The following is a 72,089-nucleotide window of genomic DNA, read 5'->3' as shown; positions in this document are numbered from 1 at the left end:
CAGGACCTTAGCACTTGTCTAAAGCAGAAATGCATATCAATATTTTTTTAATTAAAAACTGGAAAGTGTGACAGCTGACAATTCTACATACCATATTGTTAGAGTCGGTGCTGAACCTCTCAAATAAGCTTGTTCGAGATTATATTCCATGTCTTCTGAAAAGACATTTTTACCTGTGTTTACTTTTGATATCAATGCACTGTGGTGTGTTGAAAGGTTTACAAAGCAAATATCTTTGAGATGTGCACTGAGATGTGTGCAAAATTTTTATAAATAAAAATTGTTATAGATATTCACACGCATGACAATGTCTTACAACAGGCCATGCTGCACAGCGCTGCTAGATAGCATACGAGTAACATTTTATTTTTACATGGTCTCATATCTTGACGATGTCACTCAAATATGTATTAGTAATACATTTGCATTGCCCAAATAATATATTACAGTGTTGGTTGTTGTCTTTACAATGGCATACAGAATTATAAATGAACTGACTTTTCTTTATTAGTCAAAGTAGACGAGGCTCTTATCATCTTCAGGACCTTTGGTGAAGAAAATATTGCCGAAAACATGTATTTGTGTACAATGAAAGTACCCATGAAAATTGTACATATTTTATGAATTATTACAATGAATTACTGCTGAAATCTATAAAACATCACCCTTAATCAGAACCCTCCGCGTGACCTTTTTGATTAAAGCAAATGCTATTGTTCCGCACTTTGAAGTATGTAGAAACGTTTCATTGATAAGTACTGTCAAAGAAATTTAATAAATCTTGCTTTTGTTGTCATTGAAACAAAGTGGCCGCCATTTTGATAATGTATTTAAATGCTTATAACTTTCTCATTTTTATACCGATTTTGAAAATTCTTTTAAATGATTTGAAAAAATCCTAGGAGATGGATTTAACATGAATACAACATTGCCTTTCCCTTTAACATTGAACCTACCTTTTTCTTGCAATCGGTGCTGGCCCAGACTCGAACAGGCTTGCTTGTTATACATATTTCATGTTTAATCACCATCTATCGCGTTGGTATGTTGACACATCAATTATCCAAACCAAAACTTAAGGAGACATCTTTTAGGACATCGAACTAATTTAAGGCTACTGTTTTATAGTATATTGAAAATAAGAAATCTTTGAAACTAACATTGTTCTAAATACACTGTCATAGGTCATTTACATGCTATTTAGAAATTTGCCTGTTAGCTTTAAAAGGATTTTTTTTTAAATGCAGGGACATAACTCGTGTTAGACTCCAAATGAAATAATGTTGATTGTTCTTGATAACTGTTGACAAAAGAACATTTACTTGTTTTATCATTGATTCCATTACAGTATTTTATTTAATAAAATATAACATTGTATTTGATTTTACAACCAACATTTAACATATGATATGATAGCGCTGGGATTTTATCACTAGAAATTTTCAGTTGGGGCAAGACCAGACCAGTCTATTTATATTTCGACCAGTTTTCCGTAGTTAGGACAATGTCTGTCTAATAACGATTTATAATATGATATATCGTCATCGCCTTAACAGCCTTCTGCCATATGAAAATGAACTGACGACCCTTTTTGGAATATGAAAAGCAAATTACTTTCCCAATATAATAATTTTGGGATTATTAACTCTTCTCAAACCAACATTTTTTCTAATTTCTTAACAAAGATATATCTAAAAATGTAATATATGTCATTTTTAAAGTGCAATTATAATTCATAACTTTGTCATGACATCACAGTACATTAGGGGTTCTAATTGACCAATCAGAGAGCTGCATTTTCGAGTACCTGCCAGTTTCCACTTGGGAATAACAAAGTATATTTACATTGAACATATAGTGACTTTAGAAATAAGTATCACACTAATTTAAAAACCAAGTTAAGATTACTCACTGCACATGCCCCAGATGATGCTACAAACAACAAAACTCTGAAGTTTCATTGAAATATTATATCGATTTAATACCTTTATTTTTGTTGAAAGTTTGAGATTTTACACAGGGGTAATATGATAAAGTCCAAGTAAAATGTAATCATTACCCAAGTGAAATTAGTATCATTCCGCAATGTTTTGGAATATTAAAATTATGAATATATAGACAATATTAACGTAACAATTCATTTGTCTGACAATTTTATCGAGCTTTTAAATGACATTCTAATCTAACATCTCTTAAGTGAAATGTACTTCCATATTTTTAATTCAAACAAAACGGCATTGTTCTCGGTGGCAGTGATACTATACAGCAGTGATTACCTATTTCCGGTGTAGGCGTTCTGTACACATACATGAACAACTATGAATAAGTTGCCGTCACTTGTATGGACACGGAAATTGATTATCAGTTCCGCTCATCCGCTTCAAAATATGTTTCAGTTTACCGAAGTTTACCAGTGTATGGAATGAGAGATGTTAATAAAAAGCAACTGTTTCATGAAAGAATTGGAAACTTATCAATAACGTTAAAATTGAAATGGTATCGGAATTATAGTAATATTTCATAATGTTTCCACCAATCAAATGCCCTCAGCAGCTTTGATCTGTTGTGCGTTTTATTTCAGGAATTGAACATAATTTTATATTGGTTAAAGGAATCAGTGGGTCAAACAATGTTTAACATTTTAACCACTTCAACCTGTGTAAAATATCAAATGACAGGAAGTCTATCTACAAGAATTTGAAGAAAAAAAAAACATAGATACTGTGTCATTTCAAATAAAGAAGGGACAGAAATGTCTCTGAAAGTAACTGACGGGTCAATTTTCCAACATGGCCGGAATGTGAAGGTCATGTGGCAGCTAACGCTAGACCTCTAAAATAGTATTCTAGTGCTCTACTTTTCATATGAATACGACGTGTTTCAGCTCTTTCATGAAGAGGCTTCCTTATAATTAAAAGTAGGTATTACCATTAAAATGGATTCACAATTTGTACGAAAATGACAATGCACAAATACATTCAGCACGTTTAAATGATATATTCACATGAAGAACAATCACAAGAATGGACTAAATTTAATATCATTTCTGCTCATCCATGATAGACTATAGCGTATCTTAATTATTATTAATTTGTCTTATTATTAACTGCTTTAAAGTTATTGTTTGGGTAGATGATCTCAATATACAAGATGACTGATAATTTCTTGCCCTACAATAACAAGCTTGCCCGTTCGTATAGAGGTGTCGCTAAAACAAAGGGCATTTTGTGATTTGTAATGAAACTTAAATGTAAAAGCAATCGAAACGCATTTTATGACTGAGCAAACGTAGGCCACTTTTCTATGTTTGTATTCTTTATAAAACAAATACTTAGACTATATAGTGCATTTTATCTCTTGAATCACTTTGACATTGGCCATGTTTTTGTTATGAGAGTAGATAAACATAACGTTTGCCATTTAATCAACAGTTTTGACTGATTGCGGAAAGTTAATTCATAAATGGTTCCTTTGTTTTAGAAAAGATTTCATACACGTGTGATTCTTGTTCAAACAGAACTTTTAGCAAATATTTTTCATGTCAAGCAATTTTGGACTAAAACTTATATTTTGTGTTATGTGTATGTTCAATTTCTAAAGCTTCCAAAAAGGGCATCTTGTTTTTTAACAAATGATTACATTTTACAGGTGATAAATCTTTTCAACACGCTGAGTGTTAACATTAAACGTTTCTTACACATGTATCTTATTTATTGCAAAACAAAACACACCGATCTATGCAAAAAAATACTCCAAGAATAAATTTATTATATAACAATGCAATTACTTACTTCCGGTGTTGTTATTGCGTAATTTGAAAACTACTTATATATCACCTGTTGCCAATCCTATGGCGCTTTAAATTCATTTTCAGATTCGTAGAATTTGACACATTTATCAACTTTCGAAATCTTATTTCGATATATAATTTTTTTCTCAGAACAAAAATATAATTGGAAATTTTATTTTGTTGTTAATAAAACAGCTATTTTCATAAGGAACCGACATTCTCTACATATCATTATCATCAATTTGAATGGGGTCCATATTATAATGATTGAGCAAAATTCCTTAATGCGTTTTGTTACGTGCATCACGTAGCCATTCGTGCCACATTAACCGTTTTCTGTTTATCAAATTTCAAAACATTGAGAGCTTGAAATCTCTTTCACTCGTGAACACGAGGTGCAAAACTTTCACGAGCGGCAGAACAAGTGAAAATGTACGCTATGGTGTTCACTCGTGAAAGATGTTTTCATCTTGCTTGTAAAACAAACAAATTTTCTTTTTATTTCATGTTGACTACAATTACCCAATTTATTTGGATTTTTTTAATTAAAATTCCCTCTGTTTCGATAATTCACTAAAAAAAAACGCTATAAAAAAGAATCATTTTATTTTTCAAAAAGGTCTCTAAAATAGCATATATTTATCTGATATATCTGGCATATGTTCGGAGTCAGGGGCATTAGAAATTGTCACTATAGAGACAACCTGCTAGAGTTACTTCCACTTTTAACGAAGAAAACGTATATATAACGAGAAATATGACAGAACAAACATAGGGACTGGAGCCAGTCTAATATATTCGGTAAAACTACTAAACAGACGCAGAACATTTAAGATTTTAATAAATGATATGCCGAAATTCGCTATATGCCGTATACTATAAAGAATTACATAATATATAAATTTTGCATTTTTAAAACAGCTTAAGTGAAAATCAATACTGAATAACCTTAAAACTATTTTTGTTTAGACACAGAAATGGTTAACAATCTATACAATGATCAAGTTTTATTTTCTTGCAGGTGTCATTCTTTAGTTAGGCAATGCACAGAACATCTGTTATGAATATCTGAGAAAGAAGCTCAGTTAAACTCTTTTTTGTATCTTTCGTCTTGCCATTTTAGGTATTTCTTAGAATCTATCAGTGTACTTCTTACTTCTAGAATATAACTACAGCTAGTATCATACTAATATCATAGTGATATTGGCAATATTTAATACGAGTGTAGACTTTTTCTGTAATTGAGGAGAATTAATTTTAAAAAGAGCGGCTAATATGGACTTTTCCTGTAATTGACGAGAAATTACTTTTAAACAGGATAATTTCTAATTTTCACAAAACTATATGGACATGTTGACGGCATACTGTTAAAATACGGCGGTGTACGAAACAAATGATTTTATTATATGTTCTAAATATAACCTAAATTGCATTGACCGAAACCGCTCATCATCTTTCGAAATATACCTCATGTTTAATGATAAGTTTGTTTTCCACATTAAACAAGACTTTCTAAAATTAGAATGGAAGTTATTCAATGTTTCTTTCAAACATTAAACATGTTGCAACAAATATTTGTTACTTACCCATATAATTAACCAGTTATTGACTGAGAGTCAATAGTATAATATTGAATTCTGTTTTAATATATCAACATTTTTTTCCTGTGTTCATTTAATGAAAACTCTTTTATCTTACGAGAAAACAAATAGATATCTCCTATTTAATTGTTTCACTGTCGCATTAACACTTAGTTTTCGCAATTAGGATTAACTAATCTCCATTGTAGAACATCTTTTAAAATAGTGTGGCAAAGTAGAAGACTTATCTTTATGATTATACCCTATAAAATTTTCTAAGTAAACTTAAGCCCTGTTAAATATCTCTAGGTACCTATAAATAATGTTTCATCTAATGCTTTTAATCTATATTTGATCTTTTGACTACGGTTTTTAATGTATTTTAATCCTTGCTTTATTTTAGAAACCACTTACAGGCATTCTTCAAATCAGCATTATTTTAATGTTAAAATAATCTTTTCTATTCTTATTTCTGATTTATTTTGCCATAAAGACAACATATGCATTAATGAACGCGTTAATAAACTTTCCTGTGGATTTCATTTAAAGGTATTACTAGATGATCTGTAGAAACAATTGCCTAAAGTTGCTCTTTTGCAGTGCAGAAGCTGATTATCTGCAAAGTATACACGTTTTAAAGAGTTAAGAACGTATTTATTTAAAAGAAAAAATGAAAAACACAAAATGAGTAGGTGGTTGGTCTACGAAAAGGGGGGGTCCCAGTTAGGTGTCTGCGCAAAATGTTTTTTGACTTTATTTATACTTTGTGGTAATATACCTACATGTATTAAGCTTCATTAACAAGTGTTACTGTTACCAGTTTTGACTAACTTTTATAGATATTTACATTTAAAGTGGGTGGGGTAATCTGACGTGTGACCAGCCAGGAACACAATTTCTGTTATTTTTTTAAAAATGGTTCTAATTTTTTACCTGAAACTTTCATGATAAAATAACTATGCAATGGACATTCACACGACATGTTGCATTTTAAATTGTACTGAATACTTTTTCAGCACAGAGCCACAAGTGGTCTAATCAAATTACTGATTTTCAATGAACGAACTTCACCAAAAGCTAAAACATTTTTCATTAGTTGAGATATTAAGGTGTTATTTTCAGCAGATATTGTAAATAAATAAACATTAAATGACAGTATATCAGTACACTACTGATTAATATGAAGAGTGATACACTCTCAAACTGGGTAAAAGTGGGTGGGTAAATAAATATTCGAAGCAACACTACAAAAATTGTGCAGTTGTTACGAAATGGCCTCAGATTGTCTATAACTATCTTAATTTATTAAATACAACATTGATTGATAAAATTAACAAAAATTTCCCACTTTATACATGTGTGTCATGGAAAAGCAGGACCTTGAACATGACATGTAGACAAACAAATTAACCTGAAAGCTCAAGTATTTAACAAAAGTTTTGCCTGAGGCAGTATATTTTGGGGAAGCTGTTGTTCAAATTAACATTACATTTTCTGCATTGATTTTTCCATTGCACACATGTATAGAGTCTTATTAAAGAGATTTTTTTTTTGTTAAAATTTATCAACCAAGTCTGTATTTAATAAAACTAGAATAAGTCTGTAGGACACATGGTGTGCTCCCCCCTCCCCCACCCCGGACTGGTACATTTGTCACAAATAAGGGGAAATAATTCAAATGTTTGCAGTCTAAATGGGGAATAGCCTCAAAAAAGTATGAAAAGGATTCATTATTCTATATCATATACTTTTTGAGCTATGAGCATCACAAACAAAAAATCCACTATTTTGGCTATTTCAAGGGCCATAACTCTGTAATGAATGCTAAAATTCTCAAGAAGAATGCCATGTGTGCAAAGGTCACAATATGATAAAGACTCAAGCAAGGTTTCATGAATTTACATTTAAATACTTCTGAGTAAGGCACCGAGAATACTTCTGAGTAAGGCACATAATTAGGTAAAAATGTGCATTTTTTTACTATATCAGGGGCCATAACTCTAGAAATAGGGGGCAGACCAAGATAAAAAATAGTAGGTGCGCAAGTTCATATCATAATAAACACTCATCAATTTATATCAAATACTTTTTGTGCTAGGCGTGTCACAAGGTGAAAATGTGCATTTTTGACTATTTCAGGGGCCATAACTCTAGAAATAGGGCGCGGACCCAGATTAAAAATAGGAGATGCGCAAGTTCGTATCATGATTAAGACTAATGCAAGGTTTCATGAATCTATATCAAGTACTTTTTGAGCTAGGCGTGTCACAAGGTGAAAATGTGCATTTTTACTATTTCATGGGCCATAACTCTAGAAATAGGGGGCGGAGCCAGACGAAAAATAGGAGGTGTGCAAGTTCATATCATTATATAGACTCATGCAAGATTTCATCAATTTATATCAAATACTTTTTGAGCTAGGCGTGTCACAAGGTGAAAATGTGCATTTTTTACTATTTCATGGGCCATAACTCTAGAAATAGGGGGCGGAGCCAGACAAAAAATAGGAGGTGTGCAAGTTCATATCATGATAAAGACTCTTGCAAGGTTTCATCAATTTACATCAAATACTTTTTGAGCTGGGCGCGTCACGAACTTTTCACGTACGCACGGACTCATGGACGGACGGACGCACGGACAAGAGCAAATCTATATGCCCCCACCACTCATGGGGGTACAATTAGGATAGTAATAGACAATCTGAGGCCATTTTGTAACAACTGCACAATTTTTGTAGTGTTGCTTCGAATATTTATTTACCCCACCCACTTTTATCCAGTTTGAGAGTGTACCACTCTTCCAATATTAATCAGAGTGTACTGATATACTGTCATTTTAATGTTTATTTAGTTTACAATATCTGCTGAAAATAACACCTTAATATCTCAACTAATAAAAAATGTTTTAGCTTTTTGGTGAAGTTCGTTCATTGAAAATCAGTAAATTTGATTAGACCACTTTGTGGCTCTGTGCTGAAAAAAGTATTCAGTACAATTTAAAATGCAACATGTCGTGTGAATGTCCTTTGCATAGTTATTTTATCATGAAAGTTTCAGGTAAAAAATTAGAACCATTTTTAAAAAAATAACAGAAATTGTGTTCCTGGCTGGTCACATGTCAGATTACCCCACCCACTTTAAATGTGAATATCTATAAAAGTAAGTCAAAACTGGTAACAGTAACACTTGTTAATGAAGCTTAATACATGTAGGTATATTACCACAAAGTATAAATAAAATCAAAAAACATTTTGCGCAGACACCTAACTGGGACCCCCCCCCCCCCCCCCCCCCCCCCCCCCCCCCCCCTTTGAATAATCAACTGCCAACTACATGCTGATCGCTTCCTTTTTGTTCAGATTACAATTCATTAGTCATTAGTTATTCACAACACATTTCATATGTCTAGTTTTCTAGGTTGGTGAATATATTGCCAGTGAATATGGAAGTCATGATGCTTGAGCCTATAAACTATCCTGTCATGTAGGTCGATCGAACTGTTAAGCCAAACCAACTGTCTAGTTCTTTCCAATTTCTGAGACAAGTAATGAGAAAGAACCCACTGAATGCATCTGCTATGGATACTTTAAGTAATTCAAAATGTATTTTAGATATCAGAGATTTCCTTCCACGTGAGTCTATAGTGCTTTGCCAATCTGTTGCTTGTTTGAAATTATTAAGTAAATTATTTAACATTTGCGTGCTAGACAATTAAAATTAAAATGGATTGTATCTGAAAGGAATCAAAAGATAAATGACAATGCTATTTGAATTAAGAATATAAGCACTAATACATTTTAATCGCCACTGGTTATATTTTTTTTCGCCTCGTCTTCACTAAGATATTATATCAGAAATATACTTTTTATTTGGCAAGTTTATGTGTAATCGCTGCAACGCAACGTTTGAAATGATATCCGTTTATTATACATTTCCTAGATATTTACACTACGGAAATAGAAAATTTTCATTGCAATATATTGTTTATTTCCATCATTTATACCGTAGTTAATTTCGAAACTATTCTGCATGTCTAGATGTATTTGCAAACGCAAGAAGTTTAAATTTAAGCGACGTGATATTATCTGTGGCGTAGGTTTAAGTAGCTACTCTTGACATTTTATATTTCGCTGAGTCGTAGGAAAAGACAAAATATTGCTTGTGGAATGTTAGGGCATGACAGTTGTTGTGAAATTAATAAAATCTTGAAAGCATAGAACCCAAAATTATGGCATAATTAGTTTTTGCTGCACAATAATATGTGAAATTACTTGAACGATGTAATCAAAATAGCAAAAGAAGAAGTAGATTTTTTAAAAGAATTTAATCACTCTTGCTAATGTACTGTAATGGTTAGAAGGGCCAATGCAATAACTTTTACCATTTTTGTGGTCACCACATATTATATATTCACAGAATATCATATATATGCGAACTAAAAAGCTGTGTAATAATGCTAGCACGTGTGTACCCGATATAAAAGACATCTTTGGCTTACTGGACGCAAATCACTCGGATTTCCTCACAGAAATCAATAATTGTGTCATAAACAACTATATATATACCAAATTATTTACAAAGCACATGCCAAATGATTCGACACTCTCAATTATTTGCAAATGTCAAAATGTACTGATATGACAACAAAACAATTTATGTATTTATATCATGTACTGAATAATGATAAATAAAAAATGTACGTCATTGGCCTGTCCTTTTCGTAACAAGAAATCCGTTATAAAATCGTGATCTACCAAGAAATAATTGTATTCTATTGTATTTCCATCAACGTCCAAGTATCTAAATTATTTTTACAGTTACATATTTGACAATGACAAAGAATTGTGTGTTTACTTTTATGCGTATTTGAACAATGTAGCAGTATGATTGATATATTTTATTAACAACAGAAAACCTTCTTTTAATAGCCAATAATAGTACAGTAAAGTGTATATTAAAAGTATCAATCGGTCAAGTCATAATGAGTTTCAAAGTAGGCTATATAATTGGTGATTACATTTTTACAACATTTCCCCCTCTCCCTCTCTCTGTTCTTATTACATAGTTTCCTCCTGTAAGCATTAAATTTTTTCACTCAGTTACTTTGAGCAATTAATTGTTACTTAATGTGTCTCATTTTCTTTCCCGAAATTGTACCATGCTATATGTAAACCTTTTTTTTCCAATGTACACACAACAATCACCATGTCATGTGAATCTGTATAAATGTATCGCATTGTATACTCATATAACTGTAATGGTTTTGAGTTAATAAAGGTATGTTCTGTTCTGTTCTGTACAGAAATATTATTAGACATAATGGGTCAAGTTTTAGTTTCTTCACAGACTTGTCCTCTGTGATGAACTGACGTACATTTTACAAGTGCCATGAGTCTGTATTGCAATTTACAAAATTGTGCCCTTTTTATCTTTGATATTAATTCAGTTAACCTGGCCGTTGTATTGTCGAGAGTTGCTGTCCTCGGACAGCTCTTGTGGTATTTATAGTAGAAAATGGGGTCTTTCTTTCCTAACCCGCCCGTTTAGCTCAATAGGGTGAGCGCAGATCTAAGGATCATGTGGTCGTAACTTCGAGGCGTATGTTCTCGATGGTGATTTGATTTAAAACACTGGGTCTAAAATCATTCGTATTCCAGCTTTGATCCATGTGGAGAAGTTTGCATAACTTGCGGAGAACAGAAACGTACTTGTATAGAATCCAGGATCATCGATTAACTTCCCTCCTGTTGGAAAAGTGGCTTTAAACCCAAAACAAACAAACACATTTCCATTCGCAACAAATAACTTGACACTGTATTACTCACGCTAAAGCTGTGAGTAAATCAATTATTCTCTAATCTCAATTACCTTCAACAAGACAAAAAAGAAACAATAGAAGTAGGAATAAGGTATATAGTTGGCAGCATAAAAGTGTACAATTGTTCGCGAAGTAAATTCATATTTCAACAATCGATTTAATGTTCTTCGTATGGTTCCAAGCGATCTAGTATCCGGATAAATTTGAACTGAAACGAGACTAAAAGTAAATTTAATCATGTTGTTAAGATAAATGTTTCAAGTTTGCGTAAAACACAGGCGTGAATTATTAATAAAATCTCTAATTTTATCTGGTGTTTAAGATTTTATTAGAAAAAACATCACCAGAACCAAACAGATACAACCAAAATTGTAGCTTTACAACTAACAATTGGAGTGATTTACTTAGAAAAAACAAACACACATTATATATATTCAAAACTTAACATAACCTGTGTAGAATAGGAAACATAAACCAAAAACAACATTATTTTATAATAAAATAAACTTAATATTCTAGACAAGAAATTTTCAGGCCAGTTTGTTTCATTGAAGCAAGCTATAACTGAAATACAAGCACCAACATACATCATGGGAGGGAGGGCGGGTACAGACTGTTTGCTGCCAATCATAAACCTCGAGTGGTGAGAACAATATCAGTTCACACTTATATACGCCGAAATATTTCACGCAATTCACGTGACAAAGAGCGCCCAAATATACTAGCATAAACTTCAGACCAAACTAGTACTGGGATAAACTACTAAGAAAAGTAATTTCAAAACGCGAATAATTTTATTTACTCACGCTAAAGCTGTGAGTAAATCAATTATTCTCTAATCTCAATTACCTTCAACAAGACAAAAAAGAAACAATAAAAGTAGGAATAAGGTATATAGTTGGCAGCATATCGAGATAACAAAGAGAGAAAATGCTAACAGTCTTCTGTATCGAAATTATTGACGCAGTAAATGGAAAACAAAGAAATACTTACTAACGATACTTAATTACCGTGGTTACCTTGTACATTAATATCCCACTTCTATGAAAGACCATCGATCAGATCACCAAAGCCCAATCGTCTCAAACCCATCAGCAGGAATACATTGCCTTCAGAAAACATCATGCAGCATTCCGCTGCTTGCAGAGCACATAACGCAGCATTCCGCTGCTTGCAGAGCACATAACGCAGCATTCCGCTGCTTGCAGATTACTTAATGCAGCATTCCGCTGCTTGCAGAGCACATATAACGCAGCATTCCGCTGCTTGCAGATTACTTAATGCAGCATTCCGCTGCTTGCAGAGCACATAAAGCAACATTACGCAGCATTCCGCTGCTTACAAAAACATAACGCAGCATTCCACTGCTTGCAGATAACCTAACGCAGCCTTCCTTTGCAAGAAAACATATAACGCAGCATTCCGCTGCATGAAAATAACCTAACGCAGCATTAATAACACATAACGCAGCATTCCACTGCTTGAAGATAACATATCACAGCATTCCGCTGCTTGCAGATAACATAACGCAGCATTCCACTGCAGGAAAAGCACAAAAATCAGCATACCACTTCTTAAAACTCCACCGCAAGAAGAGCACCTAACGCAGCAATCCACTGCAGGAGGAGCAAATAAAGCAGCATTCGACTGCTTGCAAATAATCTAACGCAGCATTCCGCTGCAAGAAGAACACATTACGCAGCATTCCTCTGCTTGAAAATAACATAACGCAGCATTCCGCTGCTTGAAAATAACATAACACAGCATTCCAATGCAAGAAGAACACATAACGCAGCATTCCACTGCTTGAAAATAACCTAACACAGCATTCCACTGCAAAAAGAACACTTAACGCAGCATTCCACTACTTGAAAATAACCTAACACAGCATTCCACTGCAAAAAGAACACATAACGCAGCATTCCACTGCAAAAAGAACACTTAACGCAGCATTCCACTGCTTGAAAATAACCTAACACAGCATTCCACTGCAAGAAGAACACATAACGCAGCATTCCACTGCTTGAAAATAACCTAACACAGCATTCCACTGCAAAAAGAACACATAACGCAGCATTCCACTGCTTGAAAATAACCTAACACAGCATTCCACTGCAAAAAGAACACCTAACGCAGCATTCCACTGCTTGAAAATAACCTAACACAGCATTCCACTGCAAAAAGAACACTTAACGCAGCATTCCACTGCTTGAAAATAACCTAACACAGCATTCCACTGCAAGAAGAACACCTAACGCAGCATTCCACTACTTGAAAATAACCTAACACAGCATTCCACTGCAAAAAGAACACATAACGCAGCATTCCGCTGCTTGAAAATAACATAACACAGCATTTCACTGCAAGAAGAACACATAACGCACGTTCCACTGCTTGAAAATAACCTAACGCAAAATTCCACTGCAAAAGGAGCACATAAATCAGCATTCCACTTCTTAAAATAACCTAATACAGCGTTCCTGCAAAAAGAACGCATAACGCAGCATTCCACTGCTTGAAAATAACCTAACAGAGTATTCCACTGCAAGAAGAACACATAACGCAGCATTCCGCTGCTTGAAAATAACATAACATAGCATTCCACTGCTTGAAAATAACATAACGCAGCATTCGACTGCAAGAACAACACATAACGCAACATTCCAGTGCTTGAAAATAACCTAACGCAACATTCCACTGCAAGAAGAACACATAACGCAGCATTCCACTGCTTGAAAATTGCCTAACGGAGTATTCCACTGCAAGAAGAACACATAACACAGCATACCGCTGCTTGAAAATAACCTAACACAGCATTCCACTGCAAAAATAACACATAACGCAGTAATCCGCTGCTTGCAGATAACATAACGCAGCATTCCACTGCAAGAACAGCACATAACGCAGTAATCCGCTGCTTGCAGATAACATAACGCAGCATTCCACTGCAAGAACAGCACATAACGCAGCATTCCACTGCAAGAAAAACACATAACGCAGCAATCCGCTGCCTGAAGATAACCTAACACAGTATTCCACTGCAAGAAAAACACGAAACGCAGCATTCTTGCACATAACCTAACGGGCATTCCGCTGCAAACAGCATTCCGCACCTGAAAATAACCTTAGGCAGCATACCACTGTAAGAAGAGCACATAACACAGCATTTCACTGTAAGAAGAGCACATAACGCAGCCTTCCACGGCTTGCAGATAACCTAATGCAGCATTCCGCTTCTTGAAAATAGCCTGACGTAGCATACCACTGTAAGAAGAGCACATAACACAGCATTCAACTGCTTGTAATGCATACATTGCAGCATTCCGCTACCAGCAACTGTAAATTAAACAATATAGAAAATTCTGTTACATGTAAAACACTAAGTACAGTATTCCGATGTAAATAAAACCCAGTGTGACATTACCATATTTATTTAACCTCAAGTGATTAGTCTCAAGCACCTTTTAAGAGTGTAACATATAGAAAAATAAAATACACGCAATAAATTCAACCTGATATGTTTAAAAGTCTTAATTATGAGAGACAAAAAGACGATCTTTCAAAGAGTCTTTCACATAGCCATCTCTTGATGACACATTTCCACCTGCCATGTCTCTGCCACAACCTCTCACAAGTACTTCTGTTAGCAACCATAGTATCAGCCCCCGACCGAAAAGAATGAAGTCCAAACATCTAATTGAAGTTTTTGTTTTAAACCAAGATGAACAGAAGAATAAGAAAGCGGCTGTCTGAATCACGTCGCAAAACATACGTTTATTAAGCTTTTTCTTGAAAATGTCTGAACGAAAAAATATTCTGAAGAAAATGATATGAGTGGTTTTCGTAAATATCTTTCTAAGATAGCGACAAGGCAGGAGGAATGTCCGGTATACGTTTCCGTTCTAAGAACAACAGTGTCTGACTTTCAATTACTATATCTAACAATGACATTCTGAAATCCTTAGTGATTCATTGATTCTTAAAATTCCGGCAAATGAAAAAAATAATTATATATAAATAAATAAACAATTAATCTAATCTTAAATCAGATTGGGAACTGCTCTCAGAAATGTTCAATAAACTGTTTCATAATATTAGAATTCTTTACCACCGTTCTGGCTGTTATTCTTTTACAGTCATTTAAACAGTTTCAAAGAATCATCGTTACAAGGATTTTGTACATTTGACAGAACATATTACCAATTAATAGAGTAAAAAACCATGTTTAACATTGACTTACTGCAACAGCTATCACTTATAGACACCTTAAATACTTTGAGGTCCATTCAGAGTGCAATTGCATTCAAAATAAATTGACATTGTGACATCTTTATAATAGAATAGTTGATTAACCACCATATCAATATCCGTCCAAAATATCTAAAAGCCTTGTTGAAATTCCCCTCTAATTGGCAATAAATGAAATGCCGCCTGTTAACTCAAGACAGACTGACAAATAAAGAAAACATTTACATCAAATGGATTTTTGTCACTTGGCATGAAAGGACCAATTGTTTATTAATTAATGGTGAAGAATGAAGTTTTACTAAAATATTCAAACTGTTATAAACGTCTTTGGGATATATTCATGTCTTTTATTTCACCGGCACAAAATCCAACAAAACTCCTGTCTCAATTCTTCATTTAAGACATTTTGATAAAATGTACAAAATTTAAAAAAGTGTCTGCAAAAGAATTAGAAGCTTTTAGACTGTCATTTAAGTTACAAATTAAATAAATGGTTGTGAATCCAATGGGGTAGTTTATCACTTAAATATTGCGTGTTCAGACTCGAGGCAATGTATCGCATTCAACAGTTTTCCATTTACACTTTTTTGCTGTCAGTCGCGTACCTCCCTAAAGTGATTCGAACAATTTATCATTAGAAAAGCAGAGAGAGAATAAAATACCAAAAGTGTAGAAATATTCAAGTCACTTTCTCTTTGGAGTGCACCTCAATAATTGAGCTTACACTAAAATCTTAATAAATTCTCAGTTTCTGTAACAAACCAGGCCCCAATTTTACGAAAAAATGAAGTTATTGCTCAGTTAAGTCTGTTATTTCAAATGCTTGTTTTTGCCCTTTATGCGTCTTCAGTGTTGACTTTTTCATCTACCACAGAACCGTGCGTGACTATTTTACAGATCAAAACACAACAATTCTGAATTTTACAGAAAACAAATTATAGAAATAAGAAATATAGTTAAGCAAACACTTAAGGTTGTTATATGGTGCTTAAAAAGAAATATCATATTTGCGTGACTGAAATAAGTACTGCAGACAAATACTACTAACCATAGCATAATTTGATTATAAATACATTGCTTTAGAAAACTCAACATTAAATAATAATAACTTAAGCAATAGCACGGTTTTCCGATAAAAGCCTTAAATAAGTAGTTACGTGTTTTTCGTGAAATTGGGACCAGACTTTTAATGGTGTCACGTGGTGTTTATCTCTTATGAAATCAATTTTAAGACAGTAATTACAAAAGTAAAAGGGTCTAATATGTGACAAATAGTACAGAGGTTAAAGGACGGAGACTTTGAAATAAGAAAAAGTGGGTGGGGTATGTTAAAATTCATCTCTAAACAAGGTTTCGATACATGAAATGGGTTCTGTTTCAGTTGTTATTAGTACACAAAGGAATGCTAGCTAAAATAGAAATGAAAAAATCAAATAAGAAATTTATTGTTGATTTACATACGACTCTTTGTGAACATCCAAAGTCAACAATTAATAATTGTTGTGTGAAAATAATAGCACTATACCTTTTCCAAACATTTATCAATATACTTCCAATACTAATTTAAAGGCAAAACGTGAAATAAGTTCACTTTCTTCATTTTTATTTTGCATACTGTAAGCTATAACACAGTATTTAGTTTGTTTACAAAGTAGTGCATATGAAAAGATGTGGTGGTCAAGAAAGGTCACGTTCCACAACTAAAAGAGTAAAGCCCCCTTAATACAATAAACTAATACGGTTACAGAAGTTGAGTTGCCTGCAATAAGGACATAGAAATGATTCTGTTTACAATATATTTAAATATCGAAACACATTCAACACACTTCAGAATATGTATTTTCTTAAAAATCTTAAAAATATAGTATGAAATTTGGCTGAGAAGTCAAATCGATGTGAATACTTGCAAAATAACTCCTAAATCTTATTTACAAAACACTTACTAATACACAGCACGTATGTCATCTGGCGCCAGACCGGAAAGAAAACGCCACTGTACATGTTATACCCTACCCCTATGTATACTATAAGAACCATGGTAATGAACGGAAAAGTGCAAGTAACCTATTTCAATCGTACATTTCTCACCTAAAACGAGCAGTTCGGTGAATGCGTACCAAGCATATTGAGTAAGCGGTAATGTATCTTCCATCGTGCACCAATCACATTGTCTCAATATTTCATATTGCAGAGATACTCCACATAATTTATGCTTTCGTCAATGTTACAGAAAAAAACTATAACTTCCCTAACGAACATCCGGTCTAGAGATCACAACAGTGTGTACATGTTAGGCGAAATGTAAACACAAACACAGAATGCAAAATATTCGCTGTTTAACAGTAAAATTCTAAATGATGAATAAAATTCATTTTAGAAATGATTTTGAATTTGAACTCATACATTGGTATACACCTGTACTGTTTATGTAACTTATACTGCACATTTATGCTGCATATACAAATTTTAGCATATACGTTTAGTTGAACGACGACTGACATACATTTTCACATCAACCATTCAGAATAGTTTTGTAATCCAGACCGGAACTTCACCAGGGAGGTTCAACCAAGTTGAAAACTATAAACTATGTGTTGTTTCTCTAAGATAAGAAATATTGAAGAAACGTGACCGGTACACAATGGAAGATTAATTACCACTTGTTCAATATCCATAGTACACATTTACCGAGCTGTGCGGTTTAGGTATGATATGCGCGATTGAAATGGGTTAGTATATTTAAACGTTCATGACCATGGCTCTTATAGTATACCTAGGGGTAGGGTATAGCATGTACAGTGGCATTTTCTTTCTGGTATGGCGCCATTGGGTATGTCAAGGTTCAAAACGCAACAAAAATACAACTATCATCTCTTTTATGCCATTTAAAATGTGTCCATACTATTCATTAATCTGTTTCCACGTGTTGCACTAGACTGCTGCCATTCACGTAAAAAGATATCGGGGACAGACAAGTTGTAAATGCAATACCATCTAAACGTAATTTATTGATAATGCAGTTTAAGGACACCTTTATCTCACAATGTAATAAACACTTACTCTGATCTTAGTAGCAGTTAGTTTATATGTGACTTTATTAATTCATTTTGTATTGGTTATGGTTGTCCCAACCACGACGGAAGTGCCTTACAACTGAATGCGGAAATGACTTCGATTCGAAAAATATTTCGCTGTAAGTAATATTTTTACAAAGGTCAAGAGAAACAAATAATTTTCAAATTACAGTTACCGTTCGTTCAGCGCAGTAATACTGTTTGCATTGAATCGCCTAGAAGCCGAAGGAATATTAAAAACTAAAATGAACAAAAAGATTAACCACTTTTTCAAGATCAGTTTCAAGTGATCGACGTTATGTATCTATTCCACGAGACTAGTTGATACCCGTATTAAGGTATGCATATCGTAAAATGTCATAATTATGTCCCTGCATTGCTAATCCTACTCTGAGAAAGATGGCGTCCATCCAAAGTTGAGATGTCGGGGCGTTAAAATTCAACCTGTTTAAGCAAATCTGGTGCTTAAGAAAGAAAAACTCAGGAGTACAACATTTTTTGTTACACTGGTATTGTACAAAACACGCTTTTTGTTATACCAAAGCTTAATAGTTTGTGTTGGATGTTTTGTTTGTTTTGTGTTTAACGCCTTTTTTTAACAGTATTTCTTTTTAAAAGGGCGGGATTTAACCTAACCGGGTTCCTGGTTTTTTGTACCGTACAAACCCTTTTCTCCGCAAGTAATCCAATTTCCCCCCGCAAAATTACAGAGGGGAGAACGAATAATTTAAACACAATTCTTTACAAATCGCACAAACAAAGCCCCGCCCGAGACGAACTCCGACCCCTTGTCCGTAAAAAACCCTCTCCCACTGAGCTAAGCAAGCTTTTTGGGTTTGGGATGTATTTTACTTTCACTTTTCATTCATAGTACCACACGTACCCACAAACTATGAATATCACAGGTTCCAGAGTTTTTATAAATTTTTAGGAATGGGCTTTTTATCTCCCACCATCAATTTTAAAACCCAAACCCCTTCCCTTTCTCAGTGTAAAAAAGCAATTGGTGTCCCCTTTAATATGAATATTCTCATTTACTTATTCGTAAATAAAGGGGGAAAGTTTACTGTTTTCGACTTATAAGCAAGTAGTGATTAAAAACTTTTCAAGAAAAATTTTTTAAAAAATTTTCATTGGGGGACTTTTACTTGCTGAAAGTTTTATTATCCCCTTTTACTACATTGTACTGTTTTTATATTTTGTACTTGCAAAATATTTTTTAAAACAAAGTTTATTTTATTTCCTTATGTTCGTAATTGTTTTTTTCTCTTTTTCTAACGGAAACCCCACCTTTTTACAATCTTTTGCAGTGCGTTCTGTCACGATATTTTCAATTCCTTACATTTAGTCAAAAATTACAAATTTGATTTCTTTTTCGAAAAACCCACATGATTGATTACGCTGTAGATTAATTATTTATTAATATTGTTTTTGATACTTGAAACGTTAATCATAGCCGACACGTACAGGTGAGTGACATTTCTAACTGCACTTTTCAAAGTATTACAACTCACACTCATTTGGGAATGTTTGTTTGTTTCTATTTAGAAATATTCTTTCTTTTGTTTCATGGTAGATTTACTGATATTTTTTGTCCGTAATACTATCATTGGTATTGTCAACTTTTGCAAAAAAATAACCGCCCTAACCCCAAGAGATCTCCCTATTGAGGTAACGAGTGAGCTTTATACTGAAATGAAAATTTTTTAAGAAAAGTTTAAAGGCCCATGCTTAAAAATTTTATTTTGAAAACAATGAAAGATTTTCCAAATACTGATAGGTACTTACAGGGTTAGAAAGGCACTATTTTTTAATATTGAACATGAACTGTTCATTTAAGCCAAAGGGTTAAAAAAAAAAAAATTGTTTCAAAAGAAACATTCTAGTATATTGGGCAAATTCTCCCTTTGACCAATTTTAAAAAAAAGTCATTTTTAAAAAAAAGATTTAAACAGAATTTTGTATTTATTTTCATAACGGAAAAGTGGCAGAAAATTTTTTTAACACGGGCATAATAGCCTTTAAACTTTAATTTATATATCCGTTTTTTTTAGCTTCGATCTAGCATTCTAAATAGGAACTTTTTTTTATTATATTTGCACGCACAGTGAAAACAAAGTCATACAAAATTTGGGGATATTACCTATTTAAATAAACTTTTGACATTGAGTTGTTTCAAATAAGATACATTATCAAATTGACTTGGGTCTTTTATAACAAAGGGGGGAAATTTGATTTTCAAAGGGGAAAATTTAATATTCATAAAAAGAATATCATATTTGTGCCTTTCCACATTGACTTTGTTAAACTTAAAATACATATGTTTATGATTCGTCAGATTTCATTGTTATATACAATATGTTTGCATAGCATTTCTATGGTTTAAATTTCCCCTTATAACTTTATAAATGGATTTTTCTCAACCCAGGGCGTGGAGGTACTTGCTTTCCCCCCCCTTCCCTTGGATATATGGGGGTTTTTTTTTAAATTTGTCTTTGGCAGTTTCTGTGATTCAGGCTCCATAACCACAGATCCCCTTTCCGTTTGTTTAGTTCTGCCGATGTTTTTTCGTTCAGGGCAAAACCATTATTTTATATGCCGTCCATACGCCCCTTTGATACCTGTGCCATTAAGTTCCTTTCCGTATAAATACATCAATCATCAGATTGTCACTTTAAAATTTCGATATTTATCAGTTTAAATGTTGAATTCTGTCAACGGGGGGCAAGGGCGGGACGGGCTTGTTTTTCCCGTTCCGTCCTGAACGGGCTCAATCAAACTGAGCCTGAAACATTTTCGTTATGTTTTTTGGTTGCCCCTGTGGTTTTCTACCCCTTATTTAAAAAAAACCTTGTGGAATAATCTTTTAAACGGTCGTTCAAACCAAGTATGCAGTCAATTTGTCAGTGGGGGGGACATACTGGATTTCAAATTTTTCCCTACATGTGAAATTGAGAAATAAAAATTTTGGGGTCTAACTTTGAGAATTAAAATCTGGATAGCAAACAATGTTACTGATTCTCGGTTTAGCAAATTAAGCCGATCGATTAAATCTGCATTTCTGAGAGGATACATAGGGTTTTGTGTCGCACGTATTTTGCATCCTCATTTTTTAAAATTTTGAGTTTCCATTACTTCGGGAGGGTTTTTTTAACTTTGCGTTTGGGTAAATCGTCCCCTTTCTTGATATTTAAATTTGAAATCCCGTTTAGCTAAGGTTTATATACTTAGTACAATTTCACACTTAAACTTTTACCAAATGTTTAATGTAATACATTAAAGTTTTATCCTTCATGACATTTTTGGTACGGATGAACATGCGGTTTGAGTTTTCTTGCACACCGCAGGGCTTTCCTGTTTCCCCCCATCCGGCAAAACCCTCGGACCCCCCCCCCCCCCCCATGCCAGATGACCCCGTGTGTTAATGACAGCTATGGTTCATTCACTGAAAATTTTTTTGCTTATGAAAAATACAAAAAAAAGGGGTCCTTGAAGTTTCTCCCCGTTCCTTAAAGATATTTCCGATTAAAAATACTTTAGTTTACATAAGAAAAAAACGTTCTTTAAAAAAATAAGATAAAAAAGGGGAACTTTTTATTGTGTGTAAGCAAAATTATGACGTCACTTGTTTAGGGACGTTAATTTCCCCGTTTTGTTTTTCATTCTCACCATAAGAAAATGCACTTAATATTTCTCCCGTTATTTAAAAAAAAGGGGTATGCAAAAAAAATAATCTCCAAAGAAATGCAAAATGATACGATAGCAAAAAAAAATATATCAGTGTTTACGAATCCGTCCTCAGTCACCCGCATGGCGGAATTTTCAGCAAACCCAAATCATTCAGCGGCCCCTTTTATTGTTAAAATAGTTTCTGATTTAAATAATCATTTGGTTTTAACATTTTTATATTGCAAATTCTCCCCAGCTAATGGCCTTTTAAAGGTGCTTGCAGATTTTTCTTATCTTATTATTATTTACCATTTATATACGCCCTTATTAATTTAAAGACGTTTTACTAATCAAACGCACCACACGGGCGTGAAATTCATCCAAACTAGAAACACGAGCGATCTGACAAGGACAAGTGAATAAAGCCCAAGAACAGATAGAAAAAAATTTTTAAATACAGGCCGTCTGGTTTTTACCCTGATTTGCGAATTAACTTTGGGTTTTTAAGTGTTCGGTGAAATAGCTCTATAAGGGGGGCCCGTCTTTCCTTTGGGAAGAATTTAGTCGGCCTTTTTGTAAGGAGCAAAAACTCAACACTCAGAAATGCCCGTGCCGAACCGGAATTCAAACCCCCGGACCTCTGGATTAAGTCTAGGGTTACCACAAACCACGGACCCCCCGTTTTAACAACATATCAATAAGCGTTGCAGAAAAGGCTGCAATTGAATATCTTAATTGTTTTTTTCATTAACTGTCGTGTAACTTAAGTCAATTAGACAATTTGCAAAATAAATACATGTCACCTTAAACATCTTCCCGATCGGAATACTAAATATAAAGGATGCGCGTTAATGACAAATTTTTAAAAGTCCTAGGAAAATAAGGTTTTTTTTCAACGATATTTGTTTACATAGTTTAAAACTTGGGTAACGAAATTTATGAAAGGTACTTTTGCAAAAAATCAGAGATTCAATGTAACCTACTTATATGTGTAAGAAACCCCGGGATTTAAGACATCAACCCACAAAAACGCTAAAAGGGGTGCAGGTAACAGTTCCCCATAAAACAGAGACATACCCTAAGAAAAAGTCAACCTTTTTTGAACATTTAAACCCTACATACAAAACGATTCGATCTACGGATTTCATCTAAAAGGAAGGGGATAAAAAAATTAATAAAAGCCTAACACATTATTTTTATATTTTATTAAAAAACCCAAAATATAATAATTTACAAAAATTTTTTGAAACGACAACTTAAAACAATTTTAAGAATAACTTGTTGGGGCCCCACTTAAAAACCCCTTTTTTTTTTTTTTGTTTGGGTTTTTTGTTTTTTTTGGTTTTTTTTTTTGTTTTGGTTTTTTAAAACCCCCTTTTGCTACATTTGTGTACTAAGTTACCTGCGTATAACAATGCATTTGATACCCCCAAACTTAGATGGGCTTTCGGCACCCAATCAAATAAAGGTGGGAAAAGCCACAAGTTTTTTTCTGTTGAGGGAAATTGAAAAAAAACAAACTTCGCGAGAAAAACCATTACCTCTCGTTGTTCTAAATAAATGATGGTACATGTTTTTGGTTTCACAAAAGTCATTTCAGAGACTTTTGACTTGGTTACACCCTTGCACATTTTTATTTAAGGGAAACAAAAATCTTTGAAGGAAAAAAATTTTAAAGGAATTTTGGGCATTTTATAAAAATTAAATAGATAAGGTTAAAAAAACCCCTATTTTGTCTTTTCCCCTTAGACCCCACAGCAAGAATTTTTTGTTAATGGCTTTCCTCACATGAAAAGTTAATCCGTAGATTACATGGTTTTAATGTTTCCCCGGCTAGCACACATAGAAACAGGAACACATCATGGAAAAGAAAATTTGGGGTTTATTACATGATTAAATGGTTTGGTGCGGCATAAAAACAGTTCACAGGGAATAAACAAAAAGAGTAGTCAAATAAATTTCAAGCCTTGATTATTTTAACTCGCAAACATCAATGCAAAATTTTATTTATTTTGTTACTGACATTCAACATGGCGGCCATTGAAATTTTTTTTCTAACGCCCAATTGATAGCTCGGGTCGATTACAGTATTTTATAATAAATTTAGAGCACAGAAAATCAAAAAAAATTAAGAAAAAATTTTTTATACCAATGAAGGGGGGGAAAAAAAAAAAGGGTAAATTGGGCTTGCATGAAATCAACGATTTTTTTTAAATCCATGACCGACTGGAAAAATTTACACAATAAATTGCCTTACTACAAAAAAGGGTTTAAAATAATTTGGCATATTACACGATAATATCTACTACTAGACCCCCGTGTTTTTTCAAATTATTGTCTCCATTATTTTCACTTGCTCTGGGAAATATTTCGTTTTTAGAAAAGTTATGGAGATACAGCATTCTGAGTTTCTTAGATTTTAAAAAGTACTTTTAAAAGTAAACTTTTAAACATATTCCTTTACCTTTTTAGGGAAGCATAACAAATAAATTTTGCTCAGCATCCAAATCCTTTATATGGGTGTGTACAAAAACGCAGGAAAAAATCAAAATTGGCAAAAACTTCTTTAATATCCGTAGACATCTTTTACCTTTCAAGTGCGCATTTTTTTTGGCCCAAACAGTTTAAAAAACCGATGTTAAGGGTATAAGCAAAAAAAACGAGTACAAAAAATTTCCTGCCAAATTATTTTTCGGGGGGTTACGGTTTGAATTATAGTAGCTATAATTAAACGCCAACAATAAAACAACAACACAACAAAATCATTTTTCATTTTTGATCGTTAATGACTAGTAGTCAGGGGAAAATTTCCCAGGAATTTTTTTTAACGAATGATTATTCCTTTTTACACCTTTAAAAATTATAACTATGAAAGCATTGATTCGGTACTTGCATATCCGTTCATAATAATTTTCAACAGATCTGAGATAAGTCCAGCTGGGCTGTTTCAGCAACACTTTATCATGTGACAATTCTGACTGAAAAAGCAACCAAACATGGTATTTTAAAAAGAAAATTTTTTACGAAAAAACACCCTACTTGCTTTGGTGATAATAGAAAAGCTTCATTGCAATATAATTTGTCACATTAACAATTTCCACTTTATTTATGGTTCAACAAAGCTGTAAAGTTCTGAAGCGTCCCTGGTGTTAAACATGTTTTAGTACTAGCTCATTTTTTAAAAAAAAGAAATTTTTTTAAAAACACATGGCTGGTTAAAATGCTATAAATGTTAATCCAGAAAGTCATTTTTTTAAATAAATCTTTTCCCGAAAATTTTGTGATATAGCATCAAACTCGTCTCGCTAAACATTGCAAAAGCGTATTTGTGCTACGTAAAAAATAATTGTACACAAACATTTTTTTTGTTAACGTTTTGATACCTTTTTAGCAATTTTTTTTTATTTCAAAAAAGAAAGTTAGGCATAATAATCTTTTTAAAAAGTAAGTGAGGACATCACCTTATTTTTTGGGCAAAAAATTAAATCCGACAAAATGGGGATTTGATAACTTTTTTTTTTAAAAAATTTGTTGTATTTCTCGAAAAAGGGTGCCGTCTTCAAAACGAAGAAAGCGCTGCAAAAAACTCATCTTTTTGTCACAGCCCTCTTTTTCTGCAAAACTTTTATTACGAACGGTAAAGGGGAACTAATCATACCACATCAAGTCCATATTTTATGAAAATCATTCTTCAATTACATTATGTACAAATATTTTTATATTTTGAATTCCACGTGTTTTTTGTTCAAATTAATTTACTCAAGATTTAAAAATACAACCGGGCGGGAAAATTGACTTTTTAGGATTTCTTTTCATTTTGATGTCATTCTTTCTCTTTTAGCAATAGAACCCTTGAGAAAAGTTTATGACTTTGTTTTCCCTTCATTTACGATCTTAAAATGGCCCTATCGCGTACTTAGATACAAAATTTTGTAACTCGCGCCATAAAGCAATTTTCAATATTAAACCATTTTCCGTAAAAACGGTTACAGACAACGGGTATGGTAGATAACGTCGACAATCGAAAGTTAAAACCCCGGCCACCTTGGGCCAAAACGCTAAATGGATTTAGAAATTACATTGCTGTTAAATTTTATAGTTTCACAGAACAAATGCAATGGGAAAAACAAAAAATTCGCTAAAGTAGAAAAATTTTTTTCTAGAACAGAAAAAACCGTTTAAAATTTTTTCCTATTATAATTTTTTTTTTTAATGTGACCAAATTTAGGTAGAACGCCAGCATAATAATTATCCCTGGCGGAGATATGAAACCATGTATAAAAGCACATAACTAAAATTTCAAAAACAAAACAAAAAAAAAATAATTGCGGCAAAATTTTATTTGATTTCGATCTTTTTGTTGATTTGTTCTCTATATATGCTGTTTCCGTCGTTTGAGATATACAAAAACGTCGGCTTTCGCAAAAAGAATTGATACCCTGTTGACGCATTTTGCTTTTCCCTTTTTTTTTTTTGATAGATTCCCTTCAAAAAAACCAATGAAAGGTACAAAGCAAATTGAATAACCAAAAACCCCGGGGAAAAAGAAGGAAAAAATGACGAAGTGTTATAATTTGCTTTTTAAAACCAAAATAGTGTTAATTCTCAGCGTAATTAATCTTTGTGTTTCAGTCGTTTGTGATTTGCCTAAATGGTCCCCATTTCCACAGTACTGACCTGACTGAATGCTTTGGGGGAAAATATTCTTCCGGGCTTCATTTTACATCCATTTTGTGATACTTCGTCGTACCTAAACTAAACAAAAAAAATATGTTGACGTTTAACAGTAGTAATTTAAAGATTTTGCTTACCAATGTTCCTTTGGGTTTCTTAACTGAATTTTAAACTGGGGCAAAAATAGATAAACCAAAGAAAAGGGCAAACCAACATGAAAAACCAAAATTAATGACAATTTTATTTAAGCTGTTAATTGAATACGTTCACATATATTTTACAAAAAAAAATGATAGCTCGCAAAAGTATCTTGATTTACTTAAATGATTCCAGTGCGTTGTAAAAAAAAGACACGTGTCTATACATTTCTCCGTAAAATCCAGACAGTGCCTGTTCCTGCTATGTGTTACAAGTGCATAAGATATCACATGCTTTCAAATAATATGTAGATGTACAAACTTTAAACCCAAAAAAACCTCTTTTTATTTCAAAAAACTGAATTTTTATTTAAAAATGTTTTAAACCAGGTAAAAGATCACTCTATTTTTTTAAATCACAATTAGGGTTTTTCACAATTCGGATTTTTTGTTACGGGGTTCATCCCTTGCCCCCCCAAGGAAATGGCTCAAGCACTCTATATTTGCTGTATACTTGTTGTTTTACATAGAAATCCAATTAATAATTTGACAACAGGGCTAAATAAGGCATAATTACGAGATACTTCTTGCCCTCCTACGCTGGGGTGTCAATTATACGTTAACATTGCGATTTCGTCATTTATTATTGTTTCTTTTTCTACAGGCGTTTTTAATATAAAGTTTTTTTAAAATTGATTTTTGGTTTAAGATATTTTTTGGGGCAAAGTGTTGGCACAGAGTACACAATTTTTTCTTTTTAAAATTAATATAAAAAAAGTTTTTTTTTTTTATATTTTTTTTTGTTTTTTTTTATTTTTATTTTTTTTTTTTTCCAAGCAAAGGAAAAAAAACTATAGTAACAAAATTTAAATCAGTCATTAAACCAATCCTGAAATTTTGTTTGGGTTTTTTGGCGCAATGGCCCGAAAACAAAATTAACCCCCCAAACCCGGGATTTCAGGGGATATTGATGCCCTCAGTTAAATCCCAATTTAGATTAATTCAAGAAAGTGCAAAAACGAAAGTCTACAAGTACAACTAAAACTTAACGCAGTTTTGTTTATATATGTTTCTTTGTTTTTTTGGTTCAAAAATTTCTTTTTCAAAAAATGGATATTCATTATCAAAATTTTTGGACAAATAGAATATTTTTGTGGACACGGGGGGTTTCCCCCACTTTTCTTTTTCACAAAAAAGGGAAAAAATTAAAAGTTTCAGTCTTAAAGGAGTAAGCATTTTTTGAAAAAAATTCATTTTTTTAGGGCCCCATACTTTTTGAGTAGGATCACAAACAAAAAAATCCATTTTTAGCTATTTTTAAGGGGGATAACTCTGTAATAAATGCAAGATTCCAGGAAAAATCCCAAATTTCAAGGGCACACAGATAAAGACCAACAAGGTTCATGAAATTTAAAATCAATACTTTTTGCGCTAGCACATAATTTGGGGGAAAAAACAATTTTTACTATTTTTAGGGCCCTGCTTTAAAAATAGGGGGGGGCAAACCAGAAAAAAAAAGTGTCAATTCATATCATGATAAAGCTTTTCAAGTTTCAACCCTTTAATCAAACATTTATGACAGGGCATCACAAGGGGAAAATGTCATTTTGACTATTTTAGGGGCCATAACTCTAAAATTAGAGGGGGGACTAAAATGAAAATGAAGGTGCTCAAGTTCATTCATGATTTAAGTTTAGCAAGGTTTTATAATCTATACAAATAATTTGACTAGGCTTTTCACAAGGGAAAATGGCATTTTTGGGTATTTAGGGGGGTTAAAATCGAAAAAAAGGGGGCGGACCGACAAAAAAAAAAAGGAGGTGCCCCAAGTTTCTACATGAAAAAGCTCATGCAAAGGTTTTACAAGTTTATTAAATAATTTTTGACTAGGCGCGCACAAAGGAAAAAGTGCATTTTGACTATTTTCAGGGCCCTAACAAAAATAGGGAGGGGAGCAAAAAAAATAGGTGCCAAGTTTTTAAATCAGATTAAACCTGCAAGGTTCATGAACCATATCAAAAACTTTTTGAGCTGGCGCTCACAAAGGGGAAAATGTGCATTTTACTATTTTAGGGGGCCCTAACCTGAAAAAAAGGGGCGGCCAGACAAAAAATGGGGGGTCGTAAATTTATACATATAAAAAAATCATGCAAGGGTTTTATGAAACTTTTCAAAAAATTCTGACCTAGGGGCGTCACAAAGTGAAAAAGTGCTTTTGACTATTTCAGGGGGCCATAATAAAATAGGGGGGGGTGGAGCGAAAAAAGTGGTCGCAAGTTTATACAGATAAAGACCATGCAAGGTTTTATGAATCATATCAAAAACCTTTTGAGCTAGGTGCGTCACAAGTGAAAATGGCATTTTTTCTATTTCAGGGGCCATAATTGAAAAAAGGGGGGGTTCCCTAAAATAGAGGGGCGCAATTCTATCATGATAAAGACCAGCAAGGGTTTTATCAATTTTAAAACAATCCTTTTTTTTAGCAGGCCGTCACGAACTTCGGCGGATGGGGTGCACCACCGAGACGGGGCAAACCAAACATTCTCCCACCACACAGGCGGGGGCACAAAAGGCCTGTTTTTTTGGGGTTTTCGTGAATTCACTTGCGTGGTAAATTTCCTAAAATGGATTGAATTTGTTGAATTATGGTCAGGTCGTAATCCCTGTTATTTTTTCAAGCCTTTGCCTCTGTTTTATTTGTACACGGATTCCATTTTGCACAAACGATTTTTTTTAAAAGAAATCAAAAAAGCATTTAAAAGAAAGCAAGCTTTTTTAATAACTATTTGAGGAACTTTTATAAGGTAAAAAAAGCAGATGCAAGTCTAAATTTGGGGAGAGGAGGCGACGGTTGTGAACAATATATTTTCGTTGTATAAGCATGTTAAATCAAAGGTCTGAAACATACATGTCAGTCCTTGAGGAAGAAAATGAACAGGAAATTTTAACCGAACGCAATCGCATCAATCTTCGGGAAAAATCAAAAGAGGGCAAAACAATCCTGCAAACGGCTTTTATAAATGGCAGAAAGAAAACAAATATAATGCACAAAAAACGCACTTACTTTTTGGGGGACATAGAACGACATTAAGGGTTACCGGGCTCTATATCAAGTCAAACGTGGGAAATAGGGCATTAAGAATCGATATGTTGGGGAAAAAGGGCAATTTTTGCCTAAAACAGACCATACATTAAGAAAAAAGAAAAAAAAAAAGCAATATTTCATACGAAACGCACTAACAATTTAAAAAAAGAAAGTTAAATACCTTACAACAGAAGGAGTGTCGCAACAAAGCTTGATTCATCTATTATAAAAAATACAAATAATTTCGAAAGATTAGTTTCAAGTTTCGTTTCAATTATGTATAGTTGTATGCACCATTTTTGAAGTTTTTTAAAAATCATTTATTGTTAAATTTTTTTAAAAAATTTTTTTGCTTCGAAGATTCCAGCGACATTATTGTAAAGGTCTATTAGCTACCATGAAGTTATGCTATTTAGTGGAGTCCGATGTAATGGAGATTTCATTCAAACTATTATAAAAGCAATTACAGGTGTCACAAATTTGATCATGATGCCAGGCTGACATCAAATACCATCAGTGCTGACAAATATACAACCAGGCTCAGATTTCTTAAAAGAAACCATTCTATGCTGCTTCTCTAAAAGATATTGAAAATCAGTTAAATAATGCAACATGAATGTAAATAGTAAATTTCGTTTCTTATCGATGTAAATTAGCCAAGGATGTAAATAAATTATTTGTTATATGAATAATACAAGAGACAGTTGGCGTTCAATTTGAATCCATCGTAATGACCATCAGTACAAAAAGAACATGGTAAAGTAATTTCCGTAATAGCTTTTAGCACTGACTCCGTACCTGACTGACTCCGTAGCAAACTTCTGGGAAACATTCAACATTCGAAATGCCATTAGTTTTAAAATAAATGGACATTGTGACATAAGAATAATGGAATCGCTGATTCACTTCTCTATCGAGATCCAACCAAATCATCTAAAAACCATCTCAAAACTCCCTTAAGATTGAAAATGAATGAAAGCATTTATATCAAATGAAATCCTGTCATTTTTCATGAAGCGAACTGTTGCTATGTGAATTAGTAGCATAGAAATGAGAATTTACTTGATAATTAGAATTATTCGGTTCTCTCAAATGGGATCGAGGGCTGTCAAAGCTTTAGAAGACCATAGTTGTAATGGAAAGTTATTGTCGTTCTTTGCAATTAAAAACACTCATTATCTTATAACATATGTAAATGTTGAGTTCTGCTCAACTCAGGACTAGAGGGCGTGGACAGTATCTTGCAATTCTATTACCTTCAATGAACAGATTCAATCAAACCGAGCCTACAACATTTTGGTTTATGTCGTGTTGGGCAACCCGTGGTTTTCAACTTTTTCTGTTTTTCTCTAACCCAAGCGTTTGTGTGGATAGTAAATACAACAGGAAAACAAGATACAGGTATATATACCACCATTTGTATCTACAACCAAAATGTTATCCGGAAAAGAAATAATATTATATGCTTTACGACATACTGGTCACATAAGGACTTGATTCCTGTTGATATAAGGTATAAGACTGGTGAAATACAGGATGAAAAAAAAGGATTTGTGAAGTTAATTTTGATTCCATTCGAAAACAATATTGCGACTATGGGAACATGTTAGGTATTGTAACCTTGTTTCATAATATCTGTTAGAATGTCTCATAGTGACTGAATTAAACGTGAATCATCTCCAAAACGATCCACAAATCTGACATATCTGCATTACATTCAAACTAAGAAATGAATAAAACCTGGGCCTAGAGTTTACATAACGCTATAAACCGCCTGCAACAAGAGTAGGTGTTTAAAAACATATTGTTTAGTACTGATATGCAGCTTAAGGTTTAATTTAAAGAAGGAAGTACTTCGGGGCAAATTATAACGAACATCTGTACGAAGTTATTTTAATGTGGAAGATTTGCCACGATATATAATTATATTTTTACCATTGACAAATATTGACATAGGTGATTTTCAATAAGATAGGAGGCGATTTAAATCAGATTATTTCTGTTTTTTTTTTTTTCAAAGAACCACATATCAGCGCTGTTGCCCCGCTGCTGAGGATTATCTGTTAAATATCAAAAATTGTATTACCTTATAACATGTAAATAATAGTAGTGATCTAGATAACTTCTAGACAAACCTAAACCAAACATTCACATCTAAAGTTACTTAAACATACTGTTTAGGTGGAAAAGGCATATTGAGTCATCATATAATTTACAGCTGACATGGAACTTATGAAGCAAAATTACGAAAGCTTCTTAATTCATTTTTCTTATACTTAATAAATAATAAGTTCCCAAAAGTGGTTTATCGCAGAATAACCCGAGTTTTGAGTTCTTATGCGTAAAAATATATCACAGATTGTTTCGCATAAGAACGAAAAACTCGGGTTATTCTACGATAAATCACACTTGGGAACTTATTATTTCGATTCTAACACGACATACTAATATCAACGGTGTTAGAAAAAAATATTAGTTACTTTTTACGACCGTGCTACGCACCTGGATCGGATGACGTCATTATACGCGTGTGGTTTATTACAGAATAACCCGGGATAGATTTTGCTCTGCATGTATGTAGGTTATTTGCTGGTCGTGTTAGAATAGTATCTAACTTATTTCTCTGACCTCTCACTTTCAAATTCTAACATCTTCAAAAAATTCAGCGACGATTATTTCGTGTATTTATATTGAAAATGTTTAGCTTACGATTATGTTTACGGTAGTTAATCCTCACTATAGGGCCTTACAGCAATATATCGTGGAAAGTACTACCTAACCTTCCCCGCAACAATTAACTGCCATAACACCAGACTTACCACTGTGGTCGCAAATTACATATGACCATGAACAATCACATTAACGTACATTTATAACTGAATCCGTTTCATTTGATCAGACCACATATGACAGTACCACTTGGCTAAACAATCGGACAAATGCGTCGGCTTTATAATGTTAGCAGCTGTAGCAACTACAGCTTTTCTAATAGTATGCATCGTAGTGTAAAGTGGTTCATTGATATTTATTTATGGTCATTTCTAATTGCACCGTTTAAAACAATACTAACGGTTTAAGATTCTATCAAAATACCGTTATCAAGCAAAGCTCCTTCCTACAAAAAAAAACGAATCTAAAAACACTTAACAGAAGAAACGACACCGCTTTCGAGAAAGTAAAACGTTATCGAAACTTCTAAGAAATTTAAGTGATTGTTTCGAAGTCAAAATATCACTAAAACTAATAAATTAAGGAACGATGAGTTTGATACACTAATCTCGATGAATGATTGCTATTAAACATTTGCTAATGAGAGCTTAATGTATGGAGATAATCAAAATAACACTTCAGAGCAAAGATCAAATAAATTGACAGCAAGTTTCTTAAAATCATAATTGGGTTTTCTTATTCATAAAGCTTTATTTCACATTTTCAGATATCTATCATAATTTAATACATCTTCTAAATGTGATATAAATTCTAAGAAAACCATTGTAAGTGTCTACATTGTCTGAGAGATCTATAATAACAACTGTCTGGATAACACTGCATTTTCCATATCCCAAAATGAAACTCAGCGTCGTAAAAATAATCAGGATCAGTTACCAATACCATTATTTGCATACATTATGATTTCCTATGGTATTGGCACAATTTAAAAAAAAATGTTGTGAGTTTAATATACAAAATGTATCATCTCGTCGAAATTAATGAACACATTTCCAAGTTTTATAGATCAGAACAATTTGCTCAAATATTTGTTTGCAGGTGTAAACAGTCAGTCTTTAATTTATATCAAGGTACTTTTAACTGGGAAACGAAAACAATATCAAAGTCACATGTAGTCGCATAACAAAACGAGGCAGGTGCTAACCTGTAAACCATGTAAATACTCTTAATTTCAATCTAACGTAAAGGGATATTTGCACGTACATTGACGCAATGTTGTTTCAGTAGTATACAAGCAGAATTCAAAGCATGATCACAACCACAGTATTTACAGGGGAAAAAAACCCTGAAAAATGGGTGCCGGGTATCTTTTAGAATAACTGACTCATGATTTGAAAACCATAGGTCGCCCAACACGACATAAATAAAAATGTTGCAGGCTCTACTAAATTAATTAAGTCAGAGGAAATCAAGCTTCCGCCTACACCCTCCAGTCCCGTATTGAACTCAATATTTGCACATGTTATAAGTATCAAAATAAGAGGCATCCGCAGATGTATTCATACGGCGAGGCACATGGAACATTTAATGATGCACAGAGTGCAATTCCATGAAAAGCGGCGTATGGTCTCCTGATAAAAATAATGGCTTTGCCCTAAACGAGGAAACAATTGGCAGAACTAAACAAACTGGAATTTAGGGAGGGAATGTGTGGTTACCGAGCCTGCATATCACAGAAACTGCAAAAAGACCAAATTTAAAAGCAGACACCATGTCCAAGGGGTGATTCAGCAATACACAAAGCTTTTTAAGCGGGAGTATTGAAACCACTCAAACCTTAATATTCAAGCTGGAAAATAAAACAGTACATAAATGTCAAGCTGAACGATCTGAAGAGATCAAAATATAACAGCTCTATAATTTAAGATGATTTAAAATGAAATCGTGGTATCTGCATGTTTGTTGTTTGTTCATCGTTTTTTTAATTCTGTAATTCTCATTTCTGTCATATTCTTGACTACAAAAGCATTGATTTATTTTGCACACTGTTTTCCCAAGATGTTTCATGCTTTTAGGTGTAATTTCCCATAAGCTTTATCCGATATAATATTAATTCTTTGCTTCATCAGAGCCGAATCAATGCTGGTAGTTTTACAAAATAGCTTTAATATCTAATTGTTTATATGTCCAATGAAACAAAGTACTTGAAAAATTTGTAACGGCAAGAAATGCAATCTTAAATTTCTGATGCAATTATGAACTTCCTGGATAATTCAGTGTCGTGAAACATAATGAATTTTGTGTTTTCTTATACCTCCTGTTTTACCAATGTATTGCTCGTATATATTGTTATGTAAATAAAAGTAATCTGATGTTAAATGCAACACAAACGTTGTGTTTTATAAATAATATACCTATTAGGTAGCTGTAACTATTCACTTTGAAACAGAAGCTATGTCTGAAGACTAAATTCATTGTATAATAAACAATTTTTCTGAAAGCCTTATCAATGACTTTTATATAACACTTGCAACAAATTTTTCTTTAGTTCACATGGTTCAGTTAAATGAAATAACAACTACAACTTCGTTTTGGGTTAATTCTACCAACATGAACATACAAACACAGATGCATAAAATTAATTAGTAAAACTGCTGGACTGTGTGCCTGCCTTTCAACCAAAGGCACTTTTAATCTTTGTTTAGAATAGTTAATAATTAAAACGTTATTCCAAATGTTGTAGTATTAAACAAATTGTATTTAGAAACGGAAACTAACAAGTCAAAATACTTGATACACTTTTTCAAAGGGAGACCATTTTTCACTATTTCGCAACGTAGGATAGTTGCATTTGTGTTTATGTCATACATTCAGTCAATTTGCTTGATATGTCAGCCTTATCCAATCCTGCCTGCAATTGTTTTTGTTTGTTTTGGGTTGAACGCCGTTTTTTACAGTTTTCAATTACATAACGGCGGGAAGTTTGCCTAACCAATGTTCCTTGATTCTATACTAGTACAAACCTGTACTCTGCAAGAAACTGCTAACTTCCCCACATGAATCAGAAGTGGAGGACGAATCATTTCAGACAATAATTACATTATATTCAAAACATGATAGTTTACTAGAAACAAGCCATTGCTTATTGTGATAAAAGCATTCTTGAAACTCACTTTAAACTTTGGTTAATATAATTGTCGTTTTAGAGACGTTTGGTTATTAGAATTTTCCCACGTAACTCCTACATCCCTCTGGCACAGCCTTCATTTACAAGTCTGCAGTGATTTCAAACTGAATTAGAACGTGATATGGAAGCAATTGAAAAGCACCAAGGAAACATGGTTTTATTTTGACAAAAGAAAAACACAATAATTGACAGAAAGAAGACTTTCCATAACACAAGTGAGGAACATCAGGCAGATATCACATCAAGACAAAAGAAAATAGGTAAGGGTAGATTTCTTGGAAGCACAGAGCACCAAAAACACAGCCTCGGAGCCAAGTACTTGCAAAGTAGGCCCACAACAAAAAGAAGCCGTAATGGAAAAATATTACAGACGTGTTGCTTCAAAAATCTAACAAGTACATATGCATTTATGCCAAATATAGAAAGAGGGGGAGAAAGTGGTAAGGGGTAAAAAACGGGGTGGGGTTAGGGGAGGAAGATGTATAAATAAAGTAAAACAAAGATGAATATACAAAGGGAATGCTACGTTCCTTAATCGCAGTTACACTTCAACGTAAACCATAATAGCGCAACTAACATAGAAAAACGGACAAGTAAGATACAAGAACACAGTAGGGCACCGCTTTAGACTCACAAGCACGCAAATTCACCCCTAGAAGCAGGAAAAAAACAAATACGCAACCGTAGATTTGCCTTTCCTTTCTGTACAATAATAAAGCGCAACATTGAGGTTTATCTAGACTCGAATAGCGTTGGTACAAGTTAAACTCATATATGTTTTATATCTAAACATTACAATTCGTAGTTTCCGTATGTTTCCCGAATTTAATCATCAACAGAAATTTTGATCCATTTCTATGCAACAGTGCAGAAACTTGACAATGACACAAGACTTTATTTTGTCGGGCCGCTGATGACACTGTCAGATGCTCCCCCGACTGATCAAGTAACACATTTAAACTTTTTTATCGTTGCATACTTAATTTCAAAAACGACATTGAATGCTGAAACACTTCCACATATTCTTGCAAAATGCGAAGCACGATCGGTATGAAATGCTGAGACACAACGGGAGCTTGTTCAGTCAAATGAATATAAATAATGGAAATCAGTCAATATCATACAACAGGAAAGTAACCAGACTGAGTCAGTTTCGATATTCGTCCCTCTAAGTTAGGTGAATATGTAATGAAATTGTCTATCAACAGAAGAGCGATCGGCCCATTTGCATTCGTCATCGTGTAAATACATTAATGGACATCAGTATTACAGGCACATTGAGTAATCTATCTAATAGCTTTGAGCATTTACGCTGTGTGAATAGAAAGCTTCTGGGAAACATTCAATATCGTTTGAGGTCCATTCAGAGTGCAATTGCATTCAAAATAAATTGACATTGTGACATCTTTATAATAGAATAATTGATTAACCACCATATCAATATCCGTTCAAAATAACTAAAAGCCTTGTTGAAATTCCCCACTAATTGGCAATAAATGAAATGCCGCCTGTTAACTCAAGACAGACTGACAAATAAAGAAAACATTTACATCAAATGGATTTTTGTCACTTGGCATGGAAGGACCAATTGTTTATTAATTAATGGTGAGAAATGAAGTTTTTCTAAAATATTCAAACTGTTATAAACCTCTTTGGGATATATTCATGTCTTTTATTTCACCGGCACCATGTCCAACAAAACTCCTGTCTAAATTCTTCTTTTAAGACATTTTGATAAAATGTACAAAATTTAAAAAAGGGTCTGCAAAAGAATTAGACCCTTTTAGACTGTCATTTGAGTTACAAATTAAATAAATGGTTGTGAATCCAATGGGGTAGTTTATCACTTCAATATTGCGTGTTCAGACTCGAGGCAATGTATCGCATTCAACAGTTTTCCATTTACACTTTTTTTTCTGTCAGTCGCGTACCTCCCTAAAATGATTCGAACAATTTATCATTAGAAAAGCAGAGAGAGAATAAAATACCAAAAGTATAGAAATATTCAAGTCACTTTCTCTTTGGAGTGCACCTCAATAATTGAGCTTACACTAAAATCTTAATAAATTCTCAGTTTCTGTAACAAACCAGGCCCCAATTTCACGAAAAATTGAAGTTATTGCTCAGTTAAGTCTGTTGTTTCAAATGCTTGTTTTTGCCCTTTATGCGTCTTCAGTGTTGACTTTTTCATCTATCACAGAACCGTATGTGTCTATTTTACAGATCAAAATACAACAAATCTGAATTTTACAGAAAACAAATTATAGAAATAAGAAATATAGTTAAGAAAACACTCAAGGTTGTTATATGGTGCTTAAAAAGAAATATCATATTTGTGTGACTGAAATAAGTACTGCAGACAAATACTACTAACCATAGCATGATTTGATTATAAATACATTGCTTTAGAAAAACTCAACATTAAATAATAATAACTTACGATTTTAAGATAAAACCTTAAATAAGTAGCTACGTAAGTGTTTTTCGTGAAATGGGGACTAAGCTTTTAATGGTGTCAGGTGGTGTTCATGTATTATGAAATCAATTTTAAGACAGTAATTACAAAAGTAAAAGGGTCTAATATGTGACAAATAATACAGAGGTTAAAGGACGGAGACTTTGAAATAAGAAAACGTGGGTGGGGTATGTTAAAATTTATCTGCAAACAAGGTTTCGATAAATGAAATGGGTTCTGTTTCAATTGTTATTAGTACACAAAGGAATGTTCGCTAAAATAAAGATGAAAAACTCAAATAAGAAATTTATTGTTGATTTACATACGACTCTTTGTGAACATCCAAAGTCAACAGTTAATAATTGTTGTGTAAAAATAATAGCACTATACCTTTTCCAAACATTTGTTAATATACTTCCAATACTAATTTAAAGGCAAAATGTGAAATAAGTTCACTTTCTTTATTTTCATTTTGCATACTGTAAGCTATAACACAGTATTTAGTTTGTTTGCAAAGTAGTACATATGAAAAGATATGGTGGTCAAGAAAGGCCACGTTCCACAACTAAAAGAGTAAAGCCCCCTTAATACATTAAACTATTACGGTTACAGAAGTTGAGTTGCCTGCAATAAGGACCTAGAAATGATTATGTTTACAATGTATTTAAATATTGAAACACATTCAACACACTTCAGAATATGTATTTTCTTAAAAGAATTAAAAATATATTATGAAATTTGGCTCAGAGGTCAAATCGATGTGAATACTTGCAAAATAACTTTCAAATCTTATTCACAAAACACTTACTAATACACAGCACGTATGCCCACTGGCACCAGACCAGAAAGAAAACGCCACTGCACATGTTTTACCCTACCCCTGGTTATTCATAGAACCATGGTAATGAACGGGAAAGTGCAGTAATTTCATATTGCAGAGATACTCCACATAATTTATGCTTTCGTCAATGTTACAGAAAAAACTTTAACTTCCCTAATGAACATTCGGTCTCACAACAGTGTGTATATGTTAGGCGAACTGTAAACAAACAAACACAGAATGCAAAATATTCGCTGTTTAACAGTAAAACTCTAAATGATGAAGAAAAATTCATTTTAGAAATGATTTTGAATTTGAAGACATACATTGGTAACCCTGTACTGTTTATTTAATTCATACTGCACATTTATGCTGAATATACACATTTTAGCATACACGTTTAGTTGAACGACGACTGACATACATTTTCACATCAACCAGTCAGAATAGTTTTGTAATCCAGACCGGAACTTCACCAGAGAGGTTCAACCACGTTTGTCCGCAACGCTGAAAAATCTATAAACTATGCGTTGTTTCTCTGAGATAAGAAACATTGAAGATACGACCGGTACACAATGGAAGATAAATTACCACTTGTTCAATATCCAGTGTACACATTTACCGGACTGTGCGTTTTAGGTATGATATGCGCGATTGAAATGGTTAGTATTATTTTCCCTTTCATGACCATGGTTCTTATAGTATACCTACGGGTAGGGTATAACATGTACAGTGGCATTTCCTTCCTGATTTGGCGCCAGTGGGTATGTCAAAGTTCAAAACTCAACAAAAATACAATAATCAGCATTTTTATGCCATTTAAAATATGTCCATACTTTTCATTAATCTGTTTCCACGTGTTGCACAAGACTGCTGCCATTCACGTAAAAAAAATCGGGATCAGTCAAATTGTAAATGCAATACCATCTAAACGTAATTTATTGATAATGCAGTTCAAGGACACCTTTATCTCACAATGTAATAAACACTTACTCTGATCTGAGTAGCAGTTAGTTTATATGTGACTTCATAAATTCATTTTGTATTAGTTATGGTTGTCCCAAACCACGACGGAAGTGCCTTACAACTGAATGCGGAAATGACTTCGATTCGGAAAATAGTTCGCTGTAAGTAATATTTTTTATAAAGGTCAATAGAAATTAATAATTTTCAGATTACAGTTACCGTTCGTCCAGAGCAGTAATACTGTTTGCAGTGAATCGCCGAGCAGCCGATGGAACATTAAAAACCAAAATAAACTAAAATTAACCACATTTTCATGATCAATTTCAAGTGATCGACGTTATGTATTTAACCCACGAGACCAGTGAACCATCTTATAGATACTTGTACTAAGATATTCATTTCGTAGAATGTCATAAGTATGCTCTTCATTGCTAATCCTACTATGATTTTTTCGTTTATATTTTTGTCAATGAGAAAGGTGGCGTCCATCCCAGGTTGAGATAACGGGGCGTTAAATTTTTACCTGTTTAAGCAAACCTGGTACTTGGTACCTGGAAAGAAAAACTGAAGTACAACATTTTTGTTACACTGGTATTGTACATAACATGTTTTTTCGTTATACAAAAGCTTAATATTTTGTGTTGGCTGTACTTTCACAACGACATCTGTTTTCTTATTACTTTCATAGTACCACATCCGTATCAACAAACTACTGAATATTACAGGTGTCTATGAGTATATCAATTTAGGAACAGGTTTATTATCTCCCAACCATCAATTTAAAATCCAACCCTTCCTCATTTCTGCATGTAGTGTAAAAATAGCAATTGGTGTCCCCTTAAGTAATAGGAAATATTCTCATTTACATTTTTATTCGTAAAATCAGAGGAACAGTGTACAGTGCGGATAATCACGTGACCTGGAGAGTTCCTCCAACGAACATTTTCTTCTCGATTCAACCTAAAAAGTGGTATGTTTCTCTTTATTCATTTATGTATCGAAATAAACAGTATGTCTACGGAATGTGCCGTTCCTTGTGCTTTCAGAATATATCTTTCTTTTGTCATGAATCCCTCCCGTTTTTTCCTGAAAGTCGAAAATGAGTATTTTCTGTTGTAAACCAAGAGGATTCTTTGAACGAACTCGCTGTACTTTTCAGCTGTTTTGATGGAAAGTGGCGTACCCGATACACCAAATGTGTAAAAATACTTTCCTCCGTTGAAGCAAAACACGTCTGCATGCTAATCCTGGGCGAAAAATATATAGATAAAAAGGAATTGCTGTAAAATCTTTTTGGATGCATACAACGAACGTTTTACTGGAGAGTTCTTTGAACGAACATTTCTATTATGTCGTTCCCTTTCTCCAAGCTGTAGCCAGATATTACAAAATATCCACATTAAATTGACGTTAAACTTTTTTATAAGTATTCAGCTATGTTGTTGTTTGTTTTCAGGGCCAATTGTGGATTTTGCATGCAGCCTCGTTGTAGAAACCCTTCTCGCCAGCTCCTCGGTGTTGTTCTAAAGAATCTTCAAGTAAGTAAGATTATTTTTTTAATACGACTTATTATTATTTGCTGAGGAATATTTTAAGAACTTTGTAGATTAAAGTCAAACATACCGCGACTGAGATCCAAAAGCACAAGGTAATGTAACATGTTCGGAAATCTCCATTCGCCGCATATCAAGTTGAACGTGAATTTATTTATTTATTTATTTATTTGGGTTTTACAGCGCACAAACACAGTACAGGTTATATGGCGCCAAAACAAGACTATAAATTTTGGTTTAACATCTCAAAAACATGAGGTATGGAAAAAATCAAGAAAAAATTCGCGTCATTGACAGACATATTGGTAAAACATGTGCATGGAGAATTTAATTAACGGCTTAAATATTTATCTACCTGAGTGTGTCTTATTTCAGTTTATCAGTCCATCGTAACATTTTAACAGGTGTGATTTAAAGTTCATACTCTTAAAATTGGCATTTTCTCACCTAACGGTTTGCGTCGTAAGTTGACAATAACGAGCGTTTCACATATTTTTCATACGTATTATGTTAAATGTTTATGTGTCGATATCTCTTGTTTGCAAATATTGTGGAAAGAATTTAAGACTCAGTCCAGTCTTCATGAACACGAGAGAAGACATGTGGGCAGGAGCCCGCATTCCTGTTGTGGGAAAATGTTTTAAACAAAACATCCTTGGATGAACACAGATTATTATATATTATTCTATTTAATAATCCCAACGATATTCTGTTGACGTCACGTCGACGTGATATTTAGCGACACAAATATAGGGCTTTGAACTTTGATACATAATTTACTTTAAACATGTTTGAAGCGAAATGTCACATAGCATAACTGTCTTAATTAATGTACACACTCATTGAGTTGGTTATAAGCTGTAATAATAATAATAATAATAATAATAATTAATAAATTCTTTATTTAAAGAGGGTAAGACTCATTAAGTTTCATACATAACATACAAATCTTATTTTCAATGAGGCCCTCTAACAAACACAAAACCATTTACTCATACAAATGAAAATATCACAGTCATTCCATAGAGCAGACTTGTAAAGAAGAAAAAAAGAACACATGTTAACAGTCACATAACATAACTCTACACTGTATTGATTAAAAGAAAGTGTCTAAGTAAATATTTAAATGAATTTACTGAGCTAGCATTTCTTATTGAGTAAGGTATATCTTTCCAAATTTCTACAGCCATAAAAGAAAACGAACGTTTAAAAACGTTTGTTTAAAGTCGAAAGTGCTGTAGATCCAATTTCGTATAAGAACGAAGGCTATAGTATGTATTGTCACAAATTCCAGTAGTGTCACAAATATAAGATGGTGCAAGTTTATTGAATGCTTTATAAACCAAGACACCAATATTGTATTTAATCCTGTTTGGAAAAGTTAACCAATTAAGTTCACAAAAAGAGTACTGGATGATTATTGGATGTGTACTTTCAATATAAGTTTGAATTTTAAAGATTTTTTTTATTTTTCCCTTAGAGCAGTTTCCCCATATAGTGGATGCATAGTCAAAAATCGGCAAAATGTACATATTCTTCATGTCAGCATTTAGATATTCTGTAAAAAAGATACAGATTAGTGTGCAATTTTTCACACACCCTTTTTACATGTTGATCACAATTTAAATTTTTATCAATATAAACACCTAACAATTTTTGACATGATACATTTTGAATACAGTTATCACTTAGAGTTTGATTTATGTTTCTTACTTTATTTAATTTCTTGTTTGTACTAATTAACATACTTGTTGTCTTATTTGGATGGAGAGCCATATTGTTAGACGTGCACCAATTATTAGAAAAAAATGCCATCATTTGCATCCTAATGGAACTATTTCGCAAGACGTATTACCATTTCTGGTTCTGGCGTGTATAAACAAAGGAGCGTGACGACCTACCATTTGGCGCCATGCATACGCTATTAAACAGTCCATATCTGGATTTTACATTGAAAGATACAACATTCAAAGCAAAATACATTATGGGAAAACATTGTTTTAACACTATTTATACACTCGGGCGGTTATATTTCGTACGGAATAATTTGAAATAAAAATTTAAATATTCTGCCCTATGTACAACTGCCCATCGTGTATAGATAAAACATGGTTTTGCTATAAATCATTATTTTTGAATTATTTCAGGTCATGAAATAATTTACTGACATTGTATGTATACATCATCACATGAAAGGAAATGACGGCATACTACTGTTCTTGGAAATAGCTGTGGCTTTTAGAAATATAACTTAATAAGCGTTATTATTGAAAGGGTCGGAATGTTAACAATACTATTTCATAAACGTTCCTTATTGTTATTTATTTTTTTCAAAATTAAACTTAATCTCCTTTCAGTGCGATAACTGTGGACCCACCCTGGGGGTCACATGGTTAACATAGACTTATATATGGAACAACTTAAAAAAATCGTCTTGTCAATTACCTTAAACATTCAAATTTAGACCACATGTATAGTTTTGTGTGGCTTGATGAACACTGACATGACTTGACCTTGGTGTTGACCAAGTACTTTCACATTTCTGTAGCTACAACCTTCAAATTTGGACAACATGCATGGGTTTCAATACCAAAATAACTTTTGACCTTGACCTAGTGACCTACTTTCACATTTGTGAGGGTACAGTCTTCATATCTTGACCACATGCACAGTTTTGTGTTCCTAAATAAAATTTGACCTTGATTTTGACCTGGTGACCTACTTTCACATTTTTCAAGTAACAACCTTAAGATTTGGACCACGTGTAAGTTTTGCGTACAATAATGAACTTTGACTTTTAAATTGATCTCCTGACCTACTTTCATATTTCTTAAGCTACAGACAACATATGCATCGACCAAATGCACTGTTTTGTGTACCGAAATGAACTTTGACCTTGGTTTTGACGTTGAGCTAGTCTTGATATTTAGAACATTCAAAAAATGACCTCTTGTTTTTATTTCGATGTAAATGAGATGTGAAACCAAAATTTATAGTCCTGTTTGGCGCCATATAACCTATACTGTGTTTTTGCGCCGTAAAAGGGCTTTTTGTTTTGAATATCAGCGATATGTTTGACTTTAATCTACAGAGTGGTTCTTTAGATATTCCTTAGAAAATAATAATAAGTTGTATTACAAAAAATAATCTTACTTACCTGAAGATTATTTAGAACAACACCGAGGAGCTGGCGAGAAGGGTTTCTACAACGAGGCTGCATGCAAAATCCACAATTAGCCCTGAAAACAAACAACAACATAGCTGAATGCTTATAGAAAAGTTTAACGTCAATTTAATGTGGATATTTTGTAATATCTGGCTACAGCTTGGAGCAAGGGAACGACATAATATAAATGTTCGTTCAAAGAACTCTTCAGGAAAACGTTCGTTGTATGCATCCAAAAAGATTTTACAGCAATTCCTTTTTATCTATATATTTTTCGCCCAGGATTAGCATGCAGACGTGTTTTGCTTCAACGGAGGAAAGTATTTTTACACATTTGGTGTATCGGGTACGCCACTTTCCATCAAAACAGCTGAAAAGTACAGCGAGTTCGTTCAAAGAACCCTCTTGGTTTACAACAGAAAATACACATTTTCGACTTTCAGGAAAAAACGGGAGGGATTCATGTAAAAAGAAAGATATATTCTGAAAGCACAAGGAACGGCACATTCCGTAGACATAAGTTTATTTCGATACATAAATGAATAAAGAGAAACTTACCACTTTTTAGGTTGAATCGAGAAGAAAATGTTTGTTGGAGGAACTCTCCAGGTCACGTGATTATCCACACTGGTGTAGTGCTTCCGGCTTATTAAGCAAGTAGTTATGTAAAAACATTTCAACGGAACTTTATTAGAAATTTTCATTGTAGGCGTTTTCCATATTGAGTGAATAAATTTTAACTTCACATTACTGCTTGCAAGTTTTATTATCATCTACTTTTACTACATTGTACTTAATTCTATATTTTCTAGCTAACAAAATATTGTTATATAACGTTTAAGGTATATTTCCTTTTGTTACAACTGTAATTGAAACTTTTCTCTTTTTCTCACGGTACCATCACTCTTTTACATCTCTTTTGCAGTGTGATTCTGATCACAGACATTGTTTACAACATTTCTTACATACGAGCCATAATTAGTGTTACATATTAGCCATAATTACAATAATTTGATTTCTTTGCCGAGAAAATCCACATGAATGATTACGCTGTAGATTAATTATTTATTAATATTGTCTTTGATACTTGAAACGTTAATCATAGCCGACACGAATAAGGTAACATTTCTAACTGCACTTTTCAAAATATTACAACTCATTTGGGAATGTATGTTTGTTTCTATTTAGAAATATGTCTTTCTGTTGTTTCATGATGTATGTATTTACTGATATTTTCTTGTCCGTCAGCTTACTATCATTGTGTACTTGTTCAACGATTTGCAAAACAAAGTACATCCGCCCGTGGATTGAAATCACGACCAAGAGATCTCTCCCTATTGAGGTAAGGGAGTGAGCTTTATAATGTAAAGTGTAAAGTTTAGAGTCAGATAAAGGTCCATAATACTTAAAATCTTATATTAATCACAGATGAAAGAGCTTTCCAAATATCTGTTATGCGTTCTTGCATGGTTAAAAAGGCACTACTTTTAATACTGCACATGCACTGTTATAGCTAGAGCCATAAAACGATGTAAGGAAAAACAATTGATTCATTGAAAAATTCTAGTATAGTCAGCAATATTCAAATCTTGGCCAATGTTAAAGAAAGTAATTATTAGAAATAGGATTTAACAAGAAATTAAAGTATTTTATGTTCATAACGGAAAACGTTGCAGTCACATTTTTAACAAAGGCGTTATGAGCCTTTAACATTAATTTATATATCCAGTTTATGTTATGCTATCGATTGTAGCATTTCTAAATATTGAACTTTCTTTTATTATATTTGACGACGCGAGAGTGAAACAAATTCATACACAATTTTGATATTACGCTAGTGTAATAAACATTTGACGTTGACGTTGTTTCAAATATAGGGTACGTTGGTCGAATTGACTTGGTTTATAATAAGCAAAATAAAAGAAATTTTGATGTTTCAGTAGGACAATTAATATATCATAAAACGAATACTATATTTGTGCCTTTCCACATTGATTTTGTTAAACTTAAAATACATATGTTTATAATTCGTCAGATTTTATTGATTTATACAATTGTATTAACATGAGCATTTCTATGGTTTATATTTCTCGCCTTATAACATGTGTAAATGTTGAGTTCTGCTCAACCTAGAGCTAGAAGGCGTGGACGGTAGCTTACATTTCCACCCCTTTTCTTGGATATATGCTGGCTGCATTTTAATTTTGTCTTTTGGCAGTTTCTGTGATATGCAGGCACTATAATCATCTCAGAAATGTCCAGTGCCTGGGTCGGAATTTGAACCCCGGACCTCTGGATTGACAGTCAAGTGTGTTACCACTAGACCATCGGCGCACCAATTAGAGCATACATAGTCAATAAGCAGCAGAAAAGGCAGTGCAATTGAATATCTTAATTGTTATTTTCATTAACCCGTCGTGTGACTTAAGTCAGATTATGGTCATATTTGCATATGTAAATACAGTGTCACCTTTCAACATCTTTCGATCTGAGAATACTAAATATAAGAGGATGCGCGTTAGATTACAAGAGCTTTGTAATGTCTCTAGGAAAATAAGGATCTTTATAACGACATTTGTTAACATAGTTTCAAGTTCAAATTCATACTTGGGTAATCGAAATTTATGCAAGGTACATTTTGCATAAAATCTAGAGTTATTACAATGTAAGCCTACTTATATCTAGTAAGAAACGCCGGATTCAAAATAGTCAATCCACGAAACTGCTGAAACAGGGCGCTTGGTAATTCATGTTGCAATAAAACAGAGACAATAGCCTAAGAAAAAGTCAACCTTGTTTTGAACACTTAACCTACATACAAACTGATTTCGATCTACGGATTTATCATATCATGGAAGGTGGATAATAGAAAAATTAATAAAAGTCACTAATACAGTTATTCTGATATGTATGTAAACCCATACAATGTACGTACAAAATTTTTGAAACGGATCAAACTTAAGTACTTTACGTTGTTGGGGCACCTCAGAAACGGTGAATATACGTGTGTCTTTTGTTTGCAGAAGAAGTAAAAACTGCTATATTTTCAGTAAGATGTATAGTAAAATATCTATCTGATTAATGGATGATGACCCTCTTGCTACACTCGTGTATCTAAGTTACCTGCGTATACTACAATGCATTTGATAAAATCTGGAAAGTAGATCCCTTGGAAGCACCGAGAACAAGGCAAATAGTGAAAATTGCAGACTCGGTTTGATTAAGTCTGTTCATGGGCAGTAATGGAAAAAGCAACACTGCCCATGCCCCCTAGCACCGGCTTAAGCAGTATTCAATCTTCAAATCTAAATGAGTTGAAATCAATGATCCCGAAGGACCAGAAAATATAATAACACTGAGATGAAGTCGGGGCACCCACCAAATTTAGATCGGCATACGGCATCTAAGTCAACATTAAGATAGGCTAGAAATGCCTATCACAGTTTATTATCTGTTGATGGAAATATGGCATCAACAAGACTGTTCGCGAGACACCATTAGCCTCTCAAGTTGTTCTAAATAACTGTATGGTTCTGTGCTTTTTGTTTCATCAACATGTCATTTCAGAGACTTTATCATCTTGGTTACAGCCTTGTTCACAGTATTTACTTTAGGAAAAAAGGACACTTTGATACGTTTACTGAAAGTGTATATGTAAATGCTGTTTGAAATTCAAATTACGTCGCATGACAATAGAGTTTACTGACACGGTAATATGAAATAGCTTCAAGACACTATCCTATCGCTAATTAAGATAAGTAAATTCGCTTCGTTTGCCAAAGGCATTAGAAAATTATCATCTCTCCTTTACCATTATCTTAATATCAAAAAATTGTCTCGTTTAAACTGTAGCGTTAAATGACTTGCTTTGCAAGAAATAAAAATTCAAAATTACGGAAAATATTGGCTCGCATTTGTTTTCAAATTTCAATTCCAGATGTAATTGTCTAAATATAAATTTTAAGGAATCATGTGCAGGTTTATCAAATATATAGATATATGTCGTGAACACTCAAACCATTACCACAATGTCTTTTTGTCATTTTTCCTTACGACCAGCCAGCAGCAAAAATTATTTGTCCTAACAAATAATGACTGAGTAGAATATGTTAAAACGGGTAGATTACATATGATTTAATGATTAACGGCTAGAAACACGTAGACAACTGGTAAGTTGGTAACACATCATTAAGGAAAAGATTAATTTGATTATATACATGATTACGTATGGATTGTGACCGGCACCAGGTAAAACTAGTTCACCAGAAATGAAGCAATAAGAGAATGTGTCAAATAAATTTCAAGTTTGGAATGTTTTAATTAGCAAACATTTTATCTATTTTGTTACTGACATTCAACATGGTGGCCATTGTAAATGATTTTTTTCTAAGTTAAACGTAAAGTAACGTCACATTAGATAGCTTGGAGGTCAATTATCAGTATTTATAAAATGAGTTTTGTCGGGCCCTTAAGGGTATTTCTCTTTTTGCTCGTTCTTCTACAAAGGCATTGAGTACATATGTTTTTCGTTCTTAAGGTTTGCTTTTTATATCTTTATTCAGGAGCATTTTTGTGTTTTACATGCCATGCCTTTTTGTTTCCATTACGTGTGTTAGAGATTCACCTGGCGGGACTACTTTTATTTACATTGTCCCGTGTACTTGGAACAAGATGGGGGTAAGAGTGAAATTTGGTGCGCACCATAAACCGGTTTAAGCTCCCAGTGGTGTTTTTGCCACTGGCCGTTCTAAGGCGGTGCCCCACTGTGTTCGTTTATTTGTTCGTTTTGTCCTCTTGTGTTTGCTTTGTATGCGAGTGTGTGTGTTTGTGTTCGTAGTATGTACGTCTGCGTGCTGTGGGTTTCGTTTTGGGGAGGCTGCGTTTTTGGAACATGGCATTCCTTGTTTGATAGTTTCTTTTCTTGTTTTTTGTAAGGCAACAACAATGTCAAGAATAAATAAAGAATAAAACTCTTTATACCAATGAACGAGAAGACTTAATAATGAATAAAACTCAATTAAAGGTATAATGTAAAACATTGCGTGAAATCAAACGATTTGTTTTCAATGCATGCATCCGTACAGGAGGTAATTTACGTCATATATTATTTCCCTTACGTACAACAAATGCTTTAAAAAGCTGGCATATTACACGATACATATCATACTACTAGACGCCATGTCTTTTCAAATTATTGTCTCCATTATTTTTCACTTGCTCTGGGAAATCATTTCCTTTTAGAAAACATATGGAGATACAACATGTCTGAGTTTCGTTAGCATTTGAGTAAGCTTGAATAAGTAATACGTAAAGCAGCAGTTCCTTGTTAGGAAGCAGGAAGAAGAATGTTTTCTCTTTTTTTTTTGCTCAGCATCCAAAATTCTTTCATGGATGTGTTCATATACGCAGGAAGATCTAAAATTGGCAAATACTTATTTAATATTTCGTAAGACATCTTAATAACCGTCCAAAGGATATATGCAAAAAGAAACGATGTACATAATATTTTCTGCCAGGATTATTTCTCGGACAGTTACTGTTTGAATTTATAGTAGACTACAATTAAACGCCAACAAAAATACAAGCAGACACAACAAAATCCTTTATCAGTTTCTAGATTGTTAATGACTAGTGTGTCAGGAAATATTGCCCAGGAATTTAATTAAACGAACTGATTGTTTCTTTCAACACTCTAGAGAATTATAACTATGAAAAGCATTTGATTCATGTAATTGCATATCAGCTCATCATATTTTTCAACACATCTGAGAATAGGCTCAGATACAATTTATTATGTGACAATTCAGATTGAAAGAGCCACCAAACATAGTATATTGTAGTGTGTTAAACGACATGTTGGCCGACGAAAAACCTCCACTTGTCATTTTTGTGATGATAGAAAAGAGCTTCACTTCGTATATAATTGTCACATCAACAGTTTTCTACTTCATTGATGGTTCAACAAAGCATGTATACTGTACTGAAGCGTACGTACGGTGTCAAACATGTTTTAGGCACTTAAAGATGTACTATGCCCATCTTTAACAAAGAAATTTGATTTAAGAACTTGTCTTGATATACAAACTGCATGTAACTGTGTATAAAGAGCTGCTATAACAACTAAATGTTATTTCCAGAAGAGACATTTCTTGAAATAAATCTTCCAGATATATTTAGTGATATTGAGCAGTCAACGTCTGTCTACGCTATACATTGTCAATAGTGCGTAGTAGTGCATACTTAACACAACACACATAACTTGTTCTACACATGAACTTTTTTATGTTAACGTTAGATTCTGTGTAGCAATTATTTACATTTCAAATACGAAAGTTAGGCATAATATATCTTTAAACAGTGAGGACACCATCGTGTTTTTAAGTCTAAAATATCTTAAATATAACAAAAAAAAGCATTTGATGATTACTTTTTATTTTAACATTTTGTTGTATTTCTCGGGAGGGTGCCGTCATTCAGAAACTGAAGAAAGCGATGCAAAAATCTCATCTTTGTGTCACAGCCATTTTGTCTGAAAATCTTACGTATTAGGAACGTTATAAGGGCGAGCTAATCATGACCACATAAATGTCCATATTTCGATGATAAAATTATATTCCAATTATGTAGCAATTATATTTGAATATATTTAAATTCTAATTCCACAGTGTGAGTTTTTGTTCAAAATAATTCAGTCTCAATTTTGTATAAAACTACAACCAGGGCGTGAAACTTGTCAATAACCATTGAATATGGCGGAAGTTTCTTAGTGTGACGTGTACAATATTTCTGCTTAATTGCACATATCTTGGACTGTCTGCAACAGTTGCTCATATAAACATTAATGGAAAAAAGTATTTTGAAATATAGAACGCTATATAATATACCTTACCAAAAAAAAACGCTCATCTGAATGTGGTCGAGAGTGTTGCACGCACAAATAATGACTCGTGACGATACTGATCCAGCATGTCTTTTCATAGAACAGCTCGGGTATTGTAGAATTACGTTGAAGTTAATGTGAAGTATATTAACTGCGTATTAAATCTCTATAAAATTTTGATATTATAAGATCACTGTCTCAGTTTTGATGTCATTCTTTTATCCTTTATGGCAATAGCTCAATTAAGGAAAGTGCGTTGGTTTGAGTGCAGTTATTGTATTCTAAATGATGTAACGTCGCGCCATAAAGCATTTATCCATAACCATTGTCCGGTAAATGAACGTGTTTCAGATGACAACGAGGCACGTGTAAAATAAGCGTCGACAATCGAAAGTTGAAACCTCCGTACCGCCTAAAGGCCGGATTTAGAATTACATTGCTGTATATGTGTATAGTTACACTGACTGAAATGCAATTGAAATACAATTAACGCGCTAATGTGATGAACATTTTATACTGGAAGAGAAAATATTCCGTTTATTTGTCCTTTTTTAAGAGTTTTATTTATTTTGACCAAAGTTTAGGTAGCAGAACATTCAGCATATATAATTATCCCCGATAGAGATATAAACACACACTTACAGATAATTGCTAAAAGCAAACCTAAGAATAAAAATTACTGCGACAACTTCTTCATGATTTTAACTTTTTGTTAATTTTTTTCTCTATATATGTCGATCTCTCTGTCGTTAGAGATATACAAAGACGTGGCACGCATTTCGCAAAATGAATTGTTATTCCTGTTGACGCATTTTGTTTTCGTTTTATTTTTAATAGATCATCATTCAAACTTGTTATATGTGGATGATCAGATTACAAATCAATTTGAAATGTACCATAGACCACTGAGACAGTGGCGAAGTGGCTACAAATTGTATTACAACGCCAACAATTAGTGTTTAATTCTCAGTCTCTACTGATATCTTTGTTCAGTGGTTACTGATTTACTTAAATTTGTCCTGTTTCCACCATTACTGACACAGACTGAATGCTTTGGAGGCTAATAGTCTACCTGCAATGGGCTTCATTGCTTCTATTCTAGATGAGGACTTCCGTGGACTACCCGAACTAACGAAGAAACCTTGTTGAATGCTGAAAAGAACTGAAGAACTTCACTTACCATGTCCGTTCAGTGTGGACTTGATTAACTGAATTTTAAGCTAACGCATAAAGATTACAACTAAACCAGATGGAACGTCGCTAAATCTAACATGAAAGCTTAAAAATAATGACATAATGAGTTAAGCTGTTAATTGAGTACGTTCACATACATTTTACAAATAAAATGACAGTAGGCAATAATTATTTGTATAAATTTAGATTACTTTAGTATGTTAAAACTAAGTATTAAATGTATCTATACATTTCTAAGTAAAGGGCAGATACATGCAGTACCTGTCCCTGCTACACAAGTGCATACGATATCACATGCTTTCAAATATCTTACTGTACAATAATTTAACCGAATAAAACTCCTTTTAAATACAATAAACTGCATTTTTATTAAAAATTTGCTTAACCCTATGTGTAGACGCATGCACACCATTCCACTAACCACTAATTTAGAGATAGAATCACTTTGACTAATGCTACGGTGGTAATCTTTGTTTCAAAGGAAATTGCTCAAACACTCTATATTTGTTGTTTACTTGTTGTTTTACATCGAAATCCAATTAATAATTTGACAACAGGGCTAAATAAGGTACAATAACGAGATAATTTCTTGCCTCCTACGGCTAGTTCTGTCAATAATGTAGGTAAACATAGCGACTTCGTCACCTTTACGTATTAGTTTCTATTTCTACAGACGTTTCCTAATATAAATGTTCTTTAAAAACTCGATCGCGATTTCTGGTCTTAAGAGTATTTTTGGTGCAACGTGTTGGCACAGAATCGAAAATTTATGCTGTGTAAATTAATATAAAAACATGTTTTTATTTTTCAAACAAAGAAACAAATACAGCAACTAAATTCTAAATGCAGTTATTAAGACCAATGCCTGAATTTTGTAGTTGTGGCGTCAATGACCTGAAAACAAAATTGGGCCACCTATATTAAAGTCCTGGATTTACATCAATGCCATCACATGTTAAATTCTAACTTTAAGTTAGCAATAATTCAAGTAATTGTCTTAAAGCGAAAGTCTATAATTCAACATAAAATTACGCAATTTGGTATAGTAATGTTCTTCGTAATGGTTAAAGTTACCTTATTTAGATTGAGGATTCATTTATTAAAATTCGTACAATAAGCATTTGTTATGAAGATTGCTCTGATTACATTGCGTGTGAAATTGAGTTTAAATGTAAATGAGTGGAAATTCGAATTCTAAGTCAGGAGTCGTAGTCGTCTGTTATTTTTTCAAGCCTTTGCGTCTCTGTTTGATTTGTACATGAATGCCCATTTAGCACAAACGGTATCTGATATCGAAATCAAAATGCATTTAAGGTAAGTCAGTTATTTAAGGACGCTCGCTACAGTTTCGTAATTTTTTTCTCAATAATAGATTTTGATGAAATGTTTTGTATTAAAAGATCATGTTATGATGTATTGAAAAATGAAATAAAAATAGTAGGTCACCAGCTTTGTTTCAATTTAATTTGCCCCTAGATATGATGCTATTTTAAACATTTTTCGAAATTTCTGTAATCCTAAAATATATTTCAGTAAAGTACAAAAATCAGCATAAATTTGATTATCTAAGCATTTTTATAACGGAAAACAATATATTTATTTGAAACATGCTCAGAGAAATCAAAAGAACATGATTTTGTAAAGAAAGGAATACTTGTTCAGCAGACCCAAGGGCTATTTTGCATATTTTTTAGTTTAGTTTTAAGTTGGTACTTCCGCTATTTTATCGAGTTTCACATAATAGAATTTAATCAAACTCTGCAAATACCTTTGGTTATGTCTACCTAATCTAAAACAAAAAGAAAATTGATAGGTCACGATATTAGATTCCGCTTATATCAAATTAAAACGAGGCGGGGTGTGGCGGGCATTTATACGACGCAGGTTGGTACGAAATTCTCTTTCAGTGTTTGAGCAAATGACTTAGAAATATATATATCAAATTATCAAACGGCAGATTTCTTAATAAGCGTATTTTAAGGTGTTTCTGAAGCATTTTGATGGCATAGAACGATGAAAGTTTCCGCACTTTTTTTTAACAAAACTTATAGTTTACGAATGTACGGTACGGGATTAGAAACAGCTTTGACTCAATGCAGAGTTTGAACGCTGGATAAATAACAGACTCCAGTATATGTCGGATTGAAGCAATTTGAACTAAAAGTACTTTAAATGTATATATTTTGTAACCATGGTGATACTTACCCTAACTTTTAGTCAGTATGTTATACATTTTGTACATCAAATGCATGCGAACATACAATAATTTGCGAATTTTTGCCGTACGTGACATTAGATAATCACTTCCGGGCCTGCGCAGAAGACCGCACCAACTCGTCAGTGAGCTACATCGATTAGAAACACAACCAAATTGGCACGGTGTTGGGGTAAATATCGACCCGTCCAGAAAAACTGTAGCGAGTGCCTTTAATAATTATTTGAGGGAATTTATGAGTAACTGTAAACAAAACAGATGCTAAGTCTATATGGGCTGAAAGAAGCGATGGTTGTGTATATATCAGCATGTTGAATGAAAGGTCTAAAACAAACACGGCAGTCCTTGGGGAAGAAATAAACAGTATCCGATTTCAAGCGTATCAATCCTTGAGGACTATTTGAAAAGAGGACAATATAAGATACTGCAAACGTGCCTATATTAAAGGCCTAAGAAAAGATTGTTTGGACTTTTTGGAAATTATTTTTGTGTAAAAAAATGAATACAAATATGGGGGTTACTAGTATGCCTTTTGAGCATCAGTTAGTTGATTTCTAACATCACTAACCATGTTTAAAGCATAAAATATACCTTTTTGCAACTTCCTGTTAAAAAGTTTTAAAAAATCCAAAGCCCTTAAGGTAGGTCGGGATATAGGAAACAAACATTTTTAGGCCTAACAACAAAAATTGTATGAATAATAGAAGATTGTGTGTTTACAAACACACACAACTGTACATTTTTATAAAGACAAAATAAATGACGTGAGAAAGTTAAAAACAGACATATATCACAGGCAGGTCTGAAAACAGGATAAACTAACACTTACTCCAAATAAAATCTATGTTTTGAGAAAAAAGGACAATAATGTCTAAAACAAATGCACATACAATTAAAGGAAAAAAAGAAAAACGGGCAACTTTGCCTACTTAAACGTACTAACAATTTAAACAGAAGGAATTTGTGTAACACAATGATAGCTCGCATGTCAGTTTTCAGTTAATCAATCATTGTGTTTATCTTATCTGTTATTGATTTTGGTAGATAATTCTGATAATTCTTAAAAATGATACGCATTCTGTTTACATGTGTAGGTCATTGTAGGTATTTACTACTCGAGCAAATTTCGTAACATCGGTATGTTTTATCCATTAAGTTTTGGCCTAAATGACCTTGTTTACTATTATTATCGATCAGATATTGCGAAATTCTCAACAGAAATTGATTTGGTCAGCCTTAATTACTTTGTTTCTGTTTTCGATGGAATTTTCATTAATTGGTCAGAAATGTTTATTACTTTGTTTATCTGTTCATCATATTGTTGTTGTTTACAATTCATACAAAATGAATCACCGTTGAATGTTTTGTCTATTACATTTGACCGTAATTATTTTGTTTGTTTCGGTACCAGTCATTTATTTACGGAATACACAATGGTAATTTATTCTACATCTGTTGTTTACTGTTATATGAGTACATAATGGACGTTTTGATTGACATGTTTTTGAAATTGCTTCGAATATTTTGAAATACTTGAACATGTTATTGCGTTGTAGTTCATGAAAAAGGTATAAATACTCAAAGAATTAAGAGTGGAGAGGAGAGGACTGAGTTAAGAAGAGAGAGACAGAATCAGGCAGTTAGAAATGTTTTACAAAAATTGGATCGGATAATTGGCAGTTCGGATCGGTTCAGATCAGCTCGGTTAAGTTCAGTTTTGGGCTCGGGTTTAAGAGCGGGTTAAAATAAATGTGGAAATTTTAGAATTGATTATTATGATATAGAACTTTTTGACTTAAGAATACAAATTAATTAAAAGTTTGACGCGGGAAAATACTATTTAAAAAGCTGATGTATTTATACCTGGGTCGACTATTAGTATAGTTGTTTTTGTTTTTTTCTGTATAACCTTATAAATAAATCCGAGTGTGAAAAACTGCTGACTTTCTCAATCTATTCAACCAGTGTGGTGTTACATTTGTAAATACATTTTCTAATGCAACAGAAGGTAGTGTCAAAACAAATGCTGCTTCGTCTATTTCAAAAAAAACCGTTTCAAAAATTTCGTTTTAAGTTTCTTGTCGAATATGTATAATTGTATGCACCATTCTGAAGTTTTTAAAGTGCATTATTAATGATTTTAAATATACTAGAGTATGTGTTAGATTTTGAGATAACCATGCCACTTTAATTTAAAGGTCTATTAGCCATTTGAAATTTCAGCTGTTTAGTGTAGTCCGATGTAATGGAGATTTTCTTTAAACTATACATTAACGCAGGTGACACAGATAATGATCATGATGCCAGGTTGACATCAAATACCATCCATCAGTGCAGACTAATATACAGCCAGGCTCAGATTTCTTATCGAGGCTTTGGTTTTCTGCTACGTTGATCTACTGACTCTCCAATATCCAATTCTGAAAAAGAAACAATTCTATGCTGCTTCTCTTTAAAAATGATTGGAAATCAGTTGAGTAATTAAACATGATTGTAAACAGTACATTTTGTTATTCTTCGATATAAATAAGCCAAAGATGTAAATAAAATATCTTTTATATAAATAATACAAGAGACAGTTGGCGTTTCATTTGAATCCATCGTTATGACCATCAGTATAAGAAAAAACATTGTAAAGTAATCTCCGTAATAGCTTTTAGCACTGACGCCGTACCTATAGCAAACTTCTGGGAAATATTCACCATTCAAAGTGCCATTAGTTTTAAAATAAATGGACATTGTGACATCAAAATAATGGAATCGCTGATTCGCTTCTATATCGAGATCCCACCAAATCATCTAAAAGCCATCTCGAAATTCCCCTCGGATTGACAATAAATGAAAACATTTATATCAAATGAAATCCTGTCAGTTTTCATGAAAGGAACTGTTGCTATGTGAATTAGTAGCATAGAAATGAGATTTTACTCGATAATTAAAACCTTCTTAAGCGCAACTGTGATACAACGGTGCTATATTGCGATTTTAAAAGTATTCAGCTCTCTCAAATCGAATAAAGGGCTGGGCTGTCTTAGCTTAAGAATATCATACTTTTTACTTGTAATGGAAATTTATTTTCGCTTTCTGCAAATAAACAGCTTATTGCCTTATAACATGTGTTCATGTTGAGTTCTGCTCAACCTGAGACTAGAGGGCGTTGGCGGTAACTTGCATGTCCACTACCGTCCATGAACAGGTTCAGTCAAACCCAGCCCAGTTTTGTTTATGTCGTGTTGGGCGACCCGTGGTTTTCCTTTCTCCTGTTTTTCTTTTATTTAAGGAGGTAAGTTACCTTGTTACCAGGGTAAATTCAAATTAGTTGAACCGCAGTGATTTTTAATATTTCGTGTAATTTAATGTTTTAACTGCTACAATCTCAGTTCCGTTTATCTCTGTCCCTTTAAGTACAATTTTTATCCAGGTTTGAAGTACATGACCCTCTTAAGGTATTTTATATAGAAAGAAGAAGGAAAATATGGATATTTAACACTTTTCAGTGTATTTTGGTTTCATTGTTATCCGTAGAAGTCTGCATAATTAATAGTTTTACTAGTATGCGCATTAGCTTTCTAATAAAAGCTTAAAATGTATATGTCGCGGGGCTCGTGTTCCCATGGTAACGCATTTTCTCTCATTTTTCAACAATTATGTACGAAAACGGGTTTTTCGACGGCTTCAGTGCCATTCTGTTATTGACCAACATGGAATATTTGGGTAATATGATTAGCAAAATACCAAGAACTTTACATGGTACTATGTTTTTCTTAAAGTTTAGAGTAACCATGACAACAGAGATGTTTAAAATAGCTTATATGTTGCTTTTTATCGTAATTTCTTATAAAAAAATATTATATAAAATTATCTTTCTTGTTAATGTAGCTTTAAAACATCTTATTTCTAACGTTAGTAATATTTTCGTATGAATTGCAGTTAATTTAACAAATTTCACAGCTTAAAATACTTACAGCTATGCCCGTCGTCTGACATTTTTATTGAAAAATCGTTCTGCATGCTGCTATTATTCTCATGGATATTGTTGAAATGAAAATAAAAAGCCGAAGCTGTGTTCCTTAAATAGACCAGTGTCAACGCTTTTGAATTTTACAATTAGACATATAGGTCACGGGCTTCGTTTCCATGGTAACATCAATTTAATTCAAGACACCACAATTTTATACTGAAATTTGAACAATTTTAGAGCTTAGTTTTAGTATCTAAGTAACAAATTATCAACGGAAACTGGGAAATAGGTATAACAAATCAAACTGCCCAATTTTTATTTGTAAATGACCGTAATAAGTTACCTTTCAGCCAACTATATTCCCAATCACGTCAGTTACCATCATCCATTTTCTTACATTCCGCATAACATTTCAATATTATTACATAAAAGAACCAAAATATTGATCATTTTTCAGAGCAAAAGACTAATAAAAAGTATTTCAGCAAATAATGGCTGTTTAAAAATAGTTCAAATAAAGAAAAAGCACAGAATAACGTACTTTCAAAATAAAAGCTATTAATTTTGCGCGGTAACTGACACGTAACGTCATGACGTCAATGACGTCATTTTAAGGCAACAATGTTTTGAAGCGTTTCTGCGGCAATTCATTCATTATTTCTGCATTATTAAACCATTAAACATAAGATCGGAGGCAGGTTCAAGATTTATTTCCAGAAGAATGGATATACAAACGCGTTTAGTTTGTCGTAAACGTCGTCGTAAATCGTCACGTTAGCTTCCGGTTGGACATGCGCACTTACAAATATCAAGGTAACCTACCTCCTTAAGGGGTTGTGTCGATGGTAACTACAACAGGAAAACAAGATACAGCTTTATATACAGCCATCTACAACCAAAATGTTACCCTGAAAAGAAATATCATGCCTCACGACATACATTTTTGTACTTGTAACATGAGGACTTCTTTGCTGATGATATAAGGTTACAGATAAGTTAAATTCAGGATGAAAAAAAAAAACATATTTGTGAAAGTAAGTTTGATTCCTGCCAAAACAATATTGCGACTATGGGAAAATGTTAGGTATTGTAACCTTGCTTCATAATGTCTGTTAGAATGTCTTGTAGTGATTGAATTAAACGCATGTCATCTTCAAAACGATCAACATATCTGATATATTTGCATTACATTTAAACAAAAATATAAAAATAAATAAAACCTAGGTCCATAGTTTACATAATGTTATAAACTGCCTGTACAAGAGGAGGTTTCTAAAAGAAAAAAAAAATATATAAAACTGATACTTCAGCTAAAGGTTTAATTTCAAGAGGAAAGTTTTTTGGTGCAAATTATAACGAACATCCAGACGACAATTACTATAACGTGGAAGGTTTGCCGCGATATATATTTTTACCATTGACAAATATTGACATAGTTGATTTTTCAATAAGGTAGGAGGAGATTAAAATCAGATTATTCCTGTATTATTTTAAAAAGAAACACATATCAACGCTATTGTCCCGCAGCTGAGGATTATATGTTCAATATCAAAACTTGTATTAGCTTTAACGATGTAAATAATTGTTTTGAGCTAGCTAATCATAAATTCGATAAGGAAATTAAAATGCTTCAGATTTTCACCACGAACCACAAAACTACAAAACACTGGTATTAGCCTAACATCACATTCGTAAACAGGCATCCTGAAGAAAACAGACAATAATAACACTTAAGACGTTTGGTAATTATCAATGCGTTTACTAAAGAAGTTACACCATATCATATCCACACTGACATCACATTTCAGCAATTTAAAAGTTTTGTAAACAATATCAGTGAGAAAAAAATGCTTAAAGCAAAATATTAAGCCAATAATATATTTTTCAGAAGCGTGAACCAACAACAAACACTGATAAACCAGAAACAAACATTCACATCTAGAGTTACTTAAACATACTGTTTAGGCGGAAAAGGCACATTGAGTCATCACATACTTTAAATAGGACATGGAACTTATTAAGCAAAATTACGAAAGCTTCTTAATTCTTATTTCGTATATCTTACTTATTTCTTTTATGTCTCACTTTCAACTTCTTACCTCTTATACCTTTACTGTTTTGTTTTAACAGAAAACTTCAGGAAAGACTTCTTTTTCGTGTATTTATATAGATCACGTACGAGCAATCGCAGGAAGTACCACCTCACCTTCCCAAATAACTGGCTTCCCTAGCGCTAGATTCCCCACTGTGGTCACAAATTCAACGTGACCACGAACAATCACATAAGCGTACAGTTATAATTGAATCCAAATATGATTTTCATTTCATTTTTTCATTTGATCAGACCACATATATAACAGTACCTTTTGGCTAAACAATCAGAGAAATGTGTCAGCTTTATAATGTTAACAGCTGTAGCAAGTAAAGGCTTTGGTTATAGCATTTCTGCGTAGTTTTCTGATAAAATGAGTAATCATGCTTTTAGTGTAAAGTGGTTCATTCATATTTAAATTGAAACCCATAGCCGACACAACTAAGGCGAATGGCATGTCAAATTGCACCGTTCAAAACAATGCTAACGGTTAAAGATTCTTTTAAAACATATCGTTATCAAGCAAAGCTCCCTCCAATAAGTCGCAGACGAATCTAAAAGCAATTCAAATGTCACATTTAACGGTAAACCAATGCTTCCTAACTGAAGAAACGACACCGCTTTCTAGAAATTAAAAAGTTATCAAAACTTCTAAGAAAGGGTTACGTAAGATTTGGGCCGATTTTGGCCCCCACCAAAATGATGATAAAGTATATGCCATTTTTTACCAAAATGCATGTATTTACCAAAAATAAACATAAAAATCTGCAAGGACAATTGTTTAGGGAAAATTTAAGTGATAGTTTCAAAACTTCTAAGAAAGGGATACGTATAATTTGGGCCGATTTTGGCCCCCACCAAAATGATAATAAAGTATATGCCATGTTTTACCAAAATGCATGTATTTACCAAAAATAAACATAAAAATCTGCAAGGACAATTGTTTAGGGAAAATTTAAGTGAAAGTTTCGAAGGCAAAATGTCACTGAAAACTAATAAATTAAGGAACAATGAATTAGATACACTAATGAAGATGGATAATTGCTATGAAACATTTGCCAATGAGTGCTTAATATTTGGAGATAAAATAAGATAATACCACATCAAAGATCAAATAACTGAAAGCAAATTTCTTAAGATCATAGAATTTGGTAACTTTTTCGTAAAGCTTTATTTCACATTTACGGATATCTATCATAATTTGATACATCTTCTAAATGTGATATAAATTCTACGAAAATCATTTTAAGTGTCTAAATTGTCTAAGAGTTTGATAATAGTAACTGTTTCGATTACAATGCATTTTCCATATCCCAAAATGAAACTGTCGTAAAAATAATCAGAATCAGTTGTCAATACCATTATTTGCATAATATAAGCGAGACAATTATGATTTCCTTTGGAATTGGTATAATAGATGTTGCCAGTTCGTCGAAAATATTGAACATATCTCCACGTTTAATAGATCAAAACGATTTGCTCAAATAATTCTTTCAAAACAGTCTGTCTTTAACATATATCAAGCAATATTGTATACCTATATAAATTCTGTAAAAATATCGGCTTGTATTTTACTATTAAATATTAACACCCAGAAAAAAATTCCGCACAGTCCCTTTCAAATTCCGTATTGTGCCTTCCGTATTGTATGCTGCCGGACTACTTTCATTAATATGCATGACCTGACACAGTTCTTATAGCGCACATAAAATCTTCACTTAGTTCCATTTTAATATCGATAAACATTGAAGATGTCGTTCAATAACAAAACAACAAACAAAAAGGTAGAGGTATATAATAAAAGGGTCATTATAACAGTAGCTAGATCTGAGATTTTGTATTCGGCTCTCGTGGATTTTGCAAAGGCGAATCAAACTCGCCGCTTGCGCGCCTCGTGAGATCTGATCTAGCAAAGTTCCACCCGAGCCGAATACAGCATCCCAGATCGAGCTGCTGTTATAATAACCCTATTATAAGTAATTAGGTATAGTAACAAAACGAGACTGGCGCTAATCTGTAAACCATTGCAAATACTCTTTTTTCCAACAAACGTAAAGGCATGTTTGCATGCACATTGCCGCATGTTTTTTCAGCGATATGCACGCAGAATTCAAAAATGATCACAGATCACAACCACACAGTATCAACAGAAAAAAATGATCTGAAAAATGGGTGGGCGTCAAGTTTCTTTGAGAACAACTGACTCATGATTAAGATAAAAATGTAGAAAACCATTGGTCGCCCAACACGACATAAATGAAAATGTTGAAAGCTCGGCTTAATTGAGCATGTTCATGGACGGTAGTTGAAATCAAGCTACCATCCACGACCTCTAGCCCCGGATTAAACTCAACATTTACACATGTTATAAGATTTAACTGTACCAGAATATAATTTAGAGACATCCTCAGATGTATTCTTACGGCGGTGCACATGGAACCTTCAATGATACACAGAGTGCAATTCCGAAAATAGCGGCGTATGGTCCCAAGATAAAAATAATGGCTTTGGCCTAAACGAAAAAACAATGGGCAGAACTAAACAAACTGAAATTTAGAGAGGAGATCTGTGATTATCGAGCCTGCATAGCATAGAAACTGCCAAAAGACAAAATTAAAAAGTAGGCACCATATCCAAGGGGTGACCTGAAGAGATCGAAATATAACAACTCTATAATATAACATGATTTATGATGGAATCGTGGCATCGGCTCTCTGTTTTCTTAATGTTTGTTCATCGTTTTTCCAATTCTCTAATTGTCATATTCTTGATTACAAAAGCATTGATTTATTTTGCACACTGTTTTCCCAAGATGTTTCATGCTTTTAGGTGTAATTTCCCATAAGCTTTATTTTACATAAATATCCGATATAATATTCATTATATGCTTCATCAGAGCCGAATCAATGCTGGTTGTTTTACAAAATAGCTTTAATATCTAATTGTTTATACGGAATCCATTGAAACAAAGTACTTTGAAAATTTATGACGGCAGGAAATTCAATTTTAAATTTCTTATGCAAATAATAAACTTGTAAATCCTGGATAATTCGGTGTCTTGAAACATAATAGACGTTTGTATTTTCTTAAACCTCCTGCTTTACCAATCTATTGCTCGTATATATTTTTATTATTTTTATTTAAATAAAACTGCTCTGATGTTAAATGCAACACACGTTGTGTTTTATAAATAATATACCTATTAGGTAGCTGTAACTATTCACTTTGAAACCGAAGCTAGGTCTGAAGACTAAATTCATGGTATATGCTTTAATAAACACTTTTGTTGCAAGTGTTATCAATGACTTTAATATAACACTTGCAACTCTGAAACTTTCGTTCAGTTCGCATGGTTTAGTTAAATGCAATAACAATTACAACAGAATTTTGGTATAAATCTACCAACATCATCATACAGACACAGATGCATAAAATTAATTAGCAAAACTGCTGGACTGCGTGCGTGCCATTCGACCAAAGACACTTTTAATTTAGTTTAGAGTAGTCAACCATAAAATGTTATTCCAAATGTTGTAGTATTAAATGAATTGTGATTGGAAACGGTAACTAACAAGTCAAAATAGTTGATACATTTTTCAAAGGGAGACCATTTTTCACTATTTTGCAATGTAGGATAATTTGTGTTTATGTCTGACATTCAGTCAATTGCTTCACATGCCAGTCTTATTCAATCCTGCCTGCAGTTGAGATTAATATTTTATCAGTTAGAACGTGTAATATGTTGTTACGATTGTAGTCTTTCTTTCTTTTTCACTGAAAATATGTGTCAAATCTAATTTTTAAAAAGTCAATAAAAGGCGTTGTTCGATCAGCTTCATGATTATTTAGGCTTTATGCTTTTTCGTCATTTGACTGGCTGTTACTTGTGTAATCTATTGATGACAAATTGAAATAAACAAGAATTTGTAGTAGATCGAATTAGTTTCTTGTTTCGGTGAACATGAAGATTCAATATTTTTTCAAGGCCTTACTTTAAACGGGAGTTACGGACAAATGCTACACCTTCAAGTGTTTTTGTCTCGGAAATTCATCCATACAAATAAAGTTCGAGAAATTACAAGATCTTCAAACAAATTATTCATGTTTGTTAAGTAGCTTACAGTAGTAATTTAGAAGACCTTAATTAAATTCAAAAAATATATATGTACATTATATAATAATGTCTTTTTGAATTAAATATGATTTTTGAATAACTCGAATAGTTCTGAATAATTTTTTGCCAATTGAAAATTCGTTATCTACAGCACCGGATATAGTTTGAAGAAACGGGACGAAATACAAATGAATATAGAAGTACAAAAACAATATGATAATATCTGGTATTTTGACGTTATCGTTTACTTCTACGCTGACCATTAAAACCAAGAATATATATAGTGATATTTCATAACATATACAAATATACCAACTAGCTGAAAATTAAAGAATGTCTTCTAACCCGATGTTGTATCTGGCATTTTTACATTAATATTTTTTGAATATTTGGACATTTACTAGAGGCAAGCTAAAGCTTATTGGATAAAAAAAATTCAAACTCACTCTAAACTTCGGTAAATATAATTGTCGTTTTAGAGACGTTCTGTCATTGGAATTTTCCCACATGACTCCTATATTCCTCTATTCCAAAGAAGACTTGCCATAACAGAGAGCTACGAGATGAAAATAACGACCGAAAAGCAGTTAAACAACGCATGAGACGTATCAGGCTGATATCTTACAAACAAAAAAGTGTACATCAAGACAAATACGCAACCATAAATCTTAAGAGTAGATAGAGGGAATATAGATTTGCCTTTCCTTTCCGTACAATAATTAAGCGCAACATTGATGTATATCTGGACTCATATAGCGTTTCTACATGCTAAACTTTTAAAGATACATTCAAACCACTATTACTCGTAGTATTCGAAAGTTTCTCGAAATCAATCAACAGAAGTTTTGGTCCTTTTCTATCCAGCAACAGTAGACATTTGACAATGACACATGACTTTATTGATATCGGCCACTGGTGAATTAAACAATGATCATTTTGTACAGCTACACTGTCAGATGCCTCCCCCGACTGATTCAGTTACACATTTTAACTTTTTATCGTGCTATACTTAATTTCAAAAATGTCCATGAATGCTGTACCAATTCCACGTATTCTTGCAAAAATGCGAAGCACGATCGGTAGGAAATGCTGAGACACAAAGGAAGCTTGTTCAGTCAAATGGATATGAATAATGGAAATCAGTGGCATTTTATAATAGAATAGCTGATAAACTTCCATATCGATATCCGTCCAAATCATCTAAAAGTCATCTTTAAATTCCCCACAAATTGGCAATGAATGAAAGCCATTTGTCAATTCCAAGCAGACTGAAAAGAAATGAAAACTTTCACATCAAATGAATTTTTGTCACTCGACATAAAAGGAATTGTTGTTTATGAATTAATAGTTAAGAATGATGTTTTACTAAAATATTATAAATATTATAAACCTCTTTGGCAATAACTCATGTCTTTTGTTTCACTGGTACCATGTCCTACGAGACTCCTGTCTAAATTCTACTTTTATCTGAGATATTTTAAATGAAATATACATAATTCCGAAAAAATCATTGAAGTGTCTGCAAAAGCATTAGAAGCTTTTAGACTGTCATTTCGAGCTGCAAAATGAATAACATGATTGTGAATGGATTTGGGTAGTTTATCACTTAAATCTTGCGTGACCATTCAACAGTTTACCATTTACACTATTTTGCTGTCACTCGCGTAGCTCCTTTAAGTGATTCGAACAATTTATCATTACAATTGAATAATTCAGCTTACACTAAATTCTTAATATATTCTCAATAACAACTTGTCTATTATGAAATCAATTTTAAGAATTTAAACGGGTGTTATATGTGAAAAATAAATCTTAAGCAGGAAATAATTCTCATACGGGAATATTTATATTTTTATTCACAAATAAAAGGAACAGTGTAATGCTACAGGAATTTTGATGTAGCTATGTAAAAAGACATTTCAACGGACCTTAATTGGAAATTTTCATTGTAGAAAGTTATTATATTGAGTGAATAAATTCAAGCATTACATTATTGCTTGCCAGATAATGTTCTAGATGTTATGACGATCACCTTTTATCACATGTACATATTTTTGTAGCTTATAATATATTTTATATTATATTTCTTTTTGTAACAACTGTTAATTGAAACTTTTCTCTAATCTCATCACAGGCGATCTTTTCAGCATTTCCTACATCTTAACGATAATTACACTGGTTTTATTTCTTCTGTGTGGAAACCCGCATACTTGATTATCCTGTAATTAATTGTTAAATAATATTGTCTTTGATATTTGAAACGTTAATAATAGCCGATACAAATTAGGTGAATGACATTTCTATCTTCACCGTTCAAAATGTTACCGCCCATTTGGGAATGTTTATTTGTTTCTGTTTAGAAATATGTGTTTCTGTTGTTTCATCATGCATGTATTTTCTGTTATTTTCTTGTCCGTCAGCGTACAATAATTTTGTACACGTGTAGCATATCCGGTTCATTCGAAACTCTGATGAATAGTTTCTATTGTTGTTTGTCTCTGAGACAAATAATTGTCAGTTCATTTATAGAAAAGCGGCAATCTGGCAAAATGTCATTTTCATCAAATTTGCAAAACAAAGTACATGTACATCCGCCGGTGGATCGATCGCGAACCCACGACCAAGAGACATCTCCCAATTGGGGTAAGGGGTGGACTTTATAATGTGAAAAGTAAAGTTTAGAGTCAGTTTACATTAATTACTATAACCAGCTTAGGTGTCATGCTATCGAAAATATCTTTTAATAGCGTTTCTCAATATTTGAACTTTCTTTTATCATGTTTGACGACATGAGAGTGAAACAAAGTCATACATAATTTTTGGTATTACTCTAATGTAATAAAGCTTTGACGTTGACGTTGTTTCAAATATAGGGTACGTTGGTCGAATTGACTTGGTTCATAATAGGCAAGTTAGGAAGAAAATTTGTGTTTCAGTTGAAAAAATAATATATCATAAAAAGAATAATACGTTTGTGCCTTTTCACATTGAATTAATTAAAATTGTTGAATAAAATTGATGAAATACTCGACAGAGCCTCGCATTTGTTTTATTGAACTCGTTTAAGAAATGCAATATGAAAAGTATCTCATGTAGTATCCGATATTTAATGCATACATTAAAATGTCTTCAAAATAAGGAATACCTCTAAGGTCTATAACTAAACATTTGCTCTGACTTCGTTCAAAAGTTTAAGAACATGTGTTTATGATCTGTCAGATCATTTCTATGGTTTATATATCCCGCTTTTGAATCCGTCACCTGGTGGTAATAACCTTTTAATATATTAATATCCAAACAGTCGTTATAACAAGTAGTGCAGTCAACAGAATATATAGCAATGTTACTAATTCATTTTTAGAAAACCCTATCGAATTAAATCTGCACTTCTGTACGAGCAATACATGGGGCTGTGTGTGCTTCGCATCCTCATTGTTTAAGTATTGATGTTTTGTGAGATTATCAGGACGGTATTTAAACCTTTGAGATTGGAAAAGTGTCACCTTCTGTGATATGTAATTGAAATGCCTGTTATAGTACGATTAGTAAGAATTACAACAGCATTATCTTTTTTACCAGAAGTGCTTATAACATAATACCATAAAGTATCATCCTTCATGACAAACATTTTTGGTATGTGATAAACATGCAGGCTTGAGTTATCAGCCGTAATAAAATAAACTGACTGATGTCATATCATAAAACATACTGAGCAGTTGATACGATAATAATATTTATTTCAATCATTCATCGTCACCTTCTTCGTATTGTTATAATAGGTTCTGACTTAAATAATCGTTCGGTTTTAACAAATATATATTAAACCAATATTGACAAACTTAATGTTCCTTCCAACTTAAAATCAATTGTTAATATTTAAACTTACTACCAACTGATCAATCTTGTCTTTTAGAAGTGTGCTGTCAGGCATTAGAGCATACATAGTCAATAAGCAGACTTCCTGAAGCAATAAATATCTGGAAACAATACAAGTTGCAGAAAAAGCAGTGCAATTGAATATTTTAATCGTTATTTTCATTAATCTGTCATGTAACCTAAGTCGGATTATGGTCATATTTGCATAAGTAAATACAGTGTCACTTTTCACCATCTTTCGGTCTGAGAATGCTTAATGTAGCAGCGGTTGGGTCTTACATGACAATAGCTTTGTAATGTCTCTTAGGAAAATAAGGAACCTTATAACGACATTTGTTAACATAGTTTCAAGTTCAGAATTCATACTTACGTGATCGAAAGTTATGCAAGGTACATTTTGCATCATTTATTATAATAAAATTTATAAGAGTCACTGTATTGTAAGTCTACTTATATCTAGTAAGAAACGCGGGATTCAAAATAGTCAATCCACGAAACTGCAGAAACAGTATTCTTGGGCGTTTGTAACTCATGTTGCAATAAAATAGAGGCAGTAGCCTAAGAAAAAGTCAACCTTGTTTGAGCGCATGATACGTGTTACTAAACCTTCTTAGAGACGCTGTACACAAGTCTATTGTAGTTCTAATACAAGCTTTAATCAAACCATTTCTTGCAAGAAATGATCAAAGTTTCAGAGCAACAGGAACATCTGAGGGCTACCAATTATACTTTGCGATTGAAGGTTTGTGCCCTCAATTGCTGACTTGTATAATCTATGTCAGGGTAGATGTAAATTTGGTCTCTACGAGCTTATTTCTCTACTGATTAACCGTTTAGAGACGAAATGAAACTTCTAGGTAAATAACGGTTTTTTTACATGTAGGAGTAACTACAGCTTGCATAATACACAAGAGGGCCAAGATGCCCCTAGGCCGCTCACCTGAGATACACACCATAACAGTGTTAACATGTTTGACCTAGTGATTTCACGGAAACAAAATTTAATATTCTGGTCGATTTTCATTAAGATTGGACCAAAAATGTGGTCTCTTGAGTTTAAACAAGTATTTTTTTAGACATGACTTAAAGACCTAGTTTTTGATCCCAGTTGACTCATATTCAAATCTGACCTAGATTTTACCAAGGCAATCATGCTGACCAAATTTCGTGAAGATCAACTGAAAAATACAATCTGTATCGCATACACAAGGTTTTTCTTTTATTTGACCTAGTCACCTAGTTTTTAATCCTAGATAGCCCATATTCAAACTTGACCTAGACTTTAACAAGGCAATCATTCCAACCAAATTTCATGAAGATCAATTGAAAAATACAGCTTCTATCGCATACATAAGGTTTTTCTTTGATTTGACCTAGTAACCTCCTTTTTGATGCCAGATAACCCATATTCGAACTTACCCTAGATTTCATCCAGGCAATCATTCTGATAAAATTTCATGAAGATCAATTTAAATATACAGCCTATATTGTATACACAATGTTTTTCTTTGATTTGACCTAGTGACCTGTGTTTTAACCCCCGAGGACCAATATTTATAGTCGACCTAGAGTTTATCAAGACAATCATTCTGACCAAATTTCATGAAAGTCAATTGAAAAATACAGTCTCTATCGCATACACAAGATTTTCCTAAAATTTAACATAGTGACCTAGTTTTGGATCTCAAATGACCTATGTTCAAACTCGACCTAGGTTCTATCAAGGCAATTATTCTGACAAAATTTTATGAAGATCAACTGAAAAATACAGCCTCAATCGCATACACAATGTTTTTCTTTGATTTAACCTAGTGACCTAGTTTTTGACCCCAGATGACCCATTTTCAAACTTGGCATAGATTTCATCAATATAATTATTCAGACCAAAATTAATGAATATAAATTGAAAAATACAGCCTCTATTGCATACACAAGTGTTTTCTTTGATTTGACCTACTGACCTAGTTTTTTATCCCAGATAACCCAATTTTAACCCTGGCCTAGATTTCATCAAGATTATCATTCTGACAAAAAATTATGAAGATCAATTGAAAAATACAGCCTCTATCGTATACACAGTCTAAATGTTGACAGACGACAGACGCCGGACATCGAGCGATCACAAAAACATACCTGAGGATTGCTCAGGTAAGCTAAAAAAATAAGACATAAAAATACTTGTAACAATCTGATGTAATGTAAAATTTCGTCAAGTTGAAAAGATTTAACCGTTTACAAAAAGAAAGTGTGTTCGTTGACGTTTGTATATTTAAAAATAATGCTTTGATAAATGACATACGGTAACTATAATAAAAATGATGTATTTCTGATCAATATGTATAAAAAGACAGTCCAGGGAAAAGGGAATATTTCCTTTGTCATTTAATTATCATATCGTAATGTTTCAGAAAACGGAGAATGTTCTCACATATTACACTATTTGCACAGTTTTCCCCAGTTATTTATGTTTCTATGTTTAATTTCCCTCTTGGTTTTCTTCTGCATTAATATTCGATATGAAATTCATTCTAGGCTACATCAAGGCTGGATAAAATTCGGTTGTTTTACCTAGTAGCTTTAAGATCTCATTGTTTATTTGGAATCCATAAAAATAAAGGATAAAAAAATGTATTCCGACAAAAACTCCTTGATAATTTAAATATTGAATTCCAAATTGATAAAAATAATCTTGCCCAGACCCTAGAAAAGTCTGTGCTAAGTGGCTAAGACATTTTCTTAAGATTTATTTCATGAACAAAGGTATTGACTTCATCGATGTACCTAGTATATTTCGTGATAAACGTGTCATTGATTCTGTGCCTAAATATTTCAGAAACTCCGAAGTTCCTATTATCTGTTATAAATA

Source organism: Mercenaria mercenaria, chromosome 4, assembly GCF_021730395.1.
Source record: "Mercenaria mercenaria strain notata chromosome 4, MADL_Memer_1, whole genome shotgun sequence".
Classification (NCBI taxonomy): domain Eukaryota; kingdom Metazoa; phylum Mollusca; class Bivalvia; order Venerida; family Veneridae; genus Mercenaria; species Mercenaria mercenaria.
This window is presented reverse-complemented; position numbering follows the sequence as displayed.